The 60,948-nt window shown below is 22.8% G+C and overlaps 1 protein-coding gene across 9 annotated transcripts; it reads right to left on the reverse strand.

The window, feature by feature from the left end:
- Nucleotides 1-16,214: 16,214 nt before the first annotated feature.
- LOC129613370 (mitogen-activated protein kinase kinase kinase kinase 5) lies at nt 16,215-60,135 on the reverse strand. Of its 9 annotated transcripts, XM_055527386.1 has the most exons (16): nt 59,719-60,135; nt 40,879-40,977; nt 40,501-40,796; nt 38,263-38,353; nt 29,767-29,874; nt 27,952-28,012; nt 26,889-26,951; nt 22,433-22,471; nt 19,435-19,598; nt 19,018-19,218; nt 18,755-18,915; nt 18,572-18,692; nt 17,708-18,505; nt 17,427-17,648; nt 17,143-17,269; nt 16,215-17,079 (listed from the first exon to the last, which is right to left on the reverse strand). In XM_055527386.1, exons 1-16 carry the CDS (start codon nt 60,044-60,046, stop codon nt 16,980-16,982), a joined length of 2,979 nt encoding a protein of 992 aa, XP_055383361.1. In that variant the 5' UTR covers nt 60,047-60,135; the 3' UTR covers nt 16,215-16,979. The 9 variants fall into 9 exon arrangements, with proteins under 9 accessions (XP_055383361.1, XP_055383366.1, XP_055383358.1 ...); XM_055527391.1 differs by lacking the exon at nt 19,018-19,218; XM_055527383.1 differs by having other exon boundaries at nt 17,711-18,505; nt 18,755-19,218.
- Nucleotides 60,136-60,948: the final 813 nt, after the last annotated feature.

A 60,948-nucleotide genomic window follows, 5' to 3' on the forward strand; every position in this document is an offset into this window, starting at 1 on the left:
TAAAACGAGCGTACGTAACACGGGGTATTACTGTAACAAGAATAATATAACAAAAATAATAAATTTTTTTTTTTTGTTATTTCTACTTCGCTCCTCGGGAGCAGCATAGGGCTGGTGTTCCAATATTTTAGATAAACATGAACACCAGTTTTATACGTCATGGAATTTATTAGGTAGATGACTAGTCTACCATAAAGAATAATAAATAACAAGAAAATATTATGAGCCTTTTTATAATTAAAAAAATTTCCAATATTAAAAAATAAATTTTTCCATTTTTGATTTTCGTTTTCAATTATTTTTTTCATATAATACATAATAGAATTTAAATCTTAAATATATTCAGATATAATTAAATATTTTAATATTAAATTCATTATATTAATTAAAAATTTCTTGGCTCTTTTAAATATTTCAATTAAATTTTCTATTTACTTAATAATTAATTTATATAATATTTTGATTAATAAATCAAATTTCACAATTTTATATTTACTTAATCTATTTTTTTTTTTCTTTTTTATAATTTCCATATCGGATATAAAATAAAAGTTTTGTAAATTTTTTTTCAAAGTCCTTTTAATTAATGGCTGTGATTAAAATTTTGTAAAACAAACATATTTAATTGATTTATCAAATTTTAAAGACAAAAAATTCATTTTGTATATATGTAAAAATAAAATATTTATATATTTTAACTTCATATCTTATATATATAATAAAAATATAAAAAATAAAATTGTAAAATTTTACATATGTACAAATTTATTGCTAATAACAAACAAATCATAAATTAAAAATGAATTTAAAAAAAAAAACCAATTGAAATTGAAAAAACAAAATGTTCAAAAATACGAAACAAAAAGAAGAAAATTATTGCCTTTATTATTTGAAAAATTATTACATATTTAATATCCTGATCTTGTATATTATAAAAACTTACAAATTTTTTTCTTAAAAGCCAAACAAAACTTTATTAAAATTCTAGATAGATAAAATAAAAAGAAACACATGAAAAAATGGAAATATTTTTTGTAAAACATTTTAAAATTTATGAGAAAAAAATAAATTGAAAAGAGCTCAATTATTAAAATAACTAATATTTTATATAAAAAAAAAAAAAATAATAAAATATAATTTAAAACAATTAAAAATTTTGGAAAAGAAAAAATACAAATTCTAATTATAATTCCAAATTGACCAGATGATGCACACTTTTTTTAAATTCTTCAATATTATTCTTTATAAATTCTAAAATATTAAATGGTCATTTCAAATTCGATTATATTTTCTAAATTTTGAAATTTTCAAAAATTTTATTATCAATATAATTAAATAATAATATTAACATTAATTTCATAAAATTTTAGAAAACAAATAATTAATAAAATTTTAAATAATTAATAAAATCTGATTAATAACAAAATTAATTTTAAAAACTAAACATTAATGGATTAATATTTATATTTGTATGCAATCAATATAAAGCAATATTTAAGCTAATCTCAATGTTTATTAATAAATATTAAATTTATTATTTAAAATTAAAATTACAAAAATTTTATAAAATTTTCTCTAACATTTACTGTGCAAAAAATTAACAAATAATTAATAGATTTCTTTATTATTACAATTTCATTTATCCTTATAATATAATTTTTTTAATATTTTTGAGGGAAAGTTTTTTACTTTATATATTTTAAAATTAAATTTATATATTTTTAATTTAGTTTTGTGATTATTATAATTATTATTATTATTATGTATTATTAAATTCGAGTTTGCATAATTCGTGGGCTTTTGCATAACATTCTATAATTAATTGAAAATTCTTCATTTCACAGGATGTCTGCTAGGTCATTTCCATTTGTTTTTCCGGACTGTCACTGTCTCTATGGAGATAGATTGAGCATAAAATAAAATCTGTTCAAACCACCGGAAATTTATTTTACTAAACAAGATGCAGGCATTAAGTCATTCGCTCCAGTTGTATTATTATATAATAATCTACGCTGTTACATATCAATAAGAAATCTTTTTCGGGCATTGTTGAGATATATTCCGAAAATGTTTTTTTCAATATTGTCCTCTTCTTTGAGGGTCCTGCAAACGAAATATATTGCTTTCAGACTGTTCCAATTTTTGGGTATTGTTGACCATAATATTTGTAAATTCTAATAAATATATTAGCTGCTTTCTTTACTGAGTCTAGGTCTGTCCGATATCTTATTGTTTCATTTTATATATTCATGAAGTTTTTATCAGACCAATCGAGAAGTTTTTATCAGACCAGTCGGTAGATGGAAGCACCTAAATAATTATTGGTCCGGTCACAAGTTGATTTTGTTCCATAATCACTTGGAATTTTTTGATCTTTAAATCAAAAGCTTGTTTGAGGAACCACTGCTGGTTTAAACCATTCTGCAAATCGAAATTAATATATTATTAAAGTTAGAATATTTTGATATTAGTTGAAAAACTTTTTTTTTAGATTTTGTTATTTAAACAATGCGCTAATTAAACAAATTTCAAATGACAATATTGTCATACGGACGAAATAGTATTAAAATCTTATTTAAAATGAAAATTTAACCACCTCTTTTTTTTTTTTTTTTTTGTATTAATTATTTCAATTTTTTTTAGTCAATGTTATTTTATAAATATAATTATTAATTTTATATTATAAAAATTATTTTTATTTTATAAAATATTTTAATAGTATAAATATCGTGATTTTGAATCAAATTGTAAAAACTTTGTTGTAAAGACAAGTTGTAAAGAGAAGTTGCAAAGAGAAGTTGTAAAGACAAAATTAAATTATTAATTGAATTAGTTTTGCAAAAAAAAAAAAAAAAAATATTAAATGGGAATTGAAAATAAACAACGCCATTGTTATCATACTTTTTTTTTTTATAAAATTAGATGGTTTAAATTTATTTGAGTTTTATTTAAATATTTGTTTTGTTGAAAAACATCTTAATCAAAAGTAATTAAACTTAATTGTTTGAATGAGAATCGGAGAAGTTGAAGCACAATATATAAAAGAAAAATATTACCATACGAACAGATTCTTATATTTGAATAAAAATCCCGAAATATCAATTCATTTTTATGATTTGAGACGAAAAAATATGTTCAAAAGACAAAATCTAAAAATTTTTATATTTTCTTTACAACTTGTATGAGATAATGTTGCATAAGTTGTACCACAATTTCAAATGTATGAAAACAAATTGTTTATCATATTTAAAATTAGTTGTTACAATTTGATTCTTTTATTCAATATTGAAGAAAAAAGAATTGGTAAAAAATATTTTAATTTTTTTTTTTTTGATATTAAATTTAACATTTTTTTTTTGTTCTTTTAATTTGTGATAATTTTTTAAATAAAATTAAAAAAACGCAAAGCAAACAATAATAATTTTCATACAAAAAAAATAAAAAAATGTTCTTATTTTTCAAAAAATTTATTTTAGTTAAATTAAATATTTAGTTCTAGTTTATTTTTTTCATTTTTTGTTAAGTAAATAATAATATATTTATAAAATTATAATGTATATGTATAATAAAATATTGAAATTAATTAAATGCAACAAAAATATTTAAAAATATTTGAAAACATGAACAAAACATTAAAAATACAAAAAAAAAAAAAAAACAATCAATCAAATTTTCTTTCAAACTGATCTCATTTTTAATAATGAAACAACAAAAAAAATCATATTTAAATAAAATAAATAAATAATGACAAAAATTTTTAAAAATTGTAAAGAAAAAAATTTAAAAAAATATTTGTAGCAATAAAAAATTATTATTTTTTAAATAAAAGCGAATTATAAAATTAGAAATCGTTGTACATACCATAATAATACATGTTCGTTTTAAATTTAGAAAATTAAGTGACAGAAAAATCATTTAAAAAATTTAATTAAATTTAATTTAATTTTCAATTATTAGTAATTCATAATTCATATTTTTTGATATATGCCAATTGGAGGCCTTTCAACAAAAACAAAAAATTTTTACTTTAATTTAATTAAATTTTTCATTTTACAAAATTTCAAATTTTTTTTCCTATAAATATTCTTAACTCTATCTTGTCATTTACATTCTATATTGTAATTATATAAGACATTTTGTATACAATAATTAAATAAAATCGTAAACTAAAAATAATAATTAATAGTATAAAAACACCATTTCTGGGCCTTATTATATTTGTTTTGTTTTTTTTTTTAATTTTTGTCTTAATTTTACTAAAAAATATTATTCTAAAAGTATTTTTTTTTTTACAATTACTCTAAGAGCCCGATCGTCTATCTCGCTATTTTGCTGGGCCTGTTCTTATATCTCCTAACATACATATCTCGTATATCAGGCCTAAGGACCTGATCGTATATCTCGTAGCAAATGAAAAGAAATTGAATAACAATTAGATATTTGTATAACGTAATTTTCGAGTATGCAAAAATATTGCGTATATCGTATTTTATCTAAATTGTATAAAAAAATTTATTCATTTTGTTTTTGAAATTGAGACTTTTAGTCGATAATTTGAGAAAAAAAATAAATGCAATTTTGTTATTGGAAAAATGAAATATCCATTTAGAATATACTGAGAATTTTGATTTGAAATTAAGTAAAACAAGTGAGATACACGATTAGGTTATAAATTTAAATTTTATTATATTTTTTTTGAATAATTGGAATTGTATTTAAAATGTAAATATGGTAGGCACGTATTACCTACCTAATAAACTTAATAACGTAACAAACTGGTTCATGGTTATTTACGATATCATGTACCAGTCAAGTTTATGCTTCTCTCAGGAGCCAAGTACAATAAAAAATTTAAATTGCAAATCTAATAAATTATTAAAAAAAAATTATCAATTCATAACTAAGTATAAAGTGTTTGATTATTTAAACATTTTCTAATTTGTTTTTTTTTTTGCATTCATTCAATTAATTCCAATCTAACAAAAATACAAGAAATTATTGTTTTTAAATGCAATTTGAACGTAAATTGTAGAACGGGAACTAAATACATTAATAAATGAAAAAATAATTTTCTATTTTTAGTTCAGGATTTAAAATATGCTACACTCTTTCAAAAATTCTTATCTTCTGAAACTCTTTCTAAATTCTGGTTTTCCTTTATAATCTTCATGTACGATATTTTGCCTCAATTGTTCTAAAAATAAAAATTCTAAAAAAAAGAATCATGTATTAATAAAAATTTATTGGCATTAAACATATTTTTTTTTTGATTAAAAAAAAAAAATTAAATTTAAAACGATATAATTATTAGAATATATTATAGATAATAGTTATAAACTAAATTTGAAATTTAAATAATATTAGATAAAATAAAAAAATTAATTGAAAAAATTAATGAAAAAAAAAAAAAAACAATAAGACAAAAAAATTTAAATTGAATAAAAAAAAATCACTGCCAAATTATAAACAACAAAAAAAAAAATAAAATTACTACATTGACTGAGAAATTAATGTAAAAAAAAAAAATTATTAAGAGCGTAAAAATTTAACGTTATTAATATTAAAAATTACGATATTATTTTGTCATCGAAATTATTTTATAAAATATTAACAATGTCTTTTCACTTTTTAGCCGATCATAATAAGGGTATTAATTTCTTAATTAAAATTGATTAAAATTTTTTTATTTTCTAATTTTTTTTTAAATAATTATTTATAATAATTGGCAAATTATTCGGCTGATTCTTTTAAAATAAAAGAAACAAAAAAAAAAAAAATTAAAAACGGTATAGAAATTAAATACAAAAAATTTTTATATTAAATATAAATGCGATATTTATTTGACTGAATTTTTTTTTGAAATTTTAATTTAACAAAAATTTTGTTTTTTAAATAAATATTAATTTTAAAAAAGAAGAGAATTTAGTGATTTTTTTTTTTTTTATAATAAATTAGTAAAATTTATAATTTTGTATTTCGCCATAATTCAACAACAATATTATTTAATATTTGTATAACAGTTATTTTTAATAATATATAAATATATATATATATATATATAAATAATATAAATGTTGTAATTTTATTATTATTAATATTATTATTATTAAAGAAGATAATAAATTAAAAAATTATCATATTATATTTCAAATGTATAAAATAAAAATAAAATATATACAATTTAATAAATTTTTAATAAAATAAATTTTACATTTTCAAAAATATAACAATAAAGTCATTTTTTTTTTTCTTTGTAGTTTTTCTGGTTTCCTTTTTTTTTTTTTTTATTAATGTAAAATAATAAAACGTGTAAAATGTTTAAGAATTATATAGCGAAAAAATATATATATATATATATATTTAAATTTATAATATATATTTAATATTATTGTATGTGAAATATTAAAAACAAAAATGAAAAACAAATAAAATATTTATTATGACTATGTCGTATATCCATAAATTGTAAATATTTAATTTTCTTTTTTTTTTTTCTATTTTATATTCGAACAATATTATTGTTTAATTATATAAAAACAATATAATTAATTTCTTGAATAAATCAATTGATTTATATAGTTTAAATTATAAATTCTATATTATTATATATATATAATATTATTCATATTAATAGTATTATATTATATATATATATATAAAATTTATTTGTTCATTAAATTTAATTTTAAAATGAATAATGGCAAAACAAAGAAATAAGTAAATAAAATGAAAAACAAAAAAAAAATAAATAAAATGATATGAAAAATATATGAAAAAAAAAATAAAACAGAAATATTTTAGCTTTATTCATAATAATTTAAAAAAAAATAATTAAAACAACTAATAAATAAATGAATATTACATATTAATAATTACAATATTAATAATAATTTAATATTAAAAAATTTAGATAAAATGATTACCAATTAAAAATTTAAAAATTAAAATAAAACTGACAAAAAACAAAAAAAAAATATTACAAAAACGATCAATGCATTTTTTTTTTTTATTATTAAGAAAAAAATAATTAAATTTAATAAAAATAAATAATATAATAATAATAACAATTACCTAATTGTAATTAATTATAAATTAAAAAAAAAAAAACAAAAAATTAGAAAATAATTACTTTATATTAAATATAATATTATTGCCTATAAATATATATAAAAAAAAAAAAATCGGACAAAAATTTTTAAAATAAAAAAAATTAACAGAAGAAAAAAAACATTAAAAAAATGTTGAATTCAATTAAAATAAGAGAATAAGAAAAAATAATAAAAATAAAATAAAATTAAAAAATATATTTGACAATGTATATAAGTGTTCAGTAGTAAAGTAAAAAAATTTATATAATAATTTATAAGAAAAACAAAAACAAAAAAAATATCATATGTAAGAAAATAAAAATATACAAAAAAAAAACAAAAAACAAAAAAAACAAAAATATATTAATAAATAATTTTAAAAATTTTTTTTTTTTTGTAATGAAATAAAATCCAATTTTTTAATTAATTTAAAATTTGTTTGTTTTTCTTTTCTTTTTATTTTTTTAATTTTATTATTTTCTTATATTATTATTATTAGGTAATTAGAATTAGCTCTGTGTTATTTTACAAATTTTTCTAATTTTTATTTTGTATAATTATTTTGTACGGACTACTACTCATAGTATTATTTTTGAATACAATTTTGAAGAGTTTTTCGTTATTATTTTCGGACGATTACAATTAAAAATTCTGTGGGTCTGACATTTGTATCTTGAATTGATTCTCATTTCTTTTGAAAAATTTCATCATTAAATCACTCTTCAAAATTTTAACATTTTAATTAATATTAAAATTCAATATTTTATTTAAAATTTCAATATTACATTTATAAATTTTAAATTGTATTAGAATAAATTTAATTGAAATCTAATGACGAGACAATGTAATTATTGAGACTACTATATAAGATTTATAGTACCAGATCAGAATATATAACTGTATAATAATAGTGTAGTTACAATAAAAAAATTTGAATTTCTTTAAATTTTAAAAATAATTTTCTTAAAATTAAAACAAAATTAAGAGCAGCAAAAAAAAAAAATAATTAAAATTTATAATCAAAAAAATTTATTTGGTTTTTAACAAAATAGACCTTTTATCAAGACCATTTATTAAGACCTTCTATCAAAAATTTTAAATTTAAAACCCAATAATTAAATAACTTTGAATTTTGCCACCTTTTGAATTGTAACTTTAATTATAAAATTTAAAAAAAAAATTATAGTAAGTACTACCGCAAATTCTTTAACGTCAAAATTTTGATTTTAGTCTGCAAACTGCCTGAAACTAAAACTTTTACGGACAGAAATCTAGTAAACGTTTTACCCGTAATTGACTTTGAATTTTGATCATCCGTAAACGTCAAAACAAAAAAAAATTTTTTTTTAGATTTAAAATAATTTTATACTTACATATTAAAAATTAACAATAAAAATATTTTTTATATTATTTTTAACGTAATGATTAACGTAATGATTACTACGTCAGACTGTCTGCATGTAAAAAAAAAAAATCTACAATTTTGACGCTTAATTGACTTTTTTTAAACGTTTAAGAATTTAAACTTTGACTGAGAGTAAAAACGTAGTAGAGTATCCGTAAACTCAGACAACTCAGATTTTGTAAAATTTGACGTTTAAGAATTTACCACTACACAATTCATAAAATTAAATCGTATTTTGTCCGATACAATTTGTCAAACTGGTTAAACTAAACAAGTATGTATTTTAGTCTTAAAGAAAAACCTTAAAAATTTCTGTTTAATTTCATTTCTGAAAATTTATAATTTTTTTTTTTATTAAAATTTTAATTTTATTTTAATATTTATTATTTTTACATTTATTTTCTGTTTTTTTTTTTATTTTTTTCAGTGAATTCTACTAGTAATTAAAGCTAACGCACATAGAGAAGTAATATTTTGAATATCAAATAATAAATTTTAATGTAAAATAGAAACCGAAAAAAAAAACAATTAATTTAAAAAAAAAAATATTTTAAATCTATTAAATGTATAAAAAAAACAACAAAGAAAACAGCAAATATTTTACGCATAATTTAAACTATACAAAAAATTTTTACTTCTAAAAAAAAACAAAATTATTAAAAAGATGGTAAAAAAACATTTAAAAAATTTAAACAAAACAGAAACATTTAAGACTACCTCAATCATATAGAATTCAAGACACAACAAAACAAAAATAACAAAAATATATAAAAATAAATAATGAAAACGGTTTGGTTTATTTAAACAGAAATAAAAAAATATTAAAGAACTATAAATAAAAAATTCAATTCAATTAAAATTTAAAAAATAAAATAAAAAAAAAATTATACAAATGCAGAAAAACAAAAAACAAAATTTAAAAATTATATACTTTATAAAAAAAAAAAAAAAATTAAAATTAATAAAAATGTAAAATAGAAAATTTGTATTTTTGCAAAATTTAACATTAAAAATTCTACAATACAAAAAAAAATAAAGTTTACAAGAAAAAAAAAAAATTAAATAAAATAAGAAAAAAAAAACAAAACATATTTTGGTAAAAGAAAAGAGAAGAAAAAATTAAAATTAGTTACAAAAACAAAAAATATAGACTTATAAATAAATGTATATGTACATATTATTATTATTATATTTAAATAATTAATTAAACAGGAATAAAATTTTTTGAAATTTTGAAAATTTCATATATTTTAGAAATAACCATAAAATTGATTTTAAATTTTTAATTTAAATGAATTTATTACATTCTCCTATTGAAAAAGTGAAAAATAAACATATTAATTCTAAAATATCTCTATTCTATTATTTATTTCTATTTATTTATTTATTCTATTAATTAATCTATATATTTTCCAAATTAATATTTAATTAACTTATTATTTCATTGCATAAAATAAGTGAATTCTTGTATTGAAACATAAAATTGGACTTGAATTCTAATTTATTCAATTACAATTTATTAATACAATTTAAATGCAAAATTTAAATTATTACAATATTTCTCTATATACAAAATAAATTTTATATAATAGATTTTAAATAATATGTAATGAATTTCAATAATTTACATTATGTACATTATTTAAATTTATTTAAATTTTTATATTTTCATTATAATTTCAAAATATTTAATATATATTTCGATAAAAAATTGCAATAAATATTTAATTAATACATTTCTACAAATAATTTCTAAAATAATTGCAATAAAATTACTTTAAATTAATTTATTTGAATGTTTATTTATTTTAAAATAATAATTAAATTTTAAATTTTATTTTTAATTAATTCTGAAATTAATCTATGAACAAATTTTTTGCAATGAATTTAAAGTAAGTATTTTTAAAATTGGAAAATTTTTTAATATATATAATTTGTTTGATCTATTTAATTATTAATTAATTTTTATTAAATTAATTTTTATTTCTTACTTGAATATTGATAATTTTTTTTCTTAAAATTCATATTAATTATTTTATGTCCACCGATTTTGTATAGAATTTATATATTTATTATATAATGCCAATAAAGACTATACAAAAAAAAAAATAAGATAATTATAAATTTAATTCTTGAATAAATAAAATCTATGTATATCTTACACATAAAAAAATATATATTATTTAAAATAAAATATGATTATTGTAAATTTCGTAATGAGAAATTATTCATTATTATTATATTTACAATTATTATTATATACAGACAATTATAAATCGATTAAATATTTTTGTGTTAATATTATATAAATATATATATATTATATTACATAAAATAATAAAACCTAATTTTAATCTTACGTGAATATATCTACATTATAATATATAAATTATATAATCATTCGAAATATAAACATGAAAATAAATAGTAATTAATTAATTTTATGAATTTATTTTAATATCAAAATAAAATGAATATTAATTTTTTTGAATTTATTTTTTGTTTTTTCAAAAATTTTAATTTTGCTTAATATAAGCAAATAATATAATTATCATAGTAGTAATGTAACAAGAAAATAATTTAAATAATTATTGTAAAAAATTAAATTAAAAAAAAAAAAAAAAGGAGAAAAAAACAAAGACCGTGAGCGGAATAAAAAAAAAAAAATCAACTAATAATAAATATTGTAATAGTTTGTAAAAAAATTGAAAAAAAAATAAAAAAACAAAAAATAATCCAAAATATATAAAAATTAATAATAAAAACAATACATTCGTTTTTTTATTTTATATTAAATTTCTAATATAATATTAAATTTTTAGTGACAAAACAAAATTTGAATATTACTTAAATCTGAAATAAAATGATTCAAGAATATCGATATTAACCATTCATTCTAGACTATAAAATGGAATTAACAAGCTGTCTTCAATTCTGGATTTTCCGTCTTTCAAAAATTTTTTAATTCCATTTCTTTTTCCATAACAATCAATTGATATTAGTTACACAGGTTTTCTTCAAATATAAAGCTAAAAATATAAAAATGTGAAATTCTTAATACAACTACAATCATTTTGACATTATAAAAATTTAAATCTAAAAGCTATGAACAATATTAACAATTAATTGTTATATTCGTTCTTTATTTTATTCGAATTTCTTTATACGTTTAATTTTACGGGAGGTACCGGCTGAGTTCGTCTTCCACAAATTTGATAATTCAATTTTTTTTTTTTTTGGTTTTGATAGTACGGAACACGTATGACATTTTCATCAATATATCAAATAAAAAATTGTTATCTTTCAAAACAAAAATGATTGAATGTTTATTAAAGGTTTGTATATTTTTTAGAAGAAAACACGGGAAACACAATATTAACAAGATTCTTCTCATTTTGAAAATTTAATTTCACTATGTTCTTGGATTCAATTGCAATAAGAGTACTAAATAAAAAAAAATAAAATCTCTTCTTGTCAAAATTCGGCACTCAGAATTTTATATTCTTCTCAGTTGAAAATTTAATTCCACTACGTTCTTCGATTCAATTGCAGTAAGAGTTCAATTGCAACTAAATATAAAAAAAAATAAAATCTCTTCTTGTCAAAATTCGGCACTCAATATTTTCAACCGCATATTTGTTATATTTTCTTAGCTGAAATGGAAGAATTTGTTATATTTAAATGGCTTGTTAAACAAAAAAAAAAAATACGTATGTAATTGCAATGGAATCTGTCAATATTTTAAAAGGTAATAAAAAAAAAATACAATTATAATTTAAATTTTTAAAGTTATTTATTTATACAAATTAATAAAATTAAAATATATTTTTCTTTTTTTTTTTTTATATAATAAACAAACTAGATAATTTATTGTAAAAATTTAAAATAAAAATGAAATTATTTTAAATAATTTTATTTTTTTTTTTTTAATTCTAGAACAAAAAAAAATTATTAATTTTTTTTTTTTTTTTTTCATTTAATTTAACTTTTGTTTTCTGTATTCTTTTGAGATATTTTAATATATACATATTATATGTGTATATCTCACTCATTAAATATTAATTATTTTTCTTCATTATTTTCTCATTTTAAAACGAAAATATATATATAATTACTACATAATTTGTGATCATGTATGTGTTTATTTTTTTTTTTCATATATTTTTTCTTTTCTTTTTTTTTTATATTTCCATTTTGTTCACTATATTATTTTTATTAAAATCATTAATAATTAATTATATGTGGTTTATATTATTTTATTTATATTTTTTATTTATCAATTTTATTACATTATTATTTTTTATTTTTAATATTATATATTTTTATTTTATATTTATATTATTATTATAATGTTATTCTTATAATAACGTTATTAGCAATTATTATTAAATTTAATTTAGTAAATATTTTGTTTTTTTTTTTTTTTTTTAACATTTGAAAATTTTTATTTAATATTTTTTTTTTTTTGATTTTTAATTGTTTTAAATTTTGTTCGTATTATAGGTTTTTGTTTTTTTTCTATTTTTCCTCGGGGATTGATATTTTATTTCAGTCTTTTGAGCCGCAAATAGATAATAGTTTTTTTGTAAATAATAAATATTTTTAAAATATACAATAAAAATAAAAATAATATAAAGAAAACGAATAAAGAAATATTTTTAATTGGGAAGTGTATATTATTAAATGAAATTAAAATACGATATAGTTTTGTTAGTAGATTAACGTAAATAAAATATAGTATTACCATTATGGTAGTAATTTAGTTCACCATTATTAATAAATAATTCAAAATTCAATTTATGATTTTGAATAAATTTATGAATATGTGATTTGTGTTCCGAAATTGTTCCGAAATAATGGTGTTCCGATATAATGAATTTGAATATCGAAAAATTTTAATAAAAGAAATTTAATTTTCTTAATTATCTTTTTAAAATTTCTTTAAAAATAAAAAAAAAAAACTATTTCACAAAATTAAATTTTAACAAATGGAAAAATAAATTTCAAAATAGACATTTTTCTTTAATAATAATATTTAATATTATTTAGTTATATTTATGAACATAATATAGAATTAGAAATATGAAGATGATATTAAAGAAAATTGTGTAGTAAAAGTACAATACAATAAAAGAAATTCGATAGCTGCCATAATATTAAAAAAAAAAAACAAAATAAGAATTTAGTGTATTTTTAATAGTTTATAGTTTCCGATTTTCTAATAACGAAAATATTGTTAAAAAATTTTATTAAGAAAATACATTTAAATCAGGAAAAATTGATTAGATTTTGGTTGAAAAAATTCAAAACTCTTATATATTTGCGACTAAAATGATTTTTAAATTGAAATCTCAATCCTTTTATAGTTTTTAATTAGAATTTTAATTATTAGTATTTTACTTTTTTTTTTGTTTTTTGTTTTATTTTATTTAATTATAATTTAAATAATTTGTCTATGCTTGTAATTCCTAATAATTATTAAATTGCTATTTTTGTTTTTCTCGTTTTACTTAAATATTTTGTATAATTTTTTTTTTTTATTTTGCATTTTTTTTTTAATGTTTTTTTTTTTATAAATTACAAATTGAGTTAGATACATAGTTTCAACTTTTTTTTTGTTTTTTCAATTTATTTTATTTAATTTATTTTGTGGTAAATTTGTTTCTATAATTTTTTTTCTTTTTAACAAACAATTTTTAAATAATTTTTTTCTTTTTTTGTGTTGCTTTATTCGTTTTTTACTTAATTTTCATTAAATAGACTTTGAAATTTCTTTATTTTTTGTTTTTATTTAATTATTTATATATGAAAAATATATTTTTTTTTAAAGTGCAATTATTATTGATTTATTTGTTTTTTTTTTTTTAAATTTATTACATATAAATATAATTATTATCGAATCAGACATTTTGCAAACGACGGGTTTAATTATTTTTTAATACTATTTTTTTAATTTACTGTCTATATTTGTTTGTTTTTTTTTTTGGAAAAATTTTAATTTTAAAAATTTCATGCTGATATTGAAAGCGAGTTTTACTAGAATTTTTAAATGATCTATAGTAATATTGTGCCTATAGTTTATTTTTCTGTTTATTTTGTTGTTTTGTAATTGAATTGAAAAAAAAAAACAAAGAAATTTATTATAATTTGCTATTGAAAAAATTGCATTCTAATATAATGGAAAAAAGCGAAAAATCATCTTGTAATCATTATTAATATTTGTGTTTCTAAACATTTTTATCGAATTTAATAAATTACGGATGTAAATAATAAATAAAGATTTAAATACAAAAATATGTAAAATTAAAAATGATGGTAATACAAAAAACACATTTAACATTTTTGAACCAAATAAATATTGGAAAATTAATTTTAATAATAGATTAAAAAATAAAAAAAATAATTTCCATTAAACAATGGGAAAAGTGTTTTACCATAATAAAATAATTATGGTCAGTAATATAAAATAAAATAATTACAATCAAATTTCGTTTGAAATTTTAAAAAAATTATATTATTTTTAATTTAAACAAATTATATTAATTGTGTGGAGAATTATGAAATATTAAAAAATAATACTGATTTGATTGTATTATAAAATATATATAAGAATTGATATTGTTATACAAATTTACCGAAATTAAATCAAAATTAAAATGTTATAATGCGAAATGAAAAAATTGAATTTCAAAAAAAAATTTAAAAGTTTATTTTAATAATTTTATTAGTTTTAATAAAAAATTTGTAAAAATTGTTAAAATTTTTTTTTGAACAAAAAATTCATTTTGCATTTTAATAAATAATCATTTATTTTCGAATTACAGAGATAAATATAAAATAAATAAAATATTCAAGTTTCGAAATGTGAATACGAAATATGTCCTAATAATATTTTTGAATTTTTAAAACAAAATTAACTTTAATAATATTTTAGTAAATTATTTATTGTGTAACTTTATCATAATTATATATTTATAAAATAATTTATGAAAATTAATAAAATAGGGGCTGATAAATTCCAAAATGATTATTAAGGCCAATATATTAATCATTTAATAATTTTAAATAAAAATTATTTATTATATTATTGAATTTAATTTGACTTTTCTGTGATATTAGAATAAATTTTCGATATAATATTGTTATAACAATTATGGTTGTGTAAGCTCTATGATAATTTAAAAGAAAAAATACATTCCTACTGCTCACACTATCAAAATGTTTAATTGCTTTTTCGTACAAAATCAAATGGATCATTTAATTATTTTTAACAATTATTATTATTAATAATAATTTGTTAAAAAATAAATTTATAATTTGAAAATAATTTTATAATATTTGTGTTTTATTCAATTTTAAATCAACAATAAAGCGTTTACGATGGATTTTAAAAAGGTACTTAAAATTGTTTTTTATTTTTTGTTTTTTTTTTTGTGTTCAATATTAAATTTTTGTTTTTTTTTTTTAATAACAATGAGCTACTAAAATAGGCCAAATTATGATTGCAAAATGTTGTTTTTGTTTATTTTTAAATTTTTTTTAAGAAATTTGTTTTTTTTTTTTTAAATTTTAAACATGAAATTTCATTTTTAAAAAATGTAGGTGGCTTACGTTACAAATCCAATTTTTGTTTTTTTTTTTTTTTTTTTATTTTGTTTTTGTTACTAACAATAAATGCAATCAATTTCATTCAATTTTTTATTTTCGTTTTTTGTAATGTTTCGGTTCTATTTAAGAATTGAGCAAAAATTAAAAATAAATTTTCAAAGCTTATTTAATTAATTTGAATGCTTTTATTTTTTAGATAGTTTCTATAATGTGCAGCATTTTTTTTGTTTTTTATTTAATAAATAAATTTAAAAATATATTTGTCTCTTTTTTTTTTACCATAATAAATTTTACAATTTTTTTTTTTTTGTTATTAATTTTGTTTTACTATAATAGGTAAATTGTATTGAAATTTTTCTCTAACTCTAAATTGAATTTTTTGTATTTCTCATTTTTTAATTTTAATTAAATTTTAATTTTAATTTTTGTTAATTTTTTTCTGTTTTTATATGAAAATAATTCTAAATATTCTGTTATCTCTTTTTCTCTCTTACATTTTTAGCTTGTTTCTTTCTTTTGTTTTTATAATTTGTTACTAAATGGTTTTTGTTTTTATTTTAATTAATTGTTTTTGTTTTTTTTTGGTTCCTATTTTAACAATTTATTAAAGTTGCCTAAATTAATCAATTTTTTGTTTTAAATTTTTAATAATTATAATGTTTAATTAAATAAAAATAAAAAAAAAAAATAAAAGAAAAAAAAATATTTAAGACTAAAACGAAAATTTTTATGTAAAATGTAAATTTTTCTTTTTAAACATATTTATAATTTATACATGGAAATAATATAGTAAAATACGAAAAAACAAACACGAAATCGTTTCCTTGCTGTATTTTTCTTAATAGTTTGTTTTTTTTTAATTTTAAATCTGCTATTAATTAATAACTAGCTTCGTGACCAGCTAAAATATATAAATCATGACCTTCTTCACTACCTAATGTACCAGAACGTAAAATTTGACTTTCTAATGCTACAACCCTAAAATTAGATAAAAAAAAAATTTATATAATAAATTTATTTTAAATAATAAAATCTAATTACTTATCAGATCCTAATAGTTTATAAGTTCGACTCATATCTTTAATTTCTTGGGTTATTTCTCCATTCCTAAGTGACTTGCCCTGCATGCCGTGCCTATGGAATGCTAAAACGCTATCTGGTAAACAAACTAAAAGTAAAAAAAAAAAAAATTTTAAAAATTAATTTAGTGAAAATGTAATTTTTCACAAAATCTTTTGTTTGATTAATGGCCATAAAAAATTATGAAAATTATTTATGAAATTGTACAGTTGCTAATTTTTCTTATATCAAAATTAATTACATACCTATACTGTCAATATTAAAATCGAAATTTAAATGTGATAACATTTTCTTATGCTGTTTTGGATTTCCTTGTAATGTAACAATTTGAATTTTATCACCATAACATACAAGAATTGCATCTTTTTCAATTTGATGAACTTTAACAACTTTAATAAATTCTCTTCTAGGTACCATTGTTGCAGTGCCTTCATAATCTAAATCTTCTGAATGGAACCAACTTGCACCTACAATATAATACAAAACAAATTTAGTATTATTGTATTTTAAAATAGTTAAAAATTACCACTATTCATATTTATTAATTCCAATTTAAGACAACCATTATTTGCTTTTCTAACACCCGTACATACAATTGGATATTCTAATTCTGGTGTTATTATCATTTCAAAAACTGGTGTTTGTCCACCATTTTGTACAACATTACCACCAATATTTGCAGCTGATACAGGCCATTCACATTGTTTTAATAACATAAATTTATTTAATGGATCATACCATTGCATTAAAAATATTCCAGCTGGTGTTGCACCACATAAATATTTATAACCATTATATGGATTACGTGTTACACAACATTGTGTACAACCTTTTGTATCTGGAACTTTTGTTGTTAATGCAAATTTACGTGGTACTAGTCTTTCTGGTATTTTATTCATATGTAATGAAAAACGATGAGTTTGTTTTGAATGTAAAGCTATTAAATCATGCCTATATAATTGACAAGATTTTCCAGATAAACTCATTAATACATCTTTAATAACATATAACCATGTTGTTCGTCTTGGAAATAATTGATCGATAACAGCATCATGTAATTCATTCATATTTAAATTAAATATTCCTTCTTCAGCTCCAATTAATAAATGTTGATCCCTTGTCTCTGGATGAATCCATGATGCTGTACAATGTACTCTTAATGGACAACCATTAAATACTTTTGAAAAGCATGCACCCATATGTACCTTTGGTGTTGGTGGTAAACCATTTGATATTGGTCTTGGTGGAGTATGTCTTCGACGATGGGAACGTTTCGGAGGCACAGGGGGTGTATTATTTAATAAATCTGGTTGAGCTTCTTTTTCTAAAATAAAAAAAAAAAATTTTTTTAAATATTTTTTTTTTTTAAGAAATACTCAAAATTACTAACCATCATCTTGTGTACCACTGTCACTAAGACTTCTTGTTCTAGATGATTTACCCATATCATTTAGTAAACCAATCAATTGGTCCATTGAACTATGTCTTCGTGGAGAATCTTCGACTCCATTCTGTTTTAAAAAATAAATTTATTAATGTTTAATTTTGACGATTTTGTCATAAATTATCATACCTGACTACGTTCCGTTCTATGATCACAGTTATTGCTGCTGCATACATCATTACCACTACTATTACTTCTATTATAATTTCTAACATTATCACCGACATCATTAACAACTGATATTGTAGTTAATGAATTTGATGTTTCAATATTATTACCATCATTATTACCTTCAATATTATTAATTCTATTATCATCAGTATTATAATGTGCATTATTATGATGATGATGATGATGGTGATGATGATGATGATGACCATGATGATTATTACCATCACCAATTCTATTTTGATTATTTCTTAATGATGATGTTGTTGTTGTTGTTGTTGATGTTGGTGTTAATGCTTCAATATAATCAACATCATTTTCATATATTGATATTATTTCACCATCAATTTCACGTAATAAACCATTACTAATACCATTACTCATTTCAATATTTGTTGGTGATACTGTTGAATGTTGTGATGATGCTGTTATTGGTGTTGTTATAATACCACCACCACCACCGCCGCCGCCGCCACCACCACCACCAGTTGTTGTTGTTATCATTGATGATGATGATGATGATGTTAATGGCGATGATAATGATGTTGGTGTTGTTGTTGTTGTATGGGTTGTTGAAAAATTTAAATGATTATGATGTCTTCCATTATTAATATTATTACTATTAATATTATTGCTATTACAATTATTATATTGTCCAAGGCCGCCAATACCGCCACCAACTCCACCGCCTCCATTTTGACCATTATTACCATTTTGTTGACTTATACCGTTATTACTTACTGAATGTGGGCAAACATAATCAGGTGATAAAATATCTTTGGTATCTGACATTGGTAGTGTAGCTCTATTATTAAAAATAAAAAAAAAAAATAAAAATTTAAATTAAAATTTTTTTTTTTTTTTTTGAAAAACATTATAATTTTTTTTTTAGGATAATAAAATTAAATAAAAAAAAAAAGTATATAATTGGACAAGGGTAACAACACATAAAATAAATTAAAAAATTAAAAATAAAAAAAAAAAAGAAGAAATTCATAGGGTCGATGGATTTGAGAAATGAAAAGAAAATTTTGTAAAATAAAAAAAAAATTTTTTTTTTTTTTTCATGTTGAAATTTTGATGTAGAAATTTTTGATTTTAAATTTTTTTATGTTATTTTTGTTAAAATGTTGGTTAGTATTTTTATATATATATATATACATATATATTTTTTTATATACATTTTATGCATGCAATATAAAAACTTGAGTATTAGTAAAAAACAATCAAAAATACAATAACAAAATTGAAAACAAGCCAAAAAAAAAATATTGTTTTTTTTTTTTTTTTTAATTTATTAACTTCATTTTTAACAAGTGTATACAATATAGTGTAAAAATATGCATAATAACAGGTGATTACCAAACACAATAATAAAAAAAAAATCATAAAATAGAGTAAAGGAAAAAAAGAAAATTTAAGAATAATAAGTTTTGGTTAAACCCGAACAGGAAATGTCACGGGGTCAAGATTATACATAAGAAATTTTATTTCTAAATGAACCATATATATAGAGCACAATATACGTCATAGAACCTTAGCAATAACAGCAAACGAAAAAAAAAACAAAAATTGAATGTTAAAAAAATATTTAATTTATCTACTTCCATATTGTAAAGTTTAAGGGTGTTAAAACATGACTTTCACAATTTTTCACTAATATTTTTGTTTTATTAAGAAATTCACTTTAAGATTTCATGGTGAAAATTCTCTTTAAAATTCAGTAAATTTTAACGTACCCCAATATTGTGTAAAAATTTTTATCTAGCTCTTGTGATTAATACTATTAAATTTAAATGTTAATTGGGTTTAAATTTGTTATATGGGTTTATTAAATCTATAGATTATTAGATTATCAATTTGTGTGTTGTAGGAGTTTGATTTATTGGTTATTAATTTTGTCATTATATACCATACATAATAATACAATGCGATTGATTACAAATAAGATGGTTATCTGTAATTTTACATAAAGGATCTAGAACAAAAACTATGAGGCTGAAATAACAAAACAACAAAAAATAATTAACATTGATATTTAAAACTGGTAATTATTTGAAAAAAAAAATTCATAAAAAGAGCTCTAATGAAAAATAATAAATTTTAAAAAGTATTGAAAAAATTGCATACTTTTTGGGGCAATTTTTTTTTTTTTTGTATAAAATTCATTGTAAGCAATGATTTATAAGACAAAACTTATAATATTAAATGTGATAATAAAGTATTTAAGACAAAAATGAAAAATTCATCCCAATTTAAATTGATCTTAAAATATTAAGCAACGAAATAATGGAATTGAACAATTTATTAATTAATAATCGAAATAAATTCTTAATGAAAATTGAAATTTATTAAAATTAAATCTGAAATGAATTTTAATTATGAATGGAAATAATTATTATTAATACATACATAATAATAGCATCTTTACAAAAATTGAATGAGAAAAAGCAAAGCAAAGCCTTAATTGAACACTTATAACAAAAGAATAAATACAAAATTTTTTAATTAAATTTGATCACAATTAATTAGAAAATTCTAATTTTATTTAAGACAAATGTTATTACAAATTGTCTGAAATAGAACTATTCTAATCTTCTCCATATATAGAATTCAAGAACTTAAAAATTTTATATAATGGCATTGTTATTCGACAATAAATCAGGTTTATTCACTTACAATATACTTTTTTTTTTGTATTTAAATTTGAAATAAATTTAAAATTTTTATTAAATCAATAATTTTTCGAGTACGCAATGTATTTGAATTAATTTATTATCTAATTAGTTCATCAAAATATTTGAAACATATAAAATAACGGGAACTTTACAAGATTAATTATAGAAAAGTAGATTTATTTAATAGAAATGGAAAATAGATGAAAAGTATACAAAAAAAAATATGGCAGAGTGAAAATATACAAGAACGATTTATAAGATAATTTTGATTGTGTATAAAAGTAGAAGCAGAACTGGTCTTATAAATTTTAATACCAAAACTTTCGTACTCTAATATACGAAATAACCTTTTTTTTTTTTTTTGGAATATTTTAAATTTAAAATCCTTATAAAATTTCTTCTGGCATGGTTTAGAAAAATAATCATAAAATAGTGACAAAAAAATAATGCGGTATTCTATGGAAATTATAGAGGGTTGATGATCTAGGATAAATTGGGTATTAAAATAGATAAGGTAAATAGGCACATGTATATATATACAAAGTATATGATAATATTAAAATGGGGTTATAAAACAATAAAAATAGTAGTAACAGGAAATAGGAAATGAACAAAATATACAATACTCGAATACAAAGAAAAAGGTGGTTATATTTAATTTAAAACAAAGAATATGGGGGGGAGCAAAAACAGAAGTATAGCGTGGGCTAGGGGTAAGGGTGGGGTCGTGGAATGGAATCAAAAATAAAAACAGAATAATAACGAAATATTTTACAATATGAAAAGAAGACAAAAACAAAAGAAAAAATTAAGAGAGAAAATTTTTTTTTATAACTGTTGTTCTTACTTTCATTTTTTTTTTCATTTTTTTTTTTTGTATTATGCTTTTTTTTTAAATATATATATATATATTTTTTTGTATATGTATGTGTATATGGTTTTCTTTGTATTAAATAATTACCTGAGTTTTAACTCCTCATCAATATATTGTAAGAGACTCCTACAATTAAAATTTGAATAGTAAATATACCAAAACAAAAAAAAAAAAAAAAAAAGATAAAAAAAAAACATAAAAAGAAAAGAAAATTTTAGAAAAGAAATTTTTTTTTTTTTTGTTTGTTTAGAATAGAATATCGGAAAATATAGTTAAATAAGAAATGAAAAATCAGAAGAAATTTAGAAAATTTGAAAAAAAAAAATAAAAAAAATTAATAAAATTAAAAATTTTCTCTTATTAGGAAGCAAAAAATTACAGCGGAAAATAATTAGTAATAAAATCAAAATTAAAAATAAAATTGAAATCAAATAAAAAATTAAATTAAAAAAAAAAAATTTATTCTCAAAACTACGGTGCTCTCAAACTATATAATGGCATTTTCTTGATAGAGCGAGTCAAAACCGAAAAAACAAAAAAAAAATCAAACATGGTTGATTAAAATGAATAATTTATAATTTTCAAAAAAATAATTTCATAATATTAAATTAAAAATTTCAAAAAGATTATTGAAATTAATTTGATTTTATTAAAAATTTCATAAACCGTAGAATATAAAGTGAAACTCTTATAATATGAACTCTTATAATATGACAAATTATTTCTTTAATATGCACTATTTTATTGCATTTATAGCATAATAAACAGACAGAAGTTCAAAATTACCTATACACAAGGTGCTTCGCATATGATGGCAAATAATTTCAGGCACGATTCTTTAATCAATTTTCAACAAAAAAATTGTATGAGTGGACCACAGCCTGGGTAAAATTATCAAATAAAAATAAATTATGGAAATTTATGGCTCAGATCGAATTGATTGTAAGACCAGCCACTAATTGTGAGGTTCCGAATTTATCCCCGTTTATTTATATGCAGGAAAAAACTGGTACCTTTTTTCTCAACAGGCAGTATCTCGAAAAATATGCCCCCCCCTCTCCCAACCCTCACTTATGCGAAACACCCTGTGTAACATAAAATATGTTGATAGATTTTAAGGGAACCGAATATAAGAAGAAGCAATAGGGTATTTTCACTTAAAAGAGATTGAAAAATACAAATTTTCTTTATTGCTGAAATTTTTTAAGAATCAAACAATTTAACCATATAATAATTTCCGAGAAACAGTTTTGTGTGCACAATAATCAAATGGCAAAATATGACACACAATTTTTAATCCTAAAGAATTCCTCCATTTTTAATTCTCAATTTTCATCTCAAAAATAAACGCACTTAATAATGAAAAAACCAAAAAACATACAGGGTATAGATTAATAATCCAACACAATATTAGATTTCAATCTGCGCCCCCCCCCGTATAATTTACAAAAATAATTTTCAAAATGCTAAATAATAAAAAAGTTTTTTTTTTTCAATTTATCAAATTTTTTTGTACCTTCTTTTTCAACTTCAATCAGAAAACCAAATAAGTACAATTTATTTTTTTTTTTTTTAAATTTTTCAAATTTTGTAAGTTTCTATAAAAAAAAAGATTTAAAAGGTCTTTAATAACCTCATTTCATGTAAGTTATTCAAGCTATTATGAAAAAGTGGAAAAATAGTAAAGAAAAGCAAGGCAGAGAAACATAAATATTAACACTCCTTCGTTTCTGTTTTTTTTTTTTTTGGTGGAATCTTTTGATGTCGGAGAGAGCATTATGGAAAATTCAAGCTGGGTCAACAACGTTATTATTAACATACAAAATTATTATCGTTTTTTTAATATTTTTTCTTTTTTTTTTCATTTTAAAATAGAAAATTTTTAAAATGAAAATTCTATGTGAAAAGAATATTAAGAATTAACACAAGTTTTAAGCTATAAGCGATATTTTGTTCCTCTTTTCATTTAAAAAAAAAAAATCATTCTAATTAGTAGAATAAAGAATAATTTTTTTTTTTTTGTAGCCCCTGTTTACTTTTCATTTCTTATTTGCTATTCGTTCTTTTAATACAAACAAGGCTAATACAAGCTTAAAAAAGTAATTTCCATAGAAAATCTAAACTCTTTAGATATGAACTCTTTTTTTTTTTTTTTTTTTTTTTTTTTTTTGCTTTTATACTTCAACTTATGTCTTCATTTGTGAAAATTTTAAAATTGTTGAATGCGATTTTAAATAAAATCTCTTTTGGTTTTGTTTTTCTTCTCTACTTCTTCTGTATATATTTTAGCACATAATATTAAGGTTGATGATTTCAGATTTTCATATAGAGAAAGAAAAATTTTTTTTTAAAAAAGTTTTTGTACTAATAATTTATTTTATATTTTGTTTTTTTTTTTTTGTAAGGAAATATTTAAAGAGATTTGTGTTTCAAAAAGAAAAAAATTTATAATTTTTTTTATAATATTTCACTTAAGAGATTGAGATTTCTGAAATTGTATATAAAATTAAAGAATTTAAAATTGAAATTATTATTTAATTTTAATTATTATTATTAAATCTTACTATAGATATTCTAATAATTATTCAGAGAATAATGAATTTAATAAAGTTTAAATAATTGAATTTTGCTTGAGGTTTAAAAATTTAATTGAGAAATTTTAAAAATTGTTATTTCTCATGTTTTCATATGAGTATGGGAATGTGAGTAAAAATTGTAATTTATACAGAATGATTCTGTAAAGCACACAATGGTGATTCTGTAAATAGAATTATGATCTATTTTTTGGATTTATGTACGTGTCAAAGCCCAATAATATTCAAAATATAAGAGTTTTAAAAAAATTTCAGAAAATATCCCCCCCACCACCCCTGAATACTGCTGAATTTTTACAATATGTTTTCCAAATGGTCAATAAACTTTAAAATTATTGTCGTATGTTTCGAACTAAAACTAAAACGTAAAAAAAAAAAAAAAATTGCATACTTTTAGGGATGTAATTTATATAATTTATAATTTTATTGAAAAGTTTTTTTTTTTTTTGTAAATATTAGGGATCTTGGCAAATTTGTGAGAAGTTCCGGCTGATTCGAATGAGGGGCGGAAAAGGAAAGATCCGGTGGTGCCACAACGAGTCTGAATGGCCTAGGTATACCATTCGGGGGGCCGCGTTAATCTTTACCTAACCTTTATTTTTTTGTAAATAAAAATCATATTTATATTCAAAATTTTAAAGTTTCCCTGAAATCCTGAAAAAAAAATTAGTATTTTACCCTATAATTATAATAGAATTCCAAATCCTTTTTGATAAAGCTAAAGCACCTTCACTCTAAACTACGTATACCTTTATATTTTAAAGAAATTTTTTTTTTAGGTTTTTGGTTTTATTTTAAATGAAAATGAATAATTTTATACAATGTTTTCATATAATTATCAAATCCATTTGCATTATTATATTTTTTAATATACAAAAATTGGAAATTTATCGTTTACAATACAGAGAACACTCTGTGAGAATGAGTATTTGATATTATTGTTCGTTTAAATTATTTTATTAATCAAAACTCAAATCTATTTCAAAATAATTAAACAAAAACAGAAATTAGCGCTAATTTCAATTATAATTAATTTATAATTATCAATTTTTATAGAAATTTTTATAGAGGTGTTTAAAACCTTTCGCTCGTACATATATATTATACTGAGATATAAATGAATTGAATTGATATTACAAATGAAATATGAAAAATTTATTATGAATTAGTAACCAACCATTAATAATAATTTTGAAAGCAATTTGAAAGCAAATTTGAACAAATAATATATATATAAATGAATAAAGCATATAATTATTTTGCTTTTGTATTCAATTCAATTACATACCATTAGCTCAGTTTAATATTTATAAAAAAAACCCCGGAATTCGAATCAATTGTGAATACATTTTTAATGTGTACAATACGAAATAAATGAGCAAAAAACCAAATATGTTTATATAAAAAATTGCCACAACAACAACAAAGAATGCCATTTTAGAGTATATATTCTTATAATATTATTCTGTTAGCAGCTGTTATTCAGTAACAACAATTAAACATCCATAAATGTAATATATGTATATACATATAGCATAATTTATGCATATATAGTCGATATAATCATTAAATATCGAATTTGGCTCAATAGTAAGTAAAACAACAAGAAATGCATGAAATTTTTGTTTTTCCAATTTTATTTTAATCATTATTGAATAAAAAAAATTTTTTAATCAATTTTCAAGCAATTTTTAAAACTCTCCAAAAAAAGTCTCCAGAAAAATAAGTCTCCAAAAAAGTCTCCAAAAATACATTTATACATGAGTTTTTATTAAACATCAATTAATTAATAAAAATAATCAAATCACCACATTCATATTATACATACATCATAATATAGATATTTAGTATGTATGTTTATGTATATGAAATTTAATTAAATGCTCTATACAACAAAAAGAAAAAAAAAAAACAATCAAATCAATTTTGTTTATTTTCATTTATCGAACCTGATCGGCATTTGTAAAATCATTGTTCCAGTAAGTTTAGGTTGTTTCTTTTTTAAAAATGGCCTAATTATATAAAATTTATATAATAATAAGAGAAAATAAAAAAAAAGAGAAAATTAAATTAAATAAAAATGAAAATTCTGACATTTAAAAATAAATAACAAGAAAAAAAAACAAAAGTCCTTCTTTTTTATCATAGATTATACTTATTATACAACTAAACAGAAACAATATTGTTAATAGTAATGCTTTTAATGTTCTTTAGACATGACGAAGCAGAAAACTTATTAAATAATAAAAGACAAATAAGAATAAAATAAAAAATTAAAAAATTTTAAAATCGAACATTAATTTTAATAATGAAAAACAAACGAAAAAAGAAAAATACAATAAAACACATACAACTTTTATTCAATTTTCACATCCAAAAAATAAAGCCAATTATTGTATTGTCAAATACAATAATTTTCACCACACCAAAACACTCAACAATTATTATTATTATTATTCATTACTAAATACGACTCTGAGCTTGAACCATTCTCTCAGATATTAATTGATTATTGTACTCAAAAACATAAAACAAAAAAAAAATTAATTAAAAAAATTAAATAATTTCAATGAAAATCAATGAAAAAAAGAAATTCAACTCAATTATTAGTTAAATTAAAACTCAATATGGAGAGAGAACAACGCAAAATAAAAAAAATGATGAGTTGAAAATATGAAAATGAAAAGTGCAATTAAAATGTGTCTCTTCTCTTCTCTCCTCTCATTTTTTTTTTTATGTATTCCTCAATATTTAACAAACCAATCACTCTTTTCATCTCTGATTTATTATTTATTATGTATACTTTTTGTATATTTTCTTATATAAAATTGAATTGAAAAAAGAAATTTAAAAAAGTTTTAAATTAAAATTCGAAAAAAAAAAAAAATAATTTTTTTTTTCTTATTTTCATATTGAAAAAGGACTACAAGATAGTTTTAATAAAAATTAAATTACAAAAAAAAAAAGAAAAAATTAAAATAAAAATAAAATATGGAAAAATTTCAAACTTACATATCGCTAGGCAAAGTTTCCGGACTAGATGATCTCTCATTCCATTGTGACGATTGTAATCCTGAAAAATAAAAATTAAACAAAAATGATTTGTGAAAATTTTAATAAATTTTTCGAGTATTTTAGTTTAAAATTGAATATTTTATATAAAAATTATGTTAATTAAAATATTTTTTAAAATTAAGCATTAAAAAAAAAAACGAAAAAATTGAAAAAGAATAAACTGAAAAATAAAAGAGTTATGCTTAGCTGAATATTATGCTTTCTAAATTATTTTTTCGAAAAGTCAATTCAGTCAGAATTTGGTTTTCCGATTTTTTTTTTTTTTAATTTTAAATTGATTTTGAATTCGATTCATATTCCAAACCAGTGAATTTACCATAATGAAGCATTGAAACTCAACAAATTCATTAAATTTAATTTAATTAAATTTATATGTATGTTTATTTGTGTAAGATTTTTGAGAAAAGATCCAATTATAGATATTCAATTTATACTCTGCAACTATAATACAATAATTCTAATAAATTAAAATTATTGTATTATAGTTCCAATTACTCCCATTTTCTCTTGCAATTACTCCCATATATTGCTTTCTCATAATTTTATAAGTATTATCTGCACTTTCATACTGTTTTATGCTCTTTTACACAGTATTAATTTTGTTGTGGAGCGTAATAAATACACTTATGAATAAATTGGGAGCGAGGTGTAAAAATTGTTATCAAATCGACAAATATTTAAAAAAATTTCACCACATAAATTAAAGTCTAAAAGAAATAATTATAAATTCTTGTTTAAATTTTATTTTCCCCAATATAATTCCAATAATTTTCTCATTATATTCGCAAATTTCGGATAATTATTTGGTGTTCCAATCTAAATGTATTTTCTAGTAAAATATTCCAAATTTCATTTTGTATAATTATATTATGCACATTATTTATGGATATGAGTGAAATCAATGTGTAAAAAAAATCAAAACAATAAACTTAAAGTAACAAGACATAATTAGAATATTAAAAAACTATATTTTATAATATAAAAACTAAAAGCAAAAGAATATTTAATTAAACAATTTCAAAATATTTATAAAAATTGGAAAAAAATTAAATTAAATTTGAAACTTTATTTTTAGCATCAAAACCTAAATATACATAATTCTATTGCAATTGAAAGCTATATGTTCCATTTTTTTCAGTTTCTAAATTACATTATGAAAAAATGTTTACATTTTATGCGCATTCATAGCTGTTTTTTTTTCTGCAAAATCAAATTTTTTTTTTTTTTGCGATTTAATAAAAAAACCTAAAATTTTTCGGTGTGGTGAATTCATGGTGAATAAATTTCAAATTCACCACACCATTGTTTTTCACCACACCAACAAAAAAAAAAAAAAATGCACGACATGAGATTAAAAAAGAATATTATATAGTAAGTTGTTAACATTCATAATTATTATGCACGATATAATTAATATACATACTTTCATAGTATTGATTATTTGATAAATATGTATGTATGTGTGAATTGGTGATAATTAATGAGTTTTCTAACGTTTTTAATATTGAAACAATAAAAAAAACCAGTAATTTCTAATCTATAAGTAAAACAGGATTATAATTTTTCATTTTTTTTTTTTAACTTTTTTTTTTCGAATATTATTTTTTAACATTATCATCACCAAATAACAAAGAAAACAACAAAACTATATAAAAAAAAACAAAATTAAACAATTGTTTTTTTTTTTTGTGTCTTTTTCTTGCATTTTTTATTCAACACAACCAAAAAAAAAAAAAAAACTAAAAAACTTACCAAAATTATTTCCCCAATAAAATAATGGGGCACCTTCAATGCGCATTTTTTGTGGATTTATCAGCATTTTTAATTGCTGAGTCCATGAATGGCCCCCACCAGGTGGCTCTAATCACATATATATATATATATATTTATACATATACATATATTTATGTAATATATATTTATAATATAATATTAAAGAATAATATTTTAATAAATAAAAATTATATCAAGAGAGAGAGAGAGAGATATTTATATATATATATATGTATTTTATTCAAGTTCTTATGTATATGTTAGTATACAAAAATAACAGTACTTAGAATTTAAATGATCACAAATTTATTGCTCTCTATAACGATTTGTCTAATAGAGTGTGGAAGTGAGAATTTTTTTTTAATATTTTTTTTTTTGTCATATTGCATGTCATTAATGACAGAGGAAGTTTTTAATTGAAATGTGAAAATATTAAATGAAAATTTTTCTAATGAAAAATGTCAAAATGCAACGCTCAGATATTAAAGAACGATAATGAAAATAAAAGCATATTGCACAAAAAAAAAAAAAAAAAATAAAAATTAAAATTAATTGGAATTTATTAAAATGAACAATTGTTATTAAAATAAAAAAGAAATGTGACAATAATTTGACAAGATAAGAAGCAAATCATTTGAAAATTGTTTTAAAAACGTCAATATTGAAAGTGCCAAAGAAAAAATTCGGGTTTTTTATTTTGCTTTAATAGAAGAAGAACAATTAAATAAACTACAATAAATAGGTAGATGTGTCAGAGCTCGTATTTTTGTGTACAAAATAACTTTAACTTAATAAAATTAAAATAAATTAAGTGATTAATCGTAATTTTGCAATAAAATCTGAATTCTTGAGTTAAATCAAATAACATTCGAGAAGAATTGCCTTTTAATAAAGGTATGTTCACTGTAAATTCTAAAGTATTATTAACCCAAAGACTATAAAATTTATTAATCAAATATAATGTAAAGAACTTGCACACATACATGAGCTATTCGAATAATTTGTGCATATTGCTTATGTAGAGCAATATCCATCCAGATCATGTATTATCCAGAGCGATCTTTTGGACTCCGAAAGGAACTTTTGGTTCGATTTTGTTTATGTGTGCGCCGGTGTTCCATTACCCGATAAAAAACTTTTATTTGAAAATTATGAGTACAAAAGACTTCTTTTTAACACTTTTTCAAAAAAAAATTTTGAAAAGAAGTTCTTATTATAATAAACTATAGTTTCACTCTGTCCCGACCGTACGTCCACGAACATGTTTACAAAACTTCTACAATCTTGAAGATAGAAAGTTGAAATTTTATATGAACACAGATCTTCACTAGAAGAAAATTTTAACAGATCTCCCACCACTTTAAAAGTTATATTAGATCCCCCCCCACCCCCTCCCCAAAACCCTGAAAATACCATTTTTTAAATATTTATTGTAACAAAACCACAAAAATTTTTTAAATTCTACAAACACAGAAAAGTTGTGGCTGGCTTCTTGTATCGCGTCATACTATATTTGAGCTTTAATAAAACAAAATGGTGGTTAAAATTTCCCGTTTTCTAAAATCTACTAAAATAAATTTTAGTAGCTTTTAGATACTAATTTAGAAGACAATTAAACACAGAACAGTAAGTTATAAAAAAATAAACCAATTTAAAAATAATTTCCTTTATATTTAAAATTTTTGCTCAAATATTCTTAAACAGTTAATTTTCAAAATTTAATACAGAATTAAAATTTCGAAAGTATTTCAATTTAATTTTTTTAATTCAAATATTAAATATCAATTTGTTACCTTAACTCTTTAACATTTTTTACTTTAATCAAAAATTTTAAATTTATTGAAATTTAAAAATCCTTTTTAATCTTTCAATTTCCTTTAATAATTTTTCATAATATTTTTCTCTTCTTTAGAAAGAGACTTTAAAATTATAGATAATCGTTTCCATTAAATATGGGAATAATTTAAAAACCACTTCAATAAATTAAGTTATTACGATAAAAAAAAAGTTATTTGGAAAAAAATAACAAAAACAAACCACAAAAGTAAAGGAATTTTTTCTAAAATATTTTCCAAAATACAAGTAATTTATAAACATGTAAAAAATAAATAAAGGAGTAATAATTTTTTTTTTTTTCGTCGGAGATAATGTCCTAATTTTCATAAAAATAAAATTTCCTTTAAAAAAGATTTTTTTTGTTTTTTGTTTTTTATTTTTCTTTTCTTCATTTTTTTTTATACAAATTATGTATGAGTAATAAAAAAGGCATAAGAAAAATGTTCAAATAAACTTAAAAGCATTTTTAAAAATTAACAAAATATGAAGGAGAGAGGAAAAACCAAAAATAAAAAAAATATTATTTTGTAAAAGCAATTTACAAGAAAAATAAAACAGAAAAACGCAAATAAATGAAAAAAAAAATAAAATAATAACAGCAATTTCTACAAAATCCTTGAATTTTTAGAGTTAACATTGAAAATATTTCTCAGAATTTGAATAATTTCGTCTCTTTACGTAATTTATGCGTACATACATTTCATTTTTTTTTTTATTTTTTTTTTGAGTGCTCTCTTAATTGTATATAAGTACTTGATTTACATTTTAAACCTTCAATTTAATAAAGATCATAAATTTTTGCGGTTTTTGTTCATAAAGTATAATAATTTTTAATTAAAATAAAATTATAATTAAATAAATTTATAAAAAACTCGAATAAATAAATTTAAAGACGCGCATATAAATGAAAAAAAATATATATATAATTTTAAGTGGACAAAGGGTTTGCATATACGTAAGAAAAATATTTTTTTTTTTTTAATTAGAGGGAAAATGTATAAATTTTTTATTTGAATTCTAATATTCATTCATATTATCAACATTTGATTCAGTGCAAGGGAGATTCTACAAAGGATAAAAATAAAATTTAGGGAACCCCTTAATATATGCAAATATTTTGTTCAAAAAGAAGTATTTCCTATTTATATGTAAAAAAAAAAGGCAACAAATTTTTGTAAAGATTTTTTGGAATATGCGGAGCTTTATCAGACACAATGTGGAATATAATATACTCATTACGACGAAAGTGCGTTTCGCCGAGTTGAATTATAGGTTGCTGAAATTTTTCAAAATATTTCATCCTAGATATATGCAATTTTTTTTTGTCTTTCAGTATGAAACTGCAATTCTAAGGGTATAATGCATTCTCTGCGGCGGAGACTCTGTTGTAAGTTTCTGAAATTTTTCAAAATATTTCATCCTGGAAATATGCAAATTTTTTGGCTTTCAGTATTTAACTACAATTTTAAGGGAACTATGCATTTTTCACTGCGGCGGAGGCTCTGTTATATGTTGATGAAATTTTTCAAAATATTTCATCCTCAAGGTATGCAAATTTTTGGCCTTGAAATATGCAACTCTAATCCCTAATAGGGAATACTACATTAACATCGATGAAAGCTCTCTTCGCCATATATATATTTGCATATATCATCCCCTTGGGTTGGCAGTTCCATTTTAGACAGTCAGCACTCTTTGAATTTTTACCTAATTTTCACTCAAAATTTAAAAAAAAAAATTCATTCTAACTTAAACATCCCATCTTCTAATATTATTCTCTCTTTTCTAATTAGCATCCGCCTCCCGTTATTTTATACATATATCCTATTTAAATTCTCCCAATAAAATAAATTTCTTTAAAAAATCTTCTCTGTTGACATTGGCACATCATATAATATGGGTTCACGTGAATTCTTAATTTGGTCATAAAATATCATTAAAATTTAAGGAATATTCAACATATTAAAAAATTCTTACCACACTATATATGAATATTTATTTCATGCAAAATAGAAAATTTGCATAAAACTTTGAATTAGATAAAAGTAAAGAGCAAATATGAAAATTCAAGGTCAAATTATTGTATTTAAAAGGAAGTGAGAAAATATTTAAAGTGATAATTTGTGTTATAGTGACACAAAAATTTTACTTTTCTTCCATATATAATATGCAGCTGAATGAAGAAAAGGAGAACAAAACAATGAACAAACAATAAGTAATAATATATTTCATAGACCATATAACAACTAAACTAACTAACGCTATTTATTCATTATTAAAGTGTCATATTCCTGGTATATTTTCACACAAAAAAATAAAAAGTATAATTGATAAAATTAAAGTGTACATAAAATAGGGCACATGGCCAGCCCACATATATAAAAGAAAAATAGAGAAAAAAATTAAATGAAAATTGTTTGCATAAGATAAGTAAGATAATAAAAAAAAAAAAATTTTATAAAACGTTCAGAAATAAAAAAAAAAAAATGTGCGGAACGAAACACACGAAAAACGTTTTAACTGATTAGTTTCTACAAAAAATTACAAAATTCACTTGTTCAAACAAAATGATTGATTAGATTAGAGATCAAATGTTTTGTACACAGAGCTACTCTAATTTTGCTATAGAATTTTATAAGTGAATTTTAGCAAAAAAAAAAAGGCTGGGGATTTCGTTTCAACATTAATAGTTGATAAATTTTAAATATCACAAAATATTGAAGATAAATTGAATTTGACTTGAAATTATTGTGTTCGTCTCCGGTTTAATACCTTCATAGTTTTAAATATTATAGACAAGAATATAGACTAATACAGACGTAACCTATCCTAACCACTAAATTTACACCGTTATATCAAGATTCAGAATTGCGCGGACGATGACATCTTGCGGAAAAATTTATCTCTAAATACAGATAACGTAAAAATTGAAGATTCTTACATTTTATTAGTTTTCTAACAAAATATAACTGGTAAAGATTTTGTATCACACCTACATTGCACTAAATTCATAATTAATAAATCTAGGATAATCTAGTTTAAATTAACAGTTAGTATTCATACACCTTACTTTATATTATTTATGGGCGCACATACGATTTAAGTGGAAAAGATTAAATTTTAGTGAAGATTAAATTTTTTTCATTTAATGCTTTCTCACTGTAAGATTATATAAATAATTTTTTTTTATTTTAACCAGAATGTGAGAAAATTTTAAATTTGTTGTAATAATTAATTATGTAAAACTGTAACTGGACCTACATTATATTAAAGTTTAGATTTAATAGAAAATTAGTTTTACAAATTTGTGACAGAAAAGCGCTACAAAATTGTATTCTTCCAAAACTTTAAAAATAAATTGTTTTAGAAGAAAATTTTAGAAATCTCAATACACCCGCTGAGAAAATCATTTTTAGAAAATCTCTTACTAATTCCTAATCCAAGAAACGACAGGAGTTGAGATCTCTTGAGTCCTACAATTTTGCTTGACCTCATCAGAAAAATCTCGTAGCTCATAGCTCAACAAAAATCCGGGGACATCTTCTATATGAGTAAATAACTAAATAATTTTTCTATTTCAAATTTTATAAAGATCACAAATTTAAACGCAAATTTTTTTTAGAAAATTAAAATTAATTAAATTTAAAACAAACCCTATAAAAATATTAAAAAATTTTAATGACAAAAATACAAAATTCTTCGTACTTGACATTTTAAAATATTTTCTTTGTTTACTTATTTATTAATAACCTTAAAAACATTTGTACTTCAAAATAAAAACAAAAAACATTTAAATTTCACACACATTACAAAATTTATTGTATTTACAAAAACAAAATATTAGAACATAAGTATGTACAAACGTCTATGTACTTGTATTCGTCTATGTACTTGAATAGCATACCTTACAAATATTTACCTAATAATACTGGCATTTAGCTTTTGTATACAAAACCGAATTCTTAAATACTATGTAGACATAAAGTTTTTCATAATATATAAGTGCATATTTACGAATTAACAATAAGTTCTTAAACACACTGCAATTCGTGTAAGTCTATGTTATGTGAACTTTCAACAATTTCCATATAGACTTTTGAAAAATTAAATTGATGCCTTTGGAAAATCAACAAAGCTCATGTAATTAATAAGGCACTTATTTACACCTCAGATATTTAAAAAAAAAAAAAATTGTTTACAAAAATTAAAAAATACTAAGAAAAAAAAAATTATTTTTTTGATTAGGTGATTACTGGCAATTGAGTCAACTTTTAGTATTTTACAGATTTCTGTACATACTTTTCACTATTTACTATGTTTGTATATTTCTGGTTCGCGTCCCAGATAGGTCAATCAGCTGTTGGTGTCTAAAAGGAGGGAGACTAAGTTAGTGATCGACATTGCAGATTGGTTTATCATTTGCACAAATTATGATAATCTGTGATTGAACATGACAAGGCTGAGTATATACTTTGCTCTTATGAAGCATTGGCCATAAAGCAACTGATTGACTTGCGTAAAAATATATTGTGGCAACCATAGACTTGTGAGAGGCGTCGCTTAGACGAATTTGTTTTTACAAGAGGATTATAGGCCTTACTGTCATTTTGAAAACATTTGGATATTACAATAAATCTGTATGACTACACTGACCTGGTCTGAGGTCGATCCCTGCCAATCTACAAATCGCATCTAATCTAATTTGTGTTCATTTAAGGTGTTTTTAAAAAATTACAAACAATAAGGGGGTCGACAATAACAATCGCGTACATATTGAAATAAAATTAACAAAACAAATAATAATTAAAATAATAAAAAAAAAATAAATGTGAAAAACTCATATTTAGTGAAACAAAATAAAGCAAGCTGGAAAGTAAAACTATTTTTAAATCAAGTTTGAAAAATAATTTCGGAAAAGAGGTGCAATAAATGAATTGCATAACCAAATATGTAGTTTTTCTTAATTTGAAATTTTATGAACGAGAATTGGAAAAAAAAGTGAATTGAAAACAAAGATTAAAAACATACACACATTAATTAATTTGTTTTTTTTTTTTTTTAAATAAAGATGATTAGAGGAAAAACAAATGGAAAAGCTTTGGAATGAATAAAAAAATTTAAAAAACAATTTTGTTTTTTTTGCCTTTTTTTTTTTTTTGTTATCAATTCGTATTTTGAAATATAATGTTCATTAAAATACGAGAGTGTATGTGAATTAAACATGAATGAATAAAAAACAAATGAAAAATGTTATATACAGGGTGGTTCCGAACGAAAAGTTTTAATATTAAAATTTCCATAAAGCATTAAAATTGCCTTTAATCAAAATTATATAAATTATTATCAATCGAAACTAATTTTTTTCTCTGTGTAGTCGTTCAAAAAAAAACACGAATGAATTTTAATAAGAACAGGTAAAAAGATTCTGCCCCTTGAAAATTTGAGTGCAAAAATTTGTGGTTGAAGTATTTAAAATTACTTTTCATATGATTGTATAACAGTTTTCACGGATATTTCTAATCTATAAGTGAATATATGACTGCCAAATTTCATGAATCTAACTTTTTATATAATTTTTGGATATATTTAATTATATTATTAAATATAATTAATTGGATTATTTAATTATATATTTTTGGATATTATAGGTTTTAGAGTTGTACGGCAGCTACCCGAATCCTTTGTCCGAATGAGTTCAATTTCAGTAAAGAGTTCGTCTTCGGCAGAAAAGAAGCAATTTATCTTTGCCCTACTCGTTTTTGAGTTATCGTGCAATCGGACGAACAGACATGTCTTAATTAACTTAATATTTTTAACCTAAACAAGAATATATATCAATGTTCATACCGTAGACAACTCCTTCAAATGGTTACAATCTCTATACCAATGTCAATACCCTTCAAGCAGATGTAAGGTATAAAAAAGTCGAGCTTTTTCGATCAAAATTTTATTTTCAACACGAACCAAAAAGAAAGAACAGAATAGAAGAAAAATTAAAGAAAAATTTTCAAAATTATTAAGAACCGAACAATTTTAAGAGAACTTTATTTTGAAGAGAGTCATTTATTAATTATATACCTACACATTTCCATTACAAATTACGACGAAATTTCCGAACAGTAAAATTGGTATTATAAATTCCGTCGGAAAATATTTTTTAAAAATAAAATGCTATCGGAATTGAAACAAATAGTAAGAGTTACAATATTAATATTTAATATTTTTAAATATTAATAATATGGCACTAGGTTTTGGAGTTTTAACAACAAGCTAGAAGAATCACTGACTTAGAGAACATAATTTTTTACTCAATTCTTTCTAAAGACAGTGAAAATAATAGTCATTATATAAGTATGACTAAGTAAAATACATTGAGTCATACCAAAAAATATGACTAGGTGCTTCCGTACTTTTGTATTTATTAATAAAATATACAAAATCTAATCTGAATCACCCTGTACAAAACTAATATATTTTTATTTTAACTCAATATTAAAACAGAAATATTATAGGAAATGGAAAAAAAACAAAAACTCTTATATACTAAATTATTATGTATTTTTTGATGTTTTTTTTTTTTATTATATACAACTTTTATATATGTATAATAATATTTATATATAAATTTTTATAACTCACCTGATTTTAATGTATGATTATTATGTGGTGAAACACCATTCGGCCTTGAAGTCATTTTACTGGCTATTCGTTGTGGTACACTGGCGATGGCCTATTAGTATATTTTCCAATAAAAAAGAAAACAATAACAGAAAAAAAAAAATTAGTAATAAAATTTTGTTAAAAACATATAGAAAGAGAATATATAAACAAAATACAAACACATGTATTATTAAATACAAATACACATATACATAAATATTAATAAGAAGAGAGAAGATATTTAATGTTAATAACCGGATATTTAGACGAACAAGTATATTAAGTATAACTAAGTAGTATAAATTAAAGAAAACATGAACTCACTATTAAAAATCTACTAGATTTTTTATTGAAATTTAAGATGACAGCGGAAGGTGTAACTTTAGACATTTTTAAAATTTTAGATTTAAATTTTTTTTTTATTTATTGGAATCACAAAATTTTATTCACAATATTTTTAGTTGCTTTTGTGTATGCCTGCTGTTTATCTCTTTCAAACTTTCATCAAATCACTCAGTATTTTTTAATTAGTTATAATAATCACAAAGTATTTAATCAACTATTTACTTAGCTAGTAAATAAATATTTCGAATAAATTTTAGAAAATAATAAAATGATTGACAACACTGTCCAACAACAATGACTAATAATTTCGTAAAAGAATAAGAGCAAAAAAAAATGCTTAACAAAAAAAAAAAATTACAAAATGCTGTTATCGATTGCGCAGCTGTCTACTTAGTTATCGTGTATACAAACTCGCGTTTCTATGACTATCGAAAGACTAGCCAAGTGACTATTACTTAAAAAAAAAAAACTGTTTTCCAGTTTTTTTTGCTTCTGCTTTTGAATTTTAAATGAATAAAAATTTTTTTTTTTCTTTTCTGAAATTTTTCTTAATAAATTTTTTAGTAATTTTTTATTTTTCATTTTTTCGCGCATGTTGTTAAAGGTTTTAATTAAAAAATGTCGGAACTAATTTTTAGTTTTTTTTTGTATTTTTTCTATTTTTTTATGGTAATGAAAATATTAATTTCAATACTATGATGGAATCGTATTGTATGTAGGAATATTGTCCAGTCAGTGAAGCAAAGCATGTTAATAAAAATTTTAAATTTTAGAATAAAAACGCGAAAATTAGCCATTAACCTACAAAAAAAAACAAAAAAAGGTTTAAAATTTTTTTAAATTTATTTTAAAGTTCAAAGAAACCATTGAAATTAAGCTAGGAAAAATAATTATAAATCGTAACTGGTTATGGGGTAATCGTTTTACTTATACTTTAAAATTTCCTTTATGAACAGTGTGTTTCACAAAAGCAATTAAATATGGAGTGTAGCAAAGATGAAAAGTAAGATTAAGAATTTAAGAAACAAGGAACGCAAGGGATTAACTTTAATCGTAACAAGTTATAGGTACATTTTGATACTTAATGAATAAAAACATATTCACAGAAGCTATCAGCAGTGCAGCACAAGAGTATAAATGAAAAAAAATCACTCCATATTCACGTAGATACAATAGCTCGCATAGCTTTCAGTCACCGTCGTTTTTCAACTCAACAAAACCTGTACTCGTCAGTAAAATTACTTAGTCTCGAAAAATAAACATAACTCCGATGGAATTCAGAATATAATATTATTTACTGTACTAAACTAGATTGTGGATTACAATGAAACTGATGAAGACTGACGACTCGCATATATCATAGTAGCGATTTTTTACAATTTCTTTGATACAACAATGAGGCCGGCGTATTTCGAAAACAATTCAATTGTAATTGTCTCTAATGTGACTAACATTCTTACCTACTTACAACTGACGTTAATCCTACGTTACCTGACAGATAAAAAAACAATTATTTGTCAAATTTTTAGAGATTGAAGCCAACCTTTTCAAATTTCATATAGGAAAAAGGTGTTCTTTATAGCTTACGTTTCCTTAAGTCACCCTACCCTGTCTTTTATTTCAATGTTTCAATTCCTTTCTAACAATTTATTTGTGAAGCACTCAGTATTTAAAAAACGAAATACTAGAAAATGATGAAATAAATTTTTTTTCTACTTTTGCTTTTTTTCATAAATTTTTTTTTCTTTTTCTTCTTCATATTTTTTTTTTCGTATAAAGGCAAGTAAAATACTAAACTATAATAAGCTCATACTTTTTGTATTAAAGTAATTAATTATTAAGTATATAAGCAAAAAAAATTCTTAAACTTACATCATCATCACCATCTGAATAAAAATAAAATTGATTTGGACTTAAATATTTTTGTAATAATTCTTTAGCTGTTCTTGCTGGCATTTCACCCTGTACAAATGGATGCTGTAATAAACGTTCTGCTGTTGGCCGTTTTTTTGGATTTTTTGTTAATGCTGTCTTTATAAAATTATGAAATGTTGGACTCCATTTATCTTTATCCTTTAACGTTGGTGGTTTAAAACCACTTTTTGACATTAAAAATAATGCTCGCATCGGATGCAAGTCAAACATTGGAGGTTGTAATTCAGCTAATTCTATATATACATATATGGGTGTATGTAAAATTTATTTATATTAAAATTTTTATAAGTATGAGTAAAAAAATAATTTACTTACCAATAGCTGTAATACCACATGCCCAAATATCACATAATTGATTATAACCACCTTTTCTTTCAACAGCTGCTACTTCAGGTGCCATCCAATATGGAGTTCCTGTAATTATAAATAAAATATTGAATATATAATAAAATATTGAATTTTAATTAAATTATTAATAGAAAATTATCTTAAAAAATATGTTGGACAAAGCATAGTGAACAAGATTAAAATTTCACAATATGTGTATGAAATGTTTCTTCCCAAAAATTTTTTGCCAATTCATTGTTTCTTCCCATTTTAGTGGGAAATTGCTTTCAAAACAATCACTGTATTGAATAACACTTCATAGTTAAGCAAAATTATTTGTCAGTTGATTGTAGTAAACCAACTTTTCCAAGGACTATAACAATATGAGGCCCTCCTACATTAAATTTCACTTTTCGTAGATTGTAGATTTCTACAGCCGCTACACGACGACCGAATTCAAGAATCTATTGTGTATTTTCTTTGGGTGCGGGTCATGTCCTCACAGCATTCGCTCGATATCTACCCTTCTGGTGAACTCGAACAACTTGCGAGACCCGGAATACCAAACTCCACCACCGTAAGAGCAAAACCCTGCAGTATTTCTTTCTTCCTACGAGTTAGAGCATCACACTCTCCCACAGGTTGTACTGAAATCTTCTAACCCTACCCACAAAATCTGCAAAATGTCTTCACTTTGTAGGCCGAACTTACTGAAGTACCCTGATTAGTCTATACAACAAAACTTTGGTAAGAATCCTCACTTAATTCCTGCCCAACCCTATATGACTTCTGGTCGTAAATTAGAACAGAAGCCGCTTGAACTGTCGCAGCCCCGGAAGGACTCTCCATAAAAAATCTTTAAGATGAATTCTTCAGAGAACGCAATCGGAAACTTCGACTGCCTCCTCTCTAATTCCCTGCCTAGTGTACCACGAACAGCATTTAGTCTGATTCCGCAGAAAGGCTCCAGGTAAACAATGTAACTGAATATTGCTTTAAATTAGTTTAACTTATATTGAAAAATCATGAATAATTAGCAGGAACTTGTAAAGAACATTGCTATCTTATAACCACTAGTATTTTATTTGACTTGTCTTTTTTGAAATTTCAATTATTGTAAGCAAAATCGTAATCCCCAATCCATAATCTCAAAAAAAAAAAATCTATAATAACAAATTGTTATTCTCTTATAATAAAAAGAAAACATAATTTTAAATTTTATTTTAAATATCTTTAAAAAAAAAAGAAAATTTAGAGCATTTTTTAAAGTGATTTTCCATTTTCTTTAAAAATATTGCAGGCGTACATATATAAGGATTCTTTACAAGTATATAGTATAAATGTTTCTAGCATATATTTTTTAATATTCAAACAAACACATATACTCGACTTTTAAGATGGGAAAGAGAAAGGGAGAGAGAGAGAGAGAAAATAAATAGAAAATAAGAGAAAATATTCTTTTTTTTTTTCGATATGCAATTTTTTCCCTTTATCATTTCCATCTTTTCAGAAGAAAAAAATTGTAAAGAAAATAGAATGAAAATAATTTAAGAAGAAAATATAAATTTAATAAGGACATGAAAAAGATCCTCAATATTGCATTATCCTTGACATAAATTATATACAGAATCTTATTCTTATTTTTTTTTTTCTTCTACTACCTTATCCTTATTTCGTTCTCCTCGCATAATTTTTTGTTTTTTACTACAACTCTCGTATACACACAGTCTTTCTTTGCTGTTTCAGCTTTTTTTTTCTTTTAAATTGTGTTTTTGTTTTAGCTTTAACTGTTATACAAAATCCTTTTTCATTCTCTTATTTTATGTTTTTTTTTCTACTATATTGTTTTTTTTTTATTATTATTATTTAATGTTAAGTTCTTTTCCATTTGAATAGCAATAACGATAAATGTATTGTATTAGAGTTTGAGAACAGAAAAAAATAACTATGTGTGGGCTTTATAATAACAAGGTTCCCTCTATACTAATTTAATGAAACAAAAAAACAAAATATGTAAATATCAACTATAGCAATAACAACAATGATGATAAGAAAAAAAAACAATAATATTGTAAAACAGTAGAGAGATAACAAAACAAATAAGGAAAAGGACTAAAAAATCCCGTATATTTAGTATTTTGTGATTTTTTTTTTTTGTAATCAAAAGGAAAGACAACAGAGCGGATGAATTCATTGAATTTTTAATATTTTTTTTTGTTTTCATTAATTTTGTTAATTCATTTGTTATATGAGAATGAGAATATCGAATGTGTATGGCATGGTCGTATATTGAAATTAAGAATTAGTTGGTAATTTACTTTCAACCATCCATTCATGTTTGTGGATGGCTTCAAATCGAAAAAGCATAAAATTGTCATTATATTTCAGTTCATTTTATTTATATAAAATTTTTTTAATAATCTAATTTTAATAATTTTAAAAATAATTTAAATAATGGTTTTTGGAATTAAAATAAATAAGAACTAAAATTGGATTAGCATTTAAAAAAAAACAGGAAAAATGGATTTCAAAATGAGACACGAAGTGACAGTTAATGTAACACTACACTAGTACCACTACAATTCTCTTGTTCTCAACCTTATCAAATTCTCATTTCCAAAATTCAAAATCAAGCAACAATAAAAATAAAATAGAGAGAGAGTACTGAAAAAATTCAAGTAGGACTTTATAGGATGAAGAATAAGAGAGTTGAAATCTCTCTCTCTCTCTCCCTCTCTCTCTTTTTGAAAGATGAATTTCTCATTTAATTTTACGATTTTGTAATTAGAAATATTTTTAAAAACATATTCTGAGTGAGAAACAAGGTCGTTTTTGATTTATAAAGCGATTCTGAATTGAAATCCGATATTGAGTACAAACCACTCTCTCATTTACTCTCTCATCACAATTATACTCCCAATTCTATTTCATATTGAGCAAATTAAGCTCATTATAATAAATTTTAAGTAAAATAAAGTGGGGTTTAATTTTAAAATTTTTTAAAGAACAAATTAATTAAATTTTTTTTTCTTTTCTCGAACATACAGCTAAATCCTGCCTTTTTTAAAATTTTAAAGTAATTTTCTTACAACGCTGTGGGCCAACTATACAATTACATGTATTATGTATATATACATATTCGTATATCATATTTATTCATATGTGAATTCCCTTAAGTTCTGTTCTTATTTCCAATTGTGTTAGTGTTTAAAACATTTCACTAATTCCTGTATAATGATATAAAAATTAATAGCATCTAGGTATATAACAGCACACGGATGAATTTTAAAATTATATTTTATTTTTTCCTGTTTCATGTGTCACAACTATACTAATGAAAGTCACAAAAGTGGAACTTTATGTACGGTTTTCTTGTAATTTTCTTTTTTTTTTGTTTTTTTTTGTTTTAAAAAAAAGGAAAATCCTTTTCACTACTTAATATTTCGTTTTCTTCCTTATTTATAACTAGTTGATATCAGCGTGAATAAAGTGTTGGAAAATAACATATGAATAATAACAGGAATGTATGTATGATGTGTAGACATGTACGGTTTATAATCACCTGAGTTGTATAAGTAATTAATTAAAAAATGAAATTTTTTTTTTCTTATTTTTGTTATTTTGTTTTAAAGCGCAATACAAAATGTTGAAATGTTTTAAATGCGGAAAAAATATAATTTTGTTGAAAATATTTCAATTAAAAGTTTAAAAAAATAAAATTTTTAAAAGTGAAAGAATTCGTTTTACAACCAGTCTTTAGTTAAGCATAAATATTCAATATTGTAAATGGCAGACTGATCAATGACAATCTAGAATGCGTCTTTTTAAGTACGGGTTGCTTGAACATTTTCTCGACACACATATATTTCATGAATCTGAGCAGCTTTTCTGGGATAATATCGCGTAACGCGCCGTAGTAAACTAACTAGGATCTACTTAAGTAGTTTTTTCTCTTTAGGTTGATACTACAGGTGTTGCAGAGAGGTTTTCCGAACATTTCTAAACTTTTTTCATGGTGATTTTGCCTGGACGCCTTCCTCTTACATTCAGGCTTTTGTTAATTGAATACCGCAAAAAGGACTATGGCAAGATATTGCACCCAATACAAATTGACTGGGTTGTCTTATATGAATCGATTGTGTGTACTAAGGCACTTCTTACCTCTACACCCTTATAGTATTTAATAAATAGTTGGAATAGGTAACATCAATCTGGTATTACAGTTCCACTTAAACTTAAAGATTTTCTACTCCAGTTCTTTTAATTAAAATTTTTCTCAAAGCTATATCTTCTATAGTCATATCAACATTCCTACAATGATAGAAATATTGTAGCTCTTTTAAATACTGCCTTGAACACATGTTAGCCAAATGTTATCAGTGATCGTTAACCTCAATTTTTTTTCAATTTTATGGAATGTATCTCTCTGTAGTCTGTACTCTAATCATTAGTCTCAGATTACTTCAATATTATTGAATGCAACTTCTAAAGTAGAAACACTTGCTGTATTTTCTATAAATACAATTTTCTATTTGAAAAATCGAATGAATTTTAATTAGCTAATTGAATCACAATGTTAAGTACTTATGCATCTCATACACATTTCGTAAATTAATCTAATCATTTACAATTTACAATTATTATTTAAAATTCTTATCATAAAATATTCAAGTACCTAATTTACAGCTAATAATATTAATTATCTATATACATAAATTATTTACATTTTTATTAAAACAAATTCTAATTGAAATTTCAAAATTTTGTGTATGTGATTACTCTTGTAATCGTAACAATAATCACATAAGTATAATCAACAATTTTTAGACTGTAGCCTTATTAAAATTAATTCTAAATATAAAATATTCAAATTCAAAGTACTTTAATATAAAAACCTTCTTTTTTGTATTCATCTACACTTGAGTGTTTGTACTCGACTCCGACTGAAGTATATAGAAAAATATATTAAAAGAAAAATAACGAAAAAAATTTACTTTGATTCACTTTTTTATTTAAATACGCGAATTATTCAAATATTTATGTATAAATCATTAATAAAATTATTAAAATATATTATGAGCTGTGCTATAAAGCATATAGGAGACACCATCACTCTTTATTATATAAAATGCTTAAAACATGTACAAATATACAAATCATTTCCACATTTTCTCTTTCTTGTTTTATTAAAATAAATAATAAATAAAGGACTATTATATTTAAATACATAAGTGTGTGTGTATACGGATGACTTTGTACTCGCCGCACTATGTGTTTATGTAATGAAAACGCAATTCTTTTTTATTCATTTCGTTTTTTTTTCCTTTAATTCACTTTGCAGGATTCACTCATAATTCATATTTTATTTTATTTATTTTTTTTTTCTTATTTGTTCATTGCATTCCCATTTTGCTCAAATGCATGCAATTATAACTCATTCTCTCATTCAATCTCTTTACCCTTCTTAATACTTGCAGATGCTTTTTAAGTGTCATCCCATTAAGTTTATCCATTTTTCTTTTGGTTTTTGGCTTGTTTTTTTCTTTTTGTTGGATCTTAATGTGAAAGACACAATTTTTTATGTAATTTAAGGGAAAAAAAATAAATGCATTATTTTTTTTTTTGAGTCTAAATATATAAAACATCCAAAAGTATGCAATATTAATGTAGGATTAAATATATTTCATATATTATCTTTTGTTATATGGAACCATTAAGGAAACAAGGTGAACTAATATGGAATAAAATGTTTTCCTCCAAAATTTTATATAAATAGTATAAGCCTCGTATATTGCCGGCCCAATCAGTTATAATCGATTATATGCTATTTATGGGAGTGAGGCATGGCTCGTACGAAAAGGAGGTAAAGAGAAACTACGAGCAATGCTAAATAAATGTTTACGATTTATTTGAGATCCAAACGAATAACAATCACAAAACACTGGGAGATTACGATTCAGGATTCAGTGGAATTCACCTTTAAAAAATGAAAGTGGAAGTAAATTGACTACACATTTCGAAGGGAGCCGTCATCAATAACGTGACAGGCAATGGAATGAATTCGGCAAAGAAAAGAGGGTGCGTGGAAGACTATACGGTTAACATGGAGAAGATTGCTTGCAAAGGAATGAAAAAAACAAAATAGAAATAAAGACATTGGACCAAACTAAAGTTCGATGGAGAGGCTTTGTGGAAATCCTATATTCTCAAGGGGAACGAGGCAGGAAAAAGAAATATCGCTGACAATCAAGGTTATCTTAGATTAAAATCCAGGTAGCACCATGAGTTGCGATCCATTGAATAAATCGTTTCAGTGTCCGTTGTAAATGAAAGTGTTTGTTGATATTCTTGTCCTACCATGATAACAAGCGTGAAAAAGAGTATGTCTGCACGGTAACAGTGACAGGCGTTCCCCTTCACTTTTATTGATAAGTGCTAAATATGTTGATTCTTTTTTTTTATCGAAAGTCATTTATAGCAATCGCGCTGCTAGATGACATTTCGAAAATTCTTAAATTTTGGAACACTTTATGCACAGGCACATATACACTCGTAATTATATTTATATCCTGAAATTTATTCTTTTTTTTTCTGTTCCTCCTTTTTAACAAGTGGGTGTATCTCTAATACAAGTTCAGTCACAATTATATAATGTATAAAATATATTTTTAATGCTTACTTATACACTATAATATAATCTACACTAATACTTTATGTATACATTGTATAAATATAAAGAGTACACAAATTATTTTTAGTTGAAAAATTAATTGAATTACAAGAGGACTATTAAAAGCTATATATATATATAAACCACCACTGTTTAAAAGATAAAAACGCAAGAAGAAAATACTTAATTATAATAATTATAAGAGAAAAATAAAAAAAAAATTTGAAAAACTAAAGAAAACTTATAAAAGCAATTGAAATTTGAAGAACACATAGTTTTTTTTTCTATATGTATGCGAAAACAAGAAAACACTTTAACTGAAAGGAAAACAACCAACCTACACACACATCAGATAAAAAAACAAGTTATTTGCAGTGAACTAGTTGATAAGGGAGAAATTATTTTCAACATTCTGTAACAAGAACAGAAAAGGAAAGCAAGCTGAAAAAAATGGGTTAAAGACAAGCTATTAACTAGTAATTGTAGGGTTTTAATGTATGAAAAGAAGTGACAAATTCTGTGTTTACCGCATATTTGCAGTGTAGTGTCTATCTCAGTGGTAGGCATTTTTAATTATATTGTAAATCATATAACTAATCCCTAGGCACTCATTCATTAATGTTCCGGGATATCGACATAATGAGCTCCAAACAATTCCTAATGTACAATCGGAGTAATAGTGCACCGTGACTGCGTATAAGGATCTATTTTGCCTTTCTCCCCTCCCCTCTTTCAGAATGCGACTCTTAGTAAACTTCAACACCCGGTGAGGCACGGAAGACTGCAACTCTCTGCCGTGAGAACAAAGCCTCCCAGTGCCTCAATTCTCCTACGACATCACACTCTTAAGAATATCACATCCTCGGAGAAAATGACACAACACACTAAACAAGAAGTTTAATTGTCGCTTCCTCCTTCAGACACATTGACAATTTAAATTTCGTCTAACATCAAATTTCGACATGTCCTTCCATATGGAAAAACTATAGATTGAGTATATCAATGTAGCAAAAAAACATAATAAAGCAGAAAAGATTTCCCGCCTTCAGTTTATTTCGAATGAGTACGTAGTTTAGTGTGGGTTACGCATTCCAACTCTTACGTTTAAAATATGAATGATATGGCAGAGCTATATACGAGAAGAATTTCAAGGAACAATTGATTGGGTTACTCAATACTAAGAACAATAAAGACGCCTTCTATTAATTTTTAACTAAAATTTTCAAGATGAAAATAAAAAGAAAAACTTTAAGAGCAGTTAAAAGCAATTTTTTCTATATCCATACAATTTTTTGGGAAGGAGGAGCGAAGAGGAAAAATTATTATAAAATGTTTAATGACTATTGAAAAGATTTTAATTAAGGACGTCTTTATTTAACTTTAGAAGAAAAAAAAACGGAGAAATTTGCTTTTAAATTTTTTATATTCTTCCGGATATGCAAAAAATAAAGAAATTAGAAGAAATAATAGAAAAAAATGAGCATTGTAAGTTTAAAAAACAATATGACTGCATTTAACTCATATAACGGGGTTGTGGGAGACTTATATTAAATATACTTTAAATATAATTTTTATGGTTGAATAACGATCAAGGATTAACTTTAATAATAATAAAGGATGTAGAGGTTATTGAAGTTGATTAAAAATTTTCTTATATTCTTTTAAACTTTACAGAGGCAATCATAATATCCTCCAATATAATCTTCAGTTTAATGTAAAGGAAAACTCAAATAACGAAGGGAAAATATTAAATTTCACAATAAAGAAACAATAGGGATTAACAAACAATCTATGTATGCCTTACAGGAACAAAAGTATTTATAGTTCAATTTCTTATATAAAGACCAGAAAATTAAATTGAAATTCCATTTGAAATACAACAATAATGTTAGAAAAAATTCATCTATTTGAATATTTCATCAATTATAAGGAAAATGAGATTTCTTTTGTAGATTCCATATTGAAAGGGTGAACTATCAAGTTTCCACTTTGGAGTTGAACACAGTATTTTCTCAATAATTTCAACATCTCTTTATAACAAACCGAATGGGTTCTGGACAGCACTATTGAGACGACATATATGAACAATATTGTCGAAATTATTATAATCGAAGAAATCAATATCTCTGGAATTATGATTAAACTTAAGTAATCGAAGTAATGAAGGAGTAATAGGATAGCTCTTATAATTAGCAAGTTTAACCTTAACAAATAAATTTCAATTTTAAGTGATTATAATGATTTTATAAATAGGAAAACTGTGAAATATTTGAAGTTATTGATAATTTTTGTTCCTCTTCCCAAAGAGTAACGAAAAACTATATAAGTAGAATCTATAAATAACCTATATCATGAACCAAAACCAAAAAAAAAAAAACTAATTTTAAATTGAACAAACAGAACCGAAACCGGGAACAGGAACCGGAAAACTGAATCCTAACCAAATAGTAAATGAAACTTTTCATTCTTATTAAAATTATGCTCAGAAGATCAGGAAAATCAATAAAATGAAGAAATGGTACTCCAAAATATTACATTGTTTTTTTTAAATTTCGTTCATCAAGCATCACTAAGAAGAAAATTAATTAAAGGAAATCAGAAAACCAAGAAGATTAAATTTTAAATAGAAACATTTGCAATATTGATCCACAGTGGTTTTAGTTAAAAAACAAAAAAACTAGATAGGCTATGCAAAACAAAAATGCCAGACAACCAAATACTTATATTTATTCAGATTTAATATTAGAAAACTTCGAAACTTCCATGAAAAAAAAACAAAAAACCATCTTCAAACTACTTTAAACTTTAAAACAAATCCAGTCTTTGAATTTTAATTAAAAACATTTGAACTATACACAATCTAAATGTTCATCCTTAGCAGCACAAGTTTCTTATTTCAGAGAAACAGAAACAGAGAGAGAGAGAGAGAGAGAGAGAGAGAGAGCGCATAAAAAGAGATTTAACATAAAAAGAAAAAATAAATTAAATTCTTTTCAAATTTGATATTCCGAAATTGCTTGTTATTTTATCATTTTTTTATTGTTATTATAGACCTTAACCGCCATATTGTTTTTCTGTTTTTCTTATTTTCAGTTGTTTTTTTTTTTAGCCTTTTCCATTCCTTTTTTCATTCTTTTTTCTTATTTTTATATAATGTAAAATTCTAAACTATCCTGACAAATAAAAGATAGTATAGCAATCAAAATAGAGAGAGAGAGAGAGAGAGAAAAAGAGGGATAGAAAAATTATGAAGAATAGAACTTTAAAGATCGAAATGAATACCAGGGCAATATAAAATGAAAAAAAAAAATTTTTTTAAGGAAAAAACAATATTTTTTTTATTGTTTTTTTTTTTTAAATAACTGTTTTTCAATATATTATAGTAGTTGTCCTTCTATTCAATTTTTTATGATTTTTTTTCTGTTTTTTATTGCATAGATAAGCCATAAAATAACACAATTTTTGAATGAAATATTGAAAAAGTTTTCCAGACCGAACGTCTAATTCTGAAAGCTTTTCCGAACAAAAGAAAAAAATTATTATTATTACTATGTTTTTTTTGTATTTTGGTTTTTAGTTGAAAATAATGGAAAAAAGTATGGAAATCTCTGGAAGATTTAAAGGATTTTATAAGAAAATAAAAATGAGAAACTGCAAAAAATTATTATTATAAGTAATGTGAAACTGTCATAACCTTAATTTAGTATTTAATTTTGAGAAATAATAATAATAGAAAACAATATAAGATTGAAAGTCCTATGATCCATGACCTGATAATTTTGAGCAATTAAATTAATTAATAATCAAGTTGAAAATTATCGTGACTTTAGAAACCATTATAACCATTATAAAAAACCATTATAATACTAAACCATTGTGTCTTAACTAAAAATTGGTTTAAGTCTGGGAATGACGAAAATTAAATATAAGTCATACGTATATCGTATATACATACACCTAACATTCAAATTTGCATTACTCGTTTTTGTTTATCTGCTCATACAACTAAATTATGAATTGAAGTAAGTGTTCTAAGTTATTATAAATTGCTTAGTGTATAGTAATGACACAAACCTATATTTAATTTTACCTCGATGACGGCAATTATTTGAATATCTGCTTTTAACATAATAAAGTATGATTTACTCACATTTCAGAAATCCAAAATAAATAAGTTACAAACAAATTAGTGTGATAACTTGTACTAGTTACTAAATGAGACTGGCATACAAATTCTAAAAAATTTTAAAATGTTTTGAACTTATTTACGCAGAATTATAAAAATTTTTACAATTCTTTGCAAGAATATCATCAATTAAATATAAAGTTATTATAAAATTATTGTACATCTTTCTGAAATAGATCACCATTTAGTGCCACTCAAATCTTAAACACATACATATGTGAATGCGTAAAGTAGCATGAATACTTATGCGAGTGTACTAACAGATTTTAGAGTAATTGGAACCTACATTTTCTACAAAATGTTAATTTAAAATAAGAATTATTTCGTACACCTGTAATTATAACATAGTTTTCTCCCTCTAATTACACAATTTTTCACTCACATTTATGCATTTTGTTTTTCAACATTAATATTTTTCACAAAGTATTATATTAACAAATTTCTTCTATAGAACGTCTTGAACTATATCAAAAAATTATGTACGTGTATAAGATAAAAATTGCATTATTATATAGGGATAATGATAGAGAATTATACATATTTTATGTGAGTAATTTATGTAGCGACAGACGGGGAGACATTATTAAAATTAAATATGTAATATTCTACCGAATCAGTGACTGAATTAAAATAGGTATAGGTGGGTAGATTTATTTGCTTTCGGCATATAAAACGTAAAAAATATAGTGTAATGGAATTGTAAAAGAAGGTAAGTAAAATAACTTGACTTATTAACAATGCAAAATGGGTAACTTGTAGTTTTCATTTAATTTCGCACGTATAACGCCTTAAGGTATGCAATTTTTAAAATGTTTCTATTTCTTTTCTCTCCTTGTTATATACATATATAAAAATACGTGCTATTTTTATTATAATTTCAATTTATTGTAATTTTTTTTCAGTTTTGAAAATTCTAAAAAATATTCTTTTTCTTTGCGCGTAATATTACTCAAAGGAGAATATTAAAACTCATTTTTTAACTTGAAATTTAAATTTTCTAATTGTTATTGTTAACAAAATCAGTTTTTTCCTCATAAAATGTCTTAAAATATTCTACTCTAGTTTAATATAAATTGTGTATGTATTAACGCTTTTCAAAATAATATATTAACCGATTTACGTCGAAGCAATTAGTTCTGATTTTATAATTCCTCAGTACTAGTTCTAGGGCTAATTTGTAAAAATGGTTTTAGTGCTTTATTCGTTATTGTATACCTATCTATTTTACATGAAATTTACAGCGGTGACTCCAATTACATTTATGTTATACTTGATTTTTGATAGAATGTAACCATTATAAACAAATTTTCAAAAATTAATATTATTCTCCAAATACTCAAAAGAATCTACATTTTTGACTGAATTGGATTACCTCTTACCTCAATTATGATATTAATAAACTTTCGGAGAGTCTGGGTATCTTACATACTATATAATTAGTTTTCGTCGTGTTAATACACGATTCGTTGTAATCTAACCAACACCATAAGGTTTTTAAATCATTATTTAGTATATTAGGTTCATATTTTGCTAATGACTTGGCTTTCGCAAATATATTAGTGTCATCCGCTACATTTGATTATTTAATTCAAAAAATAAATTTTAAATTGCATCCAATTAATTATTTTAATTCAAGAAAATCAATCGGTTATTTCAATTCATAAGCGCAAAAAAGTAAAATCGGTCCGAAAAAAGGTACAATTCTTTAGGCCTAATATATTCCAAAAGTTGATCAGTTCGTGATATAACCGAAATAAACTCATATATAAAATTTCATTAAAAATCGGTTTATCCCAACTTGAGGTATACTCGTGCCGATAGGCCGGCATATCTTTAAAATTAGTTTATTTACGCCCAAAACACGATATCCGAAATTTGATGACATCACATAACGTCCCTTAATGTATGCAATGCGGTCGGTAAAAATTAATGAAGAACAAAATTCATAATTACTTAACAAAATTTTGTAAATTTGCTAAAAAGTGACACTCAAATTATAAACGGTTAGAAAGAGTAAATTCAATACACACACAGAAAAAAAATTATTTTAAATGTCTGTTCAGCTATAACATAAAATTGAAAGAGCTTGCCGTCTATATAAAATTGATTGTTCCATAAACGTTTATTTATGAAATTTATGTCACGACGCTTAAAATATAAATATCATATGAAATTCGAACATTAAAATATCTTACACTCACAAAAATAAATAGACAAAATTAAAGAAATTTTCTTATATATAGATGAAAAGAATATAAAAAAGGAAAGCAATTATCACGAAAACACTTAATAAACAATAAATTGTTAAAAAAAAAATATGTAAAATTTCAAATGGGGAACTAAAAAACAACAATAGCAAACAGGAATAAAAAGAAAATTTGAATAAAAAGAAAATCCATGTCATTAAATGCTATAAAAAAGCGCAATTCAGTCGATTAATGTCAAGTTAAATAAGTGAAATAATTATCGTTAACATCAAAAGCTTTTCTTCTCTTTCCTTTCCTTGTTTTTTTTTTCTATTTCTTACATATACAAACATAGTTAATGTAATTGAATTGCTTTTCTTTATGTGTACGCATTCTGCATAAGTCTATGAGAGATCTATACAACTATTCTAATCCTTACGAAACGTTTTATTATTATCTCTATCTCTGTATGTGTATATATGGTATATAATTCAGTGTAGACACCTAACAACTAGTTTAAAACTCTTTTATATGTATAAGGAACAAAATCAACTCTGCTATATGCTAATTTATTTTTAAACGTTATTCAGTATTTTATTTAATTTAAAAATAATCCGGCAAAAAAAGAGAAAAAAAAACTTATAAAAAATATCGAAATTTTTCCTTTTAATTTATTTTGAAGAAGAAACATGTAAAAATCTTCAGGGCTATACTTTGAGTTTCGCCTTCACGAAAATTTGAAACTGGATTTTACCATTACGGAAGTTGTGCTACTTTTACTATTTGAAATAGTTGTAGAATCTTCGCCAGCTTATACCCACAAAATTTATAAAAGTATTGTCATAAATAGTTTTAAAAATATTCTCTATCAATATCTTCTCGAATATCAAAAACACCCGTTTGTTTTGGGACAACTAGAAATGCTAGCATATTTAGCATTTCGGAAAGAGTTATAGATTGTCCTATGTCACGGATGAGGTGTTTATGAAAATAAAGAGGCATGAAGAGAAAATTTCTGAGAAATTAGCCTTTTTGTAATACCTTAAGATAGTACATCAGAGCTCGTCTGAAAGGGTTATACACAGGGTGTAGAGCTCTGGAAAATAAAACAGCCAATATTTATTACTCGTTGATGATCGTTTCAGTAGAAGAGAGACCACTGTTTGTCTTTTTTTGGATAGATATACAAAATATGCAAACTTGGACTGACTGCTAGATATTATTATGGTGAAGTATATATACAAGAACCTACTAGATGTGAAGCGGGCAAATACCACATGTGAGGTTCTCTATTAAAACTTCATTGATATTATGCTTACGCACCAAAAAATTTAAAGCTTGCCAACATATCAATCAGTACACGATATATAAACGTTAATGAATCTCATAAAAAAAAATATCGGATAAAATCAACGAAAAATAAAACCTTATTCTCAGTTTCATTTTTATTTTTTATTGAACAGTTCCGAAAGAGAAAAAAAATCGATTGGATGGTTTTAGCTTTTTTTTTCTCTTCCTTTATTTTAAATACATAAAAAAAAATAAACAATTTTTTTTAAAGAGTACAAGATTAGAGAAGAATAGAACTCTAATATAATAATAGACAGCAAGAGAGAAGAACAAGAAAGAAAACAACAGAAAAAACAATATTAAAAAAAATAAACCCATGTGTATATTCTCTGCTTCCGCCATTAAATAAATAATAATAGCAAATCCTAAAGAATATTACATTTCACATATGTACACGTACTACATGCATATAAGCATTATAACAATCCTAAGAATCCTTTATACTTAATATATTTTAACAAACTGTTATACATATATGTACTTGGATATACAAATAATACTTTACTTAATATTGAAAAGGACGACTCATTAACTTTTGGGTTATTGACATGAATTTTGATTTTTATTTTTATTTATTCTCATATTTGATTCCTTCATTTATTTTCCCCATTCTTATTATTTCTACGTGCTGCTTTCAATTCAACTCTCTCTTGTCAATATTAAAACTTTTTAGTGTATATATAGAGATATCGAATATTCTGAAAGTTAGATCGTATTCATTAGTTATATTCATAAATGAGAATTGAAATTTAAAATCTTAGGCGGTAATTCTATGTGACAGTAGATGGCACTGTAATATTTTCTGGGGCTGAGAATAAAGAGAGCGCAGAGAGAAATCTAAAAGAAATAGAAATAAATGAGGTAATGAGTTCTTGTGAATCGTGGCTTGTTCCTCATTGAAATTTTATTAATCATGCAATTCAATTTGTGTAACTATTTTGGGTGCACCAGATATTCGGATATATTCGGCGTTTTTTTGCTTTTCTCTACAAAAAATTTAATCAGTAGCACTATTTTTTCAGCTCTTTATATAATACCAATTTTATATAGCAAATATAAAATAACTGATACTCAAAATTTCTACAACAACTCTACAATATTGAATACCATATAATTAAAATACCATTATTGTCCCACTTTTAAAATATCTTGTTCCTAAAATAATATATATTGAATAGCAAGCATGAATAGAAAATATTCGATATTAGTACATATAGCGTAAAAGATAAGTTGAAAAATCATTAAAAGTTCTTCAAACACAAAAAAAAAAAAGAAAATGTCTAAAATATAAGCAAGTTTATCTAGAATTTTTAAATTGTATATATGCTCCGTCTGTACAGTGAAGCTATATAAGAATGAATTGATTAGAGTAAAAAGAAAACATAAGTACAATACAAGTAATTCTAAAGGATAAAGAAAGAGGATGAACAAAAAATGTGACAGAGAAGAACAAAAACAAAACCAAAACGAGCATTATTACTATATGACACCGTTATTAAATGAAAAATGAAACAATATATTGGAAACTTTATTAATAAATAACGCGCTAAACCATAAATTCATATATAGATAATGGTATATACAGCATTGTATAGTTAAAACGCCTATAGATATGCTCAATCATAATATAAATTGATTATGTATGAAAATTTTTCAGTTGGGTTATTTGTCATTTTTTTCTTTAAATTCTTCTCTTTCTTTCTCTCCCTCTCTCTCCAAAATCTGCTATTATTGAATAAACTTATATTAAGTTGAATAAAGCAAATATTCACAGTCATAATAAAATAAATATTGATCGGTTCCGCTTCCAAGCTCATTAACTACCTACTCAGCACACTAATTTATTTTCATTATAACAAGAATATATAGACAAAATCAAAATAGAATTTTTAGAATAAATTTTCTTTACATAATGTAGTTTATATACTTATAGGGTGGATCGCAGAAAAATTGGTATAATTGCTCATGATGATTAATTGGTATTGAATTGAACAAAAAAAAATTGAGTATAGTAGAGGTTTGTTCGTGGATCTTGACAGGTTTTCAAAATGGCTGAGGGTGTTTATGAAAACAAAGAAGCATATGTTTTTCATATGGGGAGAAGAAAACAGTCGTACTCAAATTCAAATTTTAAGTTGATTTGACTATGTGCTTCCATCTATTCGCCTATTGATAAAACCTCAGCAAAAAAAAATGCTTAAAAATTTACAGCACAGTACAGATACTTGCTTTTGCTTAACACGGATGCGTATTTCAAATCAGTAAGAAAGACCAACTCGAATGATTATCTTCCATAAAAAGTTCTGATAACATCTTTAAAAAAAATTAACCAATTATCTTAAAACACAATATTTTTTGGAAAAGCCTTGGGAATCTAAATATTTTGTTCGATTCTTTTTTTCAAAATCGATTCTGCAGGGTCCAAGTCCCTTTTTCCTTGATTTCTTGAAAATGAATATTGGAAAAGAGAAAATCGACATGGGTAAGGAATAGGGTAAATAAATTTTATTTAAATAAATTGCATGTTCATATTCTTATTATTTTTGACATCACAATAGTTTGGAATACCACGTGTTATTCTCAATCCATCTCTGTACATATGTACGTAGGCTCTTAAAATCGCGTGTTACATAATATTGTAAACGACAAACCTAAATTCCTTTCATAATATGCATATATGTATTGTTTTGTTATACAAAATGGGGGAAATAAGTATAAAACATAATATAAACTTTCAATCAAAAGAATCCAAAAAAAAAAAAGAAAATAATTTTTTGAAGAAAATTAATGAAAACAATAAATGAAAGATGAAAGATAAGGGTGGGCGTAAGGGAGGCGGGTGGATTAAGGAAATACATAATAAGTTATAATGAAGTCAAGGTTATTAATTTTTGGATTTTTTTTTTTTTATTATTATTTCGGTTAAAGAGGATATCATAAAAACCATAATATTATATTTTTGTCGATTCAAACAAAAAAAAAATATTAAAAATATTAAAAACAAAATAGAATTTCCTCTAATCTTAGTTATAATTTAGAGATTATTGATAATAAAAATTTTTAGTTCTTTATTCTATTCTATTATTAAATTTCTAAAATAGTCATAAATATGTATATGAAGTCAAATACGATAATATTTTATGTAAATTGTCATAAACATTTCAAATAGTTTTATTAAATATTTATGATGAAATTAGCATTGTTACTGACTAATAAACCCTACCGGTTCTCAAAAATACAGTAAAATTTATGAAAGAGTAGCTTTTGAGGAATAGTTTTAGTTGGTAGGTGTTCGTTAAGACATAAACGCACCATGGTTCATTAGAATGAACCTATAGTAGACTTAACTATAAATTATTAGTTTTAACACTCCACTGTGTTCCGAATTGAATTATAGTTTATCTCGCTTATAACGATGCCCAAGGGACCGACCGGTAGTCGGTATAACCAATACAACAAAAAAAAATAATCCAAGCTAATAAAAATCAAAAGTGACGATATACGTATATTCCAAATGTTCATTGGTTGTATTTATTTATTAATTTTTTTCTGGCTCTGTTTACACGTTCAGTGAGTTAGTCATTTAAAACTGTGGTGAAAAATGTAAGTGTCTACACGTTCAGTTTTGAATGAAGAAATTTATATATGAGCGTGAATTAAGTGTTTGCAAATTTGATATGAAACTTGGAACAATTGAGATTAAAATTACTGAAAAACTGATGAAAAATTAAAAACATTTCAACTTTTTCTCATTCTTTTCAAACAACAACAAATACATAGAGCTTCAGTTAAAAGTGACTGATACACTGAACGTGTAGACAGCGCCCATAGCTAACAAAAAAATTTATGTGCAAAACTATAACTACATAATGTACATTACATTGCTTGCTAATTTTTGCAGCATTGTTTTGTCGCTTTAACTGACAATTAAAGCAAAATACGCAAAACAAACGAAAAATTGTGCATAAATGTATTTTTTTTGGTTTTGTATGTTTTTTTTATTTTTTGTGCTTTTGTGTTTTTTTTTTATTTTTTTCATTGTTATGTCCGATTTAAAAATCATAAAACTCAAAAAAAAAAACGAGTTGTAATATCCAATACGGTCGCTATAGACGTGTCGTTATATCAGATTTTTTTTTCTAAGAAAATGTATGTGGGCCAACCAAATGTTGGAAGTTTGGTCGTTTTATTAGGTTCGTCGTTGTAAGCGACGTTGTTATAAGTGAATTCCACTGTATTTAGTTGGTTTATTATCTTTGCTTCATTTGTAAAATTAGAAAACAAGAACCTCAGGTTCCGGGAAATAAGCGTTCGTATGGTATTTGCCACATTCCCGGGCAAAATTACGTAAAGCAAGATTTAACAAGAATTTTTAAATTTTAAATTTAAATAATAAAATTTTTCTAAAATTTTAAATAATTTTTATTTCTACTTACCTATAAAACTTTTTCTTTTATTTATTGTTGCTGTTATTTGTGCTGATACACCAAAATCAGCTAATTTAACATCACCATTTTCTGTTAATAATATATTTGCTCCTTTAATATCACGATGCATTTTACCCATTGAATGCAGGTACTCTAATCCTTTTAATGTTTCTCTACACATATATGCTATTTGTTGTTCAGTTAATGGACCAGTTACTTGATATATATCTTGTAAACTTCCGCCACCACAATATTCCATACATATCCATAATTTATCACGTCTTAAATATGAACCATAATATGCTATTATATTTGGATGACGACAATCTCTCATCATTATTATTTCCTGTTGTATAATTTGTATATCATCACCTGGTTCTAATTTTATTACTTTAATAGCAGCTAATTCATTGCTTTGTATACGTTTTGCCTGTAAATATATGGAAAACAAAAAAAAAATTAATGAAAAAGGATCAAAAATGCGGAAAATTTGTATTGTTTTAAATAAATAAATCTTATGTTATTTATTTCTTTTAAAATAATAAAAATTTATAAAAAGGGTATGACCGACAAAAGTAAATATATTTTCGAAATGATTGTACAGAAACCGCATACAAGTTTATTTATTTGAAATTATTTACAGCTAAAGCCCAGTCCCAAGGAAAGTTTCTGGATGGTACTGAAGACGAACAAAGAAAAGAACTCGCGTGCTTCATCAATTTCTACGTAGACTATTCCAATTTTGAAGACCTAAAGAAAACTGATCTCCGATTTTCCACTCCTTCTCTAGAATAACTGCAAGGGTCAAATGAAGGAAGTCATTTTAGGGTGATGGCCATTATGGCGTTACTGCAGGTTTGGCCGAACTGACAAAATCAACAAGAAAGGCTAAAATATTTTTTTAATTCCAGACTTTTGGTTCAAGCATCAGTTGGCTGTATTAGTGAGGATTATTAGACAGAGCTTATTGTATGCTGATCCTATATTTTAAAAGACAGTCACCGGTCACCCGAACAATCGAAGGATCTTGAGAATTTCATTTAAAATAATAAAGTAATAACAGAAGTGATGCCAATACACTGTCTAGAGCAACCCCGATATATATAAAAGAAATGACTGCTTACTTGAATCTATATATACTAGCCACACTAATAATTATAAATGGAGGCAATAGGTCATGGTTTGTGAACACAATAAGAGAGATCTACGCTTGATCACAGGCCGATTAAATTTAACGTC

The sequence above is a fragment of the Condylostylus longicornis genome, unplaced genomic scaffold (assembly GCF_029603195.1).
Source record: "Condylostylus longicornis isolate FDR11 unplaced genomic scaffold, ASM2960319v2 ptg000083l, whole genome shotgun sequence".
In the NCBI taxonomy this organism is placed as follows: domain Eukaryota; kingdom Metazoa; phylum Arthropoda; class Insecta; order Diptera; family Dolichopodidae; genus Condylostylus; species Condylostylus longicornis.

Bases quoted from the DNA above. Each gene is read 5' to 3' on its own strand.
- LOC129613370 (XM_055527382.1), bottom strand. From the start codon at position 60,046: ATGATGAGAGATTGTCGTCATCCAAATATAATAGCATATTATGGTTCA. The intron at 19,599-22,432 runs GTAATTATTTAA...TTTTAATAATAG, and splicing joins GATGAGGAGTTAAAACTCAG to AGCTACACTACCAATGTCAG. The intron at 19,219-19,434 runs GTAATAGCAATA...CACCAATAACAG, and splicing joins CCTTGGACAATATAATAATT to CATCATCACAACATTCAACA.